Source organism: Argiope bruennichi, chromosome 3 (genome assembly GCF_947563725.1).
Source record: "Argiope bruennichi chromosome 3, qqArgBrue1.1, whole genome shotgun sequence".
Lineage (NCBI taxonomy): Eukaryota > Metazoa > Arthropoda > Arachnida > Araneae > Araneidae > Argiope > Argiope bruennichi.
In genome coordinates, this window is record NC_079153.1 from 80,854,767 (window position 1) to 80,926,855 (window position 72,089).

A 72,089-nucleotide genomic window follows, 5' to 3' on the forward strand; every position below is an offset into this window, starting at 1 on the left:
TGATTTTTGACGAAAGCGTTCATAATCTAAATTCTGCGCACGCATAATCATCATTCAAAAAACAAAACAAAACATGACACATTTCTAACTATGCAAAAACAATTTAATATATTCAATCAAACAAATTTTTTTAAATGATTTACAGTTTTCTTTTGTATACAATGTATTAATAAGCATCAGAGATATTAATTGGCAATTAAAATTAAATTAAAATTTTGTTTTACACTATTAGGGCTGTAGTAAGGGAGGGGGCTTTTATTCAGAATGGCAATGGTCGGCGCGTGATTTTGAAGTTAAACGGGATGCCTGATGAGAAAATGGGTAATGTCGAAATAAATTTCACTATGATTAGTTAACTTAATTTTTGTGCTGCTTTAATTAACCGCTCACGGCATAAACATACGAAAGTTTGTAAATCTAATAATAGGCGATCAAACGCTTCGTAATTGCGAAAGCTATTTATTTACCAATACTGTACAGGCGCAGTGTGTGCCAATTCATGCAATCGTAGCCGCAGGGGTGAAATAACTATCCCAATGTAAACAAATATATATAGTTTACAGAATTTCAGCATTTTTATCCTATAGTTGTACAAACAAATCATTATATCTCAAAACTCATATATTGATCATATTCCACATTCAAATTTCCCAGTTCTAGAGTCTGCAAATGGCGCGTCTTTTAAGAATTATTGACTAATTTCGCTTTCGTGGCAGAATTGACTGCAATTAATCCTTTCAAAATTTCAGACTAGTAATTAAATTAAATATTTTACTTAATACTGTTGTAATAAAGTTGAGATGCGCGATAATATCGCATTGGGAGAATGATAATTTTGGTTTGTTTACATCTTGCGAAATAGTTTTGTTTTCCAGTATGGGAACATGTGAGCGCTTTAGAGTGTCAAATATGTCATTGTGGTTCACTTCCAACGCTTTTTCACTTTGTAAACCTATTTTATTAATGTAATTGAACTTTTAAATAATGCATTTATATCAATGCGTTGTTTACAATATAATTGAAAACTTGGAAATCGTGCAGCATTTTGTTTCATTTATTAAACTTCAATTGGCAATTATTCCTAGTTAGAAACTTTTGATATTTATTATAGCAGTGATAATAGATGTCATGTATAATTTTATTTCCTTATTTTCTTCTTTAAATGATCATATTTAAATTGTTATTTTTATTTGACTCCTTTATATTTATTATTTCAATCAATAAATGAAAGAAAAATGCTACTTTATGGTATATCATGAACAATGTTATATATATAAATATAGTTCATAGATATATTTTTAGTTTTTTTTATATATATTTATAAAATACAGTTGTATAATTTTGATATTTCCTTGATTGTGAAGAAATGTTTATCAGACAGCAATTAAAAGAAATTATTGCTTCATAGAAGGACACGGATGACTTTTATAAAAGTGTAAACAAATGTTGCATTGTTTGTTTGTTTTATTTCAAAATCAGATAGAAAACATTTTTCTTTTCACTGTAACTATTTTCTTCCTATTTATTCAAAAGCATTACAAAACTTTACAAATATTGATTCTCGTTGTGTAATATTTGAATGTAGGTTGTTTTTTTTAATATTAAAAAAGAGAGAGAGAGACCTTATTAAAATCTTTTTCTTTATTAAATCTTAAATTTTACTCTTAACAAAATTATAATATTGTATTGCAATTATTTTGTACTTAAAAAAAATGTAAGAATAAAGATGTAAAGATTTTTTTTCTTTACTAAATCTAAATTTTATACTTAAAAAAATAGTTCTGGAGGTTGTAAATTTATTTATTTAGCATTATATTGTAATTTTGATTTGTTTGTTTTGCTTTTATAATTTATAATTATATATTTTCTAACATATTATTTGAAATTGTAATATTGTGGAATTTTTTCTTATTGTTTCCTTATCATTACTGCATAATTTTAAAGAGATCCACTGTTTTAATTTTGCTAAGAATTTTCTTGATAGTTTTTCCTCATTTAGTCTGTAATGTAGAAATTTATATATTTATTTATGATGTTAATTGTATTTTTCAAATAAAATTAAAACATTATTTGAAAGTGCACATACACAAGATTTCACAGGCAGTATTGAAAGCTCATTGCTTAAAATATTAAAGTATAATAGCCAGCCAGTTCCAAAGGAATAACTTCCAAAGTCTTGATAAGTTTATATACTACTAGCCGCCTTTGGCGACCAGCCGGTTCGCCAATCTTAATGCTCGTTAAAATTTTAATAATTAAATATTTTATGCAATTCCAACTTTAATAGATTCTTCAGCAAAATATTTTAAAACTTCAAATTTTGATAGTCATATAATTCACTCATAATATTATAAAGGCCTTCAGTCATAACGTGATATGTATCTCTCTAATTTTCTGTTACCCCTCGTAGAATTTATGCTTTAAATTAAAGTGTAAAGGATTAATCTGCAATTAATATAATAATATTTTTTACTGAAACAAAGCATTTTTTTTAATAATATGATTACTGATAATAGAGTCACTGAGCGTTTAAACTTTATGGACACTAAAGAATATCTTTCTTAATTTATATAATATCTCAAGAATTTGTCAACAAAATTTTCTCAGATTCATCATGAACGGATCGATTCATTAACAATGTTTCATTTTAAATGCATCAAACACTAAGAAAATAAAATGAATCGTTTAAAATAATCGGTCGAAAACAGGTTTAAAAAAACTACTTAAAAAACGATGTACTTAAAACTATAAGCATATATCAAAAATTATATAACTACCATAAATACAATTTAATTACAAAAGCATGCAACTAACCTAAAAATAATTTAAATCATTGAAAACAGGCTAAAAAAAACTACTTAAAAAACGATGTACTTAAAAATATAAGCATATACAAAAAATATATAACTAACATAAATACAATTTACTTACAAAAGCATACAACTAACCTAAAAGTAATTTAAATCGTCCGTTGATAATGGTTGCCATGCCAACAATCAGAACACAGTGCGCATGCGTGAATTTTCTTCGCCTTTTACGGTAACGCAAATGCGTGAATTTTTCTACGCCAGTTGGGGTAACGCTATGCAGATTATACATTTTTAATTTCCTTTATTCTGTGTTATTTTAATTCAAAAGTACTTCAGAATGAATCTGAAACATGGATTAATTAACAATGTTTAATTTTAAATGCATAAAACATTAAGAAAATAAACAGAATCGTTTAAAATAATCCGCCGAAAAATCTTAACCCTAGCCTCATTACTGTTGGGAGAAAAAAAGAACTAAAACCTAAATCATTTGGCGTTGGGGAAAATGGAAGATTATTTTGGCGGTGGGGAAAATGGAAGATTTTTTTGGCGGGAAAGTTAGTTTTTAATTAATAATTAAAATTCTAATTAAAATTTCAAAAAAAGGGACCCCAAGTGCACATTCCCGACCTCTAAGGTATACATGTACCAAATTTGGTAGCTGTATGTCAAATGACCTGGCCTGTAGAGCGCCAACACACACGCACACACACACACACATTGAGCTTTATTATAAGTATAGATTAAGTTGTCACTGTTGTTAAGCATTAAAATAACATGATGGTAGAATATTTATCAATTATCTGGAAAGTCGATGTTCCAATTCTGATTTGCCTTGAAAATTTATTTATTATTTTAAAGTAAATTAACAATTTGTGTAACAATTTTTGATATGTTACTCATTTTCATGCAAAAAAATATATTTATAATTTATTAATTAGAATTTGATTTTTAAATAGTAAAATATTGTAAATGTAAATTATTTAAATCACAAAAAAAATATATATATATTTATTCATTTTTGAAATTTATTCTGTTTTTATTTTTTAATTGCATGCAAGAATGATAATTATCATGAAAATATTGAAGGAAAATACTTTAACTTCTTGCCCATTTAGTAGTGATTATTACTTAGTGAGAGCAATGTTTCTTTGGTGATTTATTGAAAAACGTTTCAAACAATATCTCCTTTTTTTTTTAAGAAAGTTGGATAATATATTGAATTATGATATTAAAAATTATACTATAAGATTTATTTCTCTGTGAAAATAATTAAATCCAATAACTTAACATCTGCTCTTTGCTATTTCCTTTTGTTCATTATAGTCAGGACCATCTCTTTAAGTATTTAATAATGATTGATTGCTATTTATACTGAAATAAAAACATGTTTGGTGATTTAGAAGGAAAAATTTGTAATTATTGAAATCCAGTAGTCTTTTTTTTTTTTTTTTTTTTTTTTTTGTGAAATATAAAATCATAATTATGATTTAAGCTGTTATTTATTACCTATAAAGGAGGAATATTATTTAGCAGTTTACTAGAAATAGAATTTTTACTATGTTTAATCATATAATTGAAGTTATTTTATGAGTATTTTCAACTCATATTGTAAATAAATTTACTTGTTAATTGATTTCAGAATAATTTTAGAAAAATAAAAACATATAGAATTAAATCCTGATCTTCTAGTTCAGCTAGCAAGTACTCTATAAGATAATATTCATTACTATTTTAATGAATATTATCTTGTAATAATCCTTAAATATTTTAATGAATGAATTTCCTAAAAGTATGCAACCATTACATTAAAGATCATACCAAGTTAATCTCGTGTTAGCTGAGTTATTTTTTAAATGTCATTTAATTACTTTTTAAACATTAAATTAAATAAGAATCAGCAGCCTTGAAGTTTTATAAATTACAATATTTTCTTCCCAGTATTGGAAGGTAGGAGAAGAGATAAGGTTTTTAAAAATTAATGTTAATGTTTTAAATTAATTACTGATAGGTAATTCTCCAGTTTTACAGGGTAGTTTTTCATTCTTTGGGCTGTAATTATTAACAAATAGAAGTTTTATTATAGCATTTTATTTATTGTACTAGGCTGTGTGAATTATTTATTTTAATATATATTGAAATGCATTAATGACAAATGCTAAAGCAGTTCCTATAAAAAGCTATGCAAGAAATTGTTAAAAGAATTTCAGTTTATATTTATTTAGCTGTCATTCGAATTACTAAAAAAATTTTAATTTATTAATAAACATTTAATTGGAGAATGTGCTCTACAATAAAATAACACAGAGATAGGTGGGGGTGGGTTACATCCAGAGAAATGTCCTTTATTTCTCCCAATGCCAGAATGCAAATAAAATAAAGTCACGTATAAGTTTATTTTTTATTATTATGCATTTTAGGATTTTTTTAAAAAAATTTTACAGGCCTGCATAATTTTTTTTACAACTTTTAGTTTTAAAATAGTAAAATACAGTTTCCAAAAAAAAGTGAAAGGGTATTTCATTTAATCACAAAGACCGCCACTTCCTGCATGGAGAGTCAGTTCCCTTCCTTACTGCGGGCCTCAGCAGCTATAAAAAAACAGAGTAATCCTGGAGGCTAGATCTTGTACAAAAGAGGTAGTGTGTTTATAACATAATATTCCGCGAGAAAAGGTGCGAGAACTTTTAGTAATTTTCTTCATTAACAAATTTCTCTCTTGCATATCTTAGGTGGGGAAGAGTAAATTATCTTATGTGCAAGGGAATGTTTTATTTATCAAGCAAACTGACTAGATTGTACTGGTGTAATTAAGCCTCCGGATTGCACTGTATATGAAAAAAGAGTTTGAAGTTGACAAACTTTAATGGGCCAGGGATGAAGTTCAGAAATCCTAAAATTCTTATTGGATAAATATTTTGATCAATTACCAAGGTTAGGATAGCGAATTAAAGGGGAGAAAAAGAAAAATCTTTCCTACTTCTATATAAAAAATGACTTGGAATTGAGAATGACATCTTCAACATATATCGAAACTTTTAATACTAAAGCTTTTTTTTAATGCATTAATTTTTATTATTACTGAGTGACTTGGCTATTTTGAACATTTTTTTTTTTTTTTTTACTTTTAATTTGTTGGCAATTTAGATGTTTTCTCTGACTCTTTGGGTTTTCTTTTTAATATAATGCTAAAATATCTATATGATAGATTTATTTTGTTTGATTAAGATGACAAATTTAGTATTATTTAAATAAGTTCTCTTTAGATGAATATAGCAATAATTTATGTCTGCAGAGATCATGTATAAGTTACCTTTAAAGGCCCTCAATTCTGTTCGCCCTCTTGACTGCTATTCAAAGATTCAATAATTTTTTTTAACTTACTTTATTTTTTAAAACATTACAAAATATTTTTAAAAACTAAGAAATTTTATTATAAATATTGTATAATTAAGAAAGTTTTTATCAATATATACTATTTTATTATTTTTTTTAAATTTATTTATTATGTATTTTTTTAAAAAAACTTAAATATAAATAGATACTTTGCAAATTTTTGCTTAAAATTCATTGTTTTCTCTTACTGCATTTTTAGAATTTTTTCTTAACTCAAATTTTTTGAATAAATCAAGTTTTTGAGATAATTTTAAATTTGCAGACTTTGCCCATTTCATTATTTTATGTTGCATTTTTTTAAAATTATTTGCTTAAAAAAACATGATTTGTTTTTAAAGATATAAGACAGTTCTGTAAATATATAAGCTACCATTGAATGCTCATGATAAAATAAATAGATCAGAAAAAGAAATGAAGATATTTCAAGTATTCAGATTAGAAATAAATTTTTTCTTCTTTTGAATGCTATAGACATAATAATGATGATTAGTAATTCACATATTGATATTGAAGGCAATTTTTTATAAACATTTTTTTCCGAAGAATGCTTCGTAAAAGACGAAATTTCCAGGACAGTGAAAAAAACTCTTTAAAGATTTTCAGAGTTCTTTCCTTCGATCTTAGAAGAAAGTACAAACAGTAACAATCAGAAAATAGTTGCAGTACTTTTAAGTTACATGACTAAAGATGTGAATATATTAAGCACTTATCTTCTTTATTATGTTGATAATAACTATTACAAAATGAGAATTTTTCGAGGATTAGTTCAATCTTTCGCTAGAACATTCGATGAAAGCATTTAATGCTATTATTAATGAATTCATTCACCGTAAGGGGAGGGGGGAGGTGAAATGCAGGGCTGGAAAAAAAAGTTCCCTCACAATGTCCCCATCTGCTGAATAAAGATGGTGATTCCTGTCATCATGCTCATAAATGCTACTAAGCAGTTTTTCAAACCATTCGGAATGCGTGTGTAGAGCTTATGCACTGGCATAAAAACAATCTGAAATGGTCTTCAGATTTGTGTGCAATTGTTGACAAAATTTATTGTGCATTAAAAGCAAAATTCCAGTGCCCCAAAAATTTGTATCTTTAAGATTGCTCTCTTAATATGATATTACTCAATATTTATTTTAGTTATTGAGAGCATTGACTGTTGTTTAATTTCCCTTTCTTGAGTGCTATGAATAATTCCATTCTTATATATTATGGTCAGTATATATAAAGCTTGTAATGTTAGGAACACTGCAAGAAGCCACATCCAGAATCTACAAAACAGTTGCAATAGAGGCTTTGACACTTGCAAACGAGCACAAGGGGAGGTGTACTAAAAAGTTATTTGATCAGTCATTAGGGACATAGCTTATTGCAAAACTATTTGCCTCTGTGAAGCTATTTCAACTAAGCACTCTGCAGATTTACATACTTCATGAAAAGTGGTTGTATTTAGTACAATTTTTATCTGGTTTTATAAAAGCAAAAAAAACATGGCTGCTTTAAAAGATTCATTAAAAAAGTATAGAAATTTTAATTATTAAAAAAGAAAAATCATCTTCCACAAACTCTGTATTTATGGGAGATGATGTTAAAAATCGCAAAGTTAAAATTGGATACATTGTTAAAAAAATTTTTAAAAATATATATCAAAGGCGTATGTAGAATGTTCATGAATATTGCAGAAGAAAATGCCCTTAGGTAATTTGTTGACAAATTGATCCTGTTTATCGGAAACAAAGATCTTCCTGATCTAGTGATTAATATCTTAATGTTGCAGAAGAAAGGCTTATGATTCGAAGCTAAATGAATATTCTTCTTCAGCCACATTCCTACGACCTGTCCATCTGTAGATGAGCCATGCGTTCCACCCTTGACCCTCTCTTGCGGTTTTCTGGAGTGCTTTGATGTTTGTCCAGTTTACCGACAATTTGTCGATAAACTAGACAGGCATAAAAAACCCCCAGGAAACCGCAAGAGAGGGGAGAATATGTGCTCCGCCTGAAGAACCACAGGTCATTGGAACACGGCTTTCCAACCACCAATGGATAACCGGTGGATGGTAGTTAAAAATTCTAGATAGTTTCCTCTAGTGTTAAAAATGTTATGTATGGCCTGTTTCCATGGGCTTGAATTTTAGTTATGGAACTTGGTTGTCACTTCTGAAACAGATAAGATAAGTGTAGAGTCATTTGATATTAATCAGATTATGAAATATGATTATTCAATTGGACTAAGATGAATCTTGGAGTTATCCAAAAAAAATGAAGTGTGTATTTATTTTGTTTAATCTTCTTTGAATCAAAGTTAATTTCTCACTCCTTAAAACTTTCTTCAGACATACAAGATTTTTATTGAAATGATTTTGCGAAAAACATAGTTGTTTGCTCTTCCCTATCACAAAAACAGTATTCTATTTCCAGTTAGATAACTAACTGCTGCTAAATTTTTTAAAAAATTGTAACAAAAAATACAAATTCAATTAATTATAAAATATGAGGCCAATATTAACTCTTTGTCAAGTATAATTAGTCATGCTATTTCAACTTTATATTATTTGTTTCACTGTGTTTAGTTTGTTATTACATATTTATAAACACCAGACATAGGCTTAAAAGGTTTTGTGTGCAAGCATAAATAGTATGCATAAATAAATTATAACATCGGCATTTTCTTAAAGTTTCTAAAAATAAACTTAAAATAAATCATGAAACTAAGTTGATCTGTTTATTAAAGAGGAATTTCATAATGTACAAACCCTAGAGCCACAAAAGGCTTAAATCTACCACAGCACAACAAATTTTAATTTCGCTTTATGAGTCATGTTCACATAAATGACAACCTTGATTTATTTTGTCTTTGAAAAAAAAATACTTGGCAAACACATGAATAAGAAACATCAATTTCATTCGATTGAAATTAATATCTGGTTTAATTCTTTTAAAATGGTAAGGAGATGTACATTTGGCAATTGATAATTTTGCACAGTGGAAGCTCATGCATTTATACCTGATATTACCTTTCCTTGAATACCATGTTGTTTTTTGAAATTATTAAGTCTTTCAGCACCCAAATTCCTAATTTTTCAACAAATTAAATTGCTTTATCAGTAATGAAAGAGTCAGTGTCAGGAATGGTCTTCTCTTGTACCATTTTTGCCCATTTCAATACTGTTCCATCATCTTTTTAAATTTTAGTCTTAAATCATTTCTGATCTCCTTCAACATTTTTAAGGTTTTAATAATCTAATCGGAATATTTTAAAAATGACGATACTGGTCCAAATTTCAAACTTTATGGCCATTTCTTTTTATTTTTTCTGTATTATATCTCTCTTTTACTCTTAATGGTTTTTGTTCAAGGGTGATATTCACTGTAAGAAATCTAAAATTAAATTGAATTTAAAGTAAAAATCTTGCTTCAGCTTAGAAGAAAGATTTGTGGAATAGAAACAAGGTATAATATATAATTCATTGGTTAGTATTCTCTGTCCCCCCCCTTTTTTTTAACTATCATCCATTCTTCCGTAAATTTCTGTCTAATAATAAATGTGTTATTATTATTTAAATTCCTTCTTATGAGCTAAATCTGCGATTATTCATCTACAGCAATAAGTATGCAAATTTTTTATACAAAAAAAAATATTCAAAATATTGTAATTTCTTTATAAAAAAAACTTATATCTAATGAAAATCGAAGACTCCCTCTAAGAATGTTCGATATAAAAAGATTTTGATTTACCTTGTGATTTTTTATATAATGGAACAATCTTGGCAATATATCTTGGATAAATTACGATAAAATCTGGGTACCATTATAAAGTGCAAGTGTAAGATTTTTAACATATATATTTTATCTTTAACTTTTTAAAAATGCATTTTTATTCATGTTGAATATTTTTAATCAACAATTTAATACCTGGAATTTCAAGCAATTAGTTTTATTATTAATGTTTTTCTAGACAATCTTCTTTCTTTCATCCTCTGTTCCAATACCCCCCCCCCCTCCTTTCAGTGTGTTTATGCATGTCTCTCGTATTTTAATTCATTTGTCTCTATTTATTTGTATCTGTAAATCAGTTAATCAATATCTTATGTAAATTTTTATTTATTATATGCATAATTTTTGTGCACATTACTTATTTTGTAAATTGTATAAAACTTAGATGAAATCAAAAGTATATTTTAATTATTTTACTTAGCTTACTGGCTTATTTTAATTGTAGTGTGTCAGATTATGATCACCTGAGATTGTATGCTCTGTCAAAATACCTATCACTAGTAATGTAATTTTGTGTATACCATATTTAATGGAAACAGAGATTTATTATGTTATCAAAAAAGTTATGAATTGAAACTGCTCAATTCACATTGATTTTACTTTATTATTTCAAATATTAATTATTTGAAACTGATTCCTTTATTATTTTCTTACAGAGTTGTCTCCAAAGGTAGATATTGATCTGAATGAAACAACATTATCCTTCATTTCAAGTCTGACTTGTAAGGATGATGATTCTGTTCTTTTACCAGAAGCAATGAATTCTGAAAGTTGTACGGCAATTGATGCTAATGAGCTATTAAAAAGTGGGATTATTGATCCAAACCAAGATCTGTTCAACATTAGCTTTGATAAAACTGGCTTAACCTCTGAGCAAACTGAAGGCATTATTAATACATTAACCACAATGGATGGAGCCAAAGACTCAACAGACTTAAATATTAATGACCCTAATTTGAATTCAAATATTGTGCAATCATCTTTCATCACAACTGCTTCACCTTTAAAAACTGTTGAAATAGCTACACCGAAGAGCAATGTGATTAATACTAACAAACCTGGTGCTACCCAGTTGCTGATTTTTCAAAAACCTACATCCACAATGTTGGTTGGAGCTAAAACAGTTCCAACTGTCTCATCATCAAATGTTGCCATTGTGCAAACCTCAACAGGAGCTTCAAGTGGCACAAAGTTTTTAACATTACCAACATTAAATGCATCTGGTAATTTAATTAGCACTGTAAATCCTTCTTCTTCCGGTAAAACAAATGATGTTAAAATTCTCCTTAGTCAAGGTCCAACTTCAAATCCAACCTTTGTTACTGCAAAACCTATGGTTTCTGTAAATGCCACAAACACAAGTTCGCCACTCCAGGCTCCTCTAAAGCGAGCTGTTACTCCTTCATCTAGTGGACAGATGGTTACTAAAGTGATTATAACAAATAATGCTACCTCTAATCAAACTTTGATTACACCTGTACCAGTTTCTTCTACTTCAACATCATCTGTGCAGAACAGTCAACCACAATCCATTCTCCTTACAAGTCCGAATAAAACTTTCACTTTGTCTCGTAATAATGTTTTTAATTTAAATAACTCTCATCAAATCTTGAGGCCTATACTAGGCACTCCAGCTAAACAAGTAAGTTGTTATAAATTTCCTGGATTTGTCAAATTGATCGTGTCTTAAATTTTTAGTAAATATTTTAGTTATTATAATTACTTTAGTTCTTTTATTTTCCTAATTTCTACAAAATATTAATTTCTGTTAAATTCTCCATGAAAGTAATAATGAATATGTTAAGTGGGTCAAATTTTAAATATGCTAGTTCATTAGAATTTTTGTTATTTCTAGTTAAAATTTTTATTAAAATAATTTCAATTTCTACATTAATTGTCGATGTATTTTATATGATCTCTGATTATATAAATGATATTGAATTTTGATATATAATTTACCTAGAGGAAAGGAATTAGGGCTATTGTAAAATTTTGTATAGTATAAAAATACTATAAATAAATTTGTCATATTCACAGCTTCGAAAATTTAGTAAATTGTGTATACATATTAATATTAATAGTGTTAAAACAAATTGAATAATGTTAAACTTTTTTTAAATGTTTTTGTGAAAATGTTATTTTTATTTTTAATTTATGTAATCATTCTTATACGACACATGAACATTTGAAGTCATGACACATTTGAAAGAAAGAAATGTAGAGATATTTAAGTGTACTAGTTCATAACCAATTAACTTGGTGGTTAACCATTTACTTAAGATGAAGTTGTAAGGCACTTGAGAGTAGCTATATGATTTTGAAGAAAACTGTTAATTATTTTCTAAGTGAAAATGCATTTTTTTATTTATTAAGTAAGGAATAGCTTTAATATACAGTCATTTTTGACAAAAATAGTTTATTGCCAAACTTCAGCGAAATTGCTGAATGTGGCAAGAATGGCAGTAAAAGCACTACCAAAAAATTGCCAACCTCGCATGGTGCCAAATGACTGTATATCAAAGCTTAGCCATTTAATAGTACAATCTTGTGTTGGTAATTCATTTTACCTCTAGATTTTTTAGAAAAAATAGAAAATGAACCTGTTTTCATGCTTTTTTCTTTTTTGGAATTTTCTTATTAATGCTGTCATAATTGTTGCTAAGCTTTACTTTTTGAATTAATGTTTAAGTACTCATGAAATTTATCAATACAATTTGGCAAATTTTTGTCTTCCTTTCTGAAATATATATAAAGAAAAAAGCACTAAAGAAACAATATAGTACTTTCCCTTTCCAATTTCCCAAAGAAAAAAAGAATGCAGTATTTATTTTTGTATATAATTAATGCTGTATCAAATTATAATTTTCAGAATTTCAAAATTATATTAATTTTAGTTTTTCTTTGCATTTTTTACTAAATAAAATAGTAAAGAACTATATACTCTATTTTCATATTTTTTTAATATATATTTTCAAGTGAGCATTAATTTTTCTGAAAAAAAATTCAGTTATCTGCTTTTTTTTTCAAAGAGTACATTTATTAAAAATTTTAAAAAACACTTTATACCATATTACCAAACTATTAGTCTCTCTTTCATGTATTGATTTGACGCAGTAAAATCAGCATATATTACATATAAATTAGTTTTAGGAAATTGTTATAATTCCTTCTATAAGATGGTAGAAAAACTATTTTATAAATATCATTACTCATTTAAATTGCTTCCCTTCTCTTCAACAGTCTAAATCGTAGTATAATCTTCTGTTCCTTACATGTAGGGTGTGAAGATATAATGAATGAAATACTACCATTTATACAGGTGTATTCAAATTAAACATACAGCAAGCATAAACATGTAATAGTTGCTATTTGTATTGAATATAAGAAATATTATAAAATGCATCAATCACTCAAAATATCCAATTGCTTGAAAACAAAACAAATCTTACTACATTCTTCAGTATGGATATGTTCTTTCACCTCCATATCTCTTCCTTATAATTATATTTTCTCAAAATATTTCTATATTAATATTTTTTATTTCGTATTGCTATTTAACCAACATTTATGGGAATGAGTTATGAACTGAATTTTAATATGCAAGATTAAAGCGAACCTGATATACAAGTTGACCTATTTATTTTCATAATGTTTATAAAATATGTATTTAGAATAAATGGATATTGTTCATCAATGCACAAGTTCATCTTTATTAATTGCAATACACCATGCAATTAATAAGTTGATAATATTTTGCCTTGTAGATAAAATCATACTTCTTCTGTCCCATAATAATAGTAACAGTTGATCAGTTTAATTTGTACCAAAATAAAAGTAACAAAAGATATAGATAAAACAATCCTATAATATAGATAAAACAAACATCCAGATATAGATATCCAGATATAGATAAAACAAACAAGATATAGATAGCACCAATCCTCGTGAAATGCGCCAAAGGATACCTTTGTGAAGCTACCTTTTAGCTATAATATCGGGTTTGGAAAAAATGGTCGATGGGTTAATTCCAAAGTACCAATAATAAATATAGAATGCAATATTGATTATCAAAAAACAATACTTATTAATTAACCTTGAAAGATTGGCGATTTGTTAACAAAAAGTTTGAAATTCTGGAAATTTCATTTTTGAAATTTTATTTTTAAAAATGCCATTTTTTTCCCTAAACTCCATAAACAGATGCTTATTTTCTTCTCATAAATTAGAACTGTGCTCATAGGATTGCAATGATAATTTAATTTTGGTGCTACATTTGGCGAGTTTTCGGCTCTTTCACCGATAATTAATAATTGCTCCAAAAAATTCAATTGAAAATATTACTGATAATTTTTATTTTGAGTGATCAGGTAGTTCCAAGATTTTTCAATAATTTCATTACTGCATTTTAAACATGAAAGAAAGGATTCTTTGACTGTGGAGCTTTGCTTTCTTTCTTTTTTTTTTTTCCTCCCGTAAGAAATTATTTGATTGTGTTTGAAAAAGTAGTGGGTTTCAGATTAGACAGAGAACTTAGGGCAACTGAACTGAGGGGGAGTTTTATATAAATAAATTAAAAAGACATTTTACGTGCCTGTTTGATAAATAAATGAATTTATAAAACGTATGAGTTCTTTTAATAAAAAAATAACAGAATAATACTAATACTTTTTCAAGAATAATTAATCAGGTTCCTAATTATACCTCTTAATTACGGTATTTATAGGCATTGATCATCTTTTTAAATGTCATAATATACAAACAATAATACTACAAATCCTGAATTATGACGAATAAGTAATAACATTTATATTTTTACAATATTATTAAAATAAAAGATTGACCTAGAATAAATAATCAACATTTTAAGTTAAAAATATATTGAAATATAGGATGGAAGTTACTAATTTATTAAATGATAGGCCTCATAAGGAGCATGGTCTGGAACTACAAACTGATTAAATTTGCCACTGGCTTAAACATAATTTATAGATTTTCCATTTTTCCTAATCATAGATGCAAGGGCTTTAATTGTGTGTGCTGTAAATTTTATAGTGCCTGTTCTACTAAGAAAAACATGTCTAAGTTTTTCATCAGAATATGTACTTTTACATCTGAAATTTTGTTTTTTCAAAAAAGCATAGGATTCATTTTTGGAAGCATATTCCAAAACTCTTCGTATATTTATTCTGTTGAACTTAAATTGTTTTGCCGCTAACATAATTACACATTTCTGCAACTTTTCTTTTTTCTTTTAATGCATCAGAAATGTAATAATTACAACTCGATCTTTGCTTCAAAACTCTCATTAAAAAAAAAAAAAAAAAAAAAAAAAAACTTACTTTTTAATGAATTAACATTCAACTGAAATAAAACAACTGATTGCAATCAGAAGATGAAATTAGAAAAGTAGTTTTAATTTGTTATAAATAGGTTAGTCAAAAAAAATGTGTTAAAACAAATGAAACATTGATTTTGATTAAAAGCTTTGCAATTTTGTACTGTAGTATTGCTTATAACTGCAATCCCCATAATTCATACTTAGATATTTATTTGGTACTATTATTAAGGGACAGAGGGAATTCTTATTTTTCTTTGTCCTTGTGTAACTTACTATTTCTGCTTCACAAAATCCCATTTTCTTATTGCATTCTCTTTACAAATAATACAATATAAATTCAGTGGTGTTTAAAACTATTCCTTCAAAATAAGATTGCAGTTATTCACAAACGCATCATGATAGTTTGTAATATATGATAATAACATGAGACAAAAGATTAATCATAAAAAATTTTAAATCTTTTGTTGAAATGTTATTAAATATTTGTATATATATATATATACATTGCTTTACATAATAAATGATATAGAGTAATCAAAAGTAAAATCTGAAAGAACTGCTATAAAATTATTTTGTAGGCATTTTTTGAAGCTTTGAATATATTTCATAAAAGTGTTATTTGCATGAATTAAAATGAAAATATATTCTATGTAAAAAATTAAATGCTGTATAAAATTAATGCTGTTTTTCATAAAAATTGCTATTCCTAAGACTTTCAATTTTTGTTAAAATCTCGAACTTTTTCCTCTTTTTTTAGAAAAAATAAAAAACAATCTTGAAGTCAGTGACAAAATATTGAATGTTTCTTAGAGTTATAGCTATTTTATTAAGCTAATAAATATATAATTTTACTGTTCTAAAAAAAAACATGCAAATAAAATAAATCTGTTAAATTGTTTTTTGGGACAAATTAAAATTCAAAACTGATAGAAATATTTTGTGTGTGTATGTGTGATATTGAATAAATTGTTTTAAATCTCATCTCATCTCATCACCCTATGCACAGTATGTTTTATCCCCGGTGAGAGCATATCAGAAACCTGTACCACAGCCTGCAACTACTTATTCTAAATCCCCTAGAAGAATTGCACCAGCAACAAATTCAACTATTTCCAGTGTGAATACCGGTCCTAGACTGGCTACAATTATGTGTCCACCTAATATGACTACACTTTCTACTGCAAAAACTTCTGTTTCCCAATCGCCAACCAAGGTTATTATAAAGCCAGTGTCACAGGTGAGTTTTTAATAATTTTTTTAGTTCAAAGGGAGAAGGAAATGATGTTATTAATTTAAATAATGTAGTGTATTAGATAAATAAATCTTTGCATGTCTTCTTTATACAAAAACTGCAAATTTATTTCTCTTAATTACAGACAAAATTCATTTTTAGGGAGTTGTATGTGTCTATTTATATACATGTGTCCTTAATAGTTAAAATGCATTTATAGATAGATAGATGAAATTTAATTCAGTAATTCTGTAGATGTTAAACTAGAAGATTGCCAGGCTAATAAAAGTACTGCATTAGAGGAAATTTATTTTTCTTAAAAAAGCATTTTAATTGTAAAATCTATGTTTACTACATAAAATTATGCAGTATGTAAAATATTTCAAAATATAAGTGGCAGCATATTGTATATCAAGGTCATACTAGGAAACTTATCAGTTTAACACAAGAAATTGAATTTTAAAAAAAGTTGCAAGTGCTATAATATCTACAATTTGGCTTTCTAATTTTTACTTTCATATTTGTGTTATCATTATACTAACATTGGTTTTTAATAATTTTGGGTTGGTGATTTTTTTCTGTAAAACCTATGTTACTTGCTTCCACAACCTTTTTTTTTTTTTCTGTAGATTATTAAGATTTAGATTTATTTAGGATTTGCAAAAAAGCTGATTTTTAAAAATGCTTTGAACTCCAGAAGATTCTCAAGTAATATTCAAACTTCTTAATGTTAATATTAATGATAATATTCAGCTGATCAGGAAACAAATAAAACCAGCAATGGTCTGGGAACTCTAAGAAATTGTGAAAAATACAAGACATTTATTCTAGAATTTTTTTTTTTTTTTTTTTTTTAAATTTTGATAATTATTTATGAATAAGATTCTGAAGCTAACTTGAATACTTATGGCATTCATGAGAGTGGGTGAGGGGGGGGGGATTGCACATTTTGTTAATTGTATGCAAGAAAGTTGGGGGAGGGGAGGGATAGGAACCCTCCTTCTGGTTTCACCTTCTGTCATTGAATCGATTCTACAATATGTTGCAAAGGTATGAATTTTGTTTTATTATTGATCAAAGTAGATTTAATATGTTGTCCAGTTTTATAATCTAGTGCCAATTTATTGTAAGTAAATTATTTTTCCACTTCTCTTAAATATTTTAGTTGAATTGAAAAGTACCAGACATTGCTTATATTTTCTTTAAGCTTTTTTTTTTATTTGAGCATTGGGAAACATGGATCTTTTTCTAAATTAGGGAATCTGCAAAGTATCAAAAGAATATTATTGAAAAAAATTTCCATTTTTATTATTATTCTGCATATTTTTAAAGTTCTTCTTATATTGATCAAAATGCTTAATTATCAAATCAAATGAACTTCAACTAATATTAAATACTTAACATAACTCTAAAGACTTTGCTTAGTTTAATGTAAGAAAATTTCCGTAATTTTTTTATTACGTCTTGTTTTTTCTTCTATCAGATTATTTATATAAAATATACCTGATTTCTTTTTGGAAATATCAGGGAAAATCAAAACGGCAGAAATTTTAACTTCCCTGTAATTAAGGCCCACGAATTTAATGCTTCTACTTTAGAAGTTCTATTCTCATCTCTCAAAAATCTTCTCAATATTGAAGTAATTGCAACAATAACATTTCAAGTCAGAAAATGGCCTCTCTCTCTCTCTCCCTCTTTTTAAATTAATGATTTTTTTTCAGTTTAAAGAAATTACAACCTTCAATAACATTTTTAAATTGTTACTATTAATAAATGTTGCAATTAATCAATTTCTCAGTAAGAGTTTTACGGAAATTATTCTTCTACTCTTCTGTTAAATAAGGTCAATTGTTGAAATGCAAGCAAAAGACTTGCACAAATTATTTTATTATTAATTTTCATATTAAAATAAAACTATCAGAAATGTTGCAAAGCTCATTATATATATATATATATATATATATATATATATATATATAAACCAGGGGGGCCAAGCTTTAAAATATTGCAATACACTTTTTAAAAATCAAATGTATAATGATACTGTTCATTTTCTGTGCATTTGGTCTTTCCAAAGATGATCAGCACATGCTCTTTCCAAAAAAGGTTTTATGTGCCCAAATGTTCAGATTTTTTTAAAAAATATATAATACATTTTTGCACAAATGATAGCAAGTTGTTTTAAAAATAATGCATATGCAACTGGAATTGCACATTTATGGGGGGAAAGATTTTGTGATTGAGTAGACAGATTCTGAGCTACTGCCTAGAAACATAACCCTGAAGGAAATCATATTGGAGTTATGAGCAATGGGAGAAATGTATGCTCTTTTCTACTAAACTACAAGTTGAAAAATCTTTTTTTTTTATTATTATTATTTCTTGTCAATCAACATGTCACTTATTTGCATGTTGTGTTTTTGGTTTGTTTTTTATCATTTCTTAAATGAAATATATGAGAGTTTTTCTTCCATTTAAACAAAGTTTAAAAAGCATTGGACAAAAAAGGTAATAATTATTTCTTTATACATTTAAAACAAAAATCTTCTGTGTGATTTTTTAACAAAGTAATTCTATTTACTGTTTGAAAAATAGATTTTCTGTGTTCAACTGTACAACTTTTTAAATAAACCTTTTATGTCCTGTATATATCCATTAATAAAAATAGTATACATTTTTTTTTAGACTCTTCTAAAACCAATAATAAGTGTTAGCAGTGCAAGTTCTGTGACTACTACATTAACAAATGTTGCATGTTCATCAACAGTTCAGCAATCCATTCTCCCTATAACTACAGTTTCTTCACAGCCAATACAAGTGCCTGGAAGCAAATTTCATTATGTCAGGCTTGTCAGTGCACCTACAACATCAACAACTACAACTACAGGCAAGACTTTTCATGCTCAGAACTTTTCAGTGTTCACATCTTTTAGGTTATGTCAATTAAGAAGTATCTAAAGTTCTTTTCTTCATCTTAGAAGTTTAAAATATATGGAAATTATAAATATTATTCATGCTTGTTTCCTAGTTTTCTAGCCATTATGAATGTTTCTTCATTTAAGTATCAACCCCATATCATATTGTATAACATTCTGTTATACATTTTTTGGATTCCTACCCTATCCAAAATGGCATGTGTTCTTTTTGAGGATTTATTTAATTTACATTCATAATTATTTTTATATCACAGAAGCAATTTTCTTTTCAAATTTCTATATATATTATTTCCCATTTTGCTTGCATTAACAGTGCTTTGAAGTGAACCTTTTCCTCTATTTAATGGAAATTAATATGCTATTTTTCCCCTTAGATCTGAGTTTATCTGTGTTGAGTAGTTGGAATGAACCAGTTGCTATCAGTTTTTTAATAATATGCTGCAATGGATTATTGTAGGTTATATTTCTTGAAAGAGTCTATACTACTCTGATTCGAACCAAAGTTTCAAGTTATGTGGTGCAATTTCCATTAGATGCTATTCTGCCTGAGGACTATTTTTAAAATGCTAGAGTGAAAAGCATTATCTAGATCATAATTTTTGAAAAACTTTTTAGATTGATATTTGATTGTTTAGCCCAACTATTATTATCCTTCTTTTGTATTCCTTTATCTTGGATTTGAAGGATTGGAAGAGCCAAATTATTGGATCTAAAGATATAATTTTAAGGACCAGTTTTAAAAATAGGTTCAGGCTATGTTTCAATTTGCTTGCAATAAAAGAGTTGTAACATATTATCAACATAACATGCTATTTGAACATATGTTTTTTATGCAAGATAATGTATCTGTTTGGAGAGGGGGTGGAGGCATCTGTTGCTCATGTTTGTTAACATGAGCAACAGAAATTAGATTAAAATGCTTATTTCGGTAAGTAGTGTAACAGTCAAAAAAATTTTTAACTTATTTTTAAATCCAGTATTAAATACTACACTGCTATTAAATTTAACTATACTAAATTAATAAATATGTTCAATTTTTATAATTTTTATATAATCAGTTATTAATTCAAGGATCTATTCATTTTGATTCTAAAAAGATTACTTAAAACTTGCGCAATATTTTCTTTCAGGGAGAAAAGAAACTACCATATTGCCTGTAAGCAGCTCTACTGCAGCTCTTGCCACCACTGTAGTTGCAGTTACAACTGCTTCTGTTTCTACATCCGTGTCACAAGTTCGTCCTGCTGTACCCATTGCACCTGCTAAATTAGTTAGCATTGCACCTAAAGCATCTGAACCTGCAAAATTGGTTAGTATTGTAATTTGATATTTTATTATGCTCCTCAAAAATGGTTTAAGTATTGTTGCTACTTTTTATTAATCTCTTTGATTTTAATGTTACAAATGAAATATTATAAAAGCTTAAGTAATGATCATATCTTTCTAAAAATTAACCCAGTATTTTCAATTTTCAAGACTTTTTAAGCATAGATTTATTTATAATTATAATAACATTCAAGGGTAAATATTCTGGGGGAAAATTATTTTATGATTTTCATATCAGTTGAATAATTCTGAGCGGATATCAAAATTATAATGAAAGTGTGATTAAAAAATTATTCTAAATATATGAAGCTAAACTATATGCTAATTCTGATTTTTAACAAACTTTTATAATGCATTTGCAGTAAAAGAAAGCTTTTGTATTGATTCTATGTTATTAAAAAAAAAATTGTTTTTCTAGGTAACATCTAAACAAGTATCTTCAAAATTTTTAATTCCTGCTGTGTCCAGTTCTCAAATACGAGGAACTACTTCCGTTTCTGCGACTCAGATTGGTCAACTACCTGCTGGTACATTTATACCTGTTGGTGGCAACTCTTCTAGTTATGTGGTGGTCCCAGCTCAATATGTTACTCAAGTAAAATGTTAAATTTATTTTTTTTCCCCTTTCTTTCTTTTTGAATATTCTTTTATACTTTTTTTATCTTAAAATCTTAATGGGTATATATAAAAGAATTTTTTTAATTAACTGTAAACAGTTATTATGTAAAAAATGAAGATGTTATCTTTCTTCATATGATCATTGTTTAATTGCATTAAGATATTTGTTAGCAATAGAATGAGATTGAGTCATTTTTCAAAACTGAAGAAGTAATTAATTGTATGATTATGTATTTAGTAGTCTTTCTTTATGTTAAAAATCTGTTTTCAATAAATAAAAAAAATCACTTCAAGTTTTATTTGAAAGCCTATTAACATTTAAAAAACTTATTTCTTCCTTCTTTTTTCTTTTTTTTTTTTTTTTAATTACTGGGGGGGGGGTCTAACTTTTTTCTTTTAATTAAATAATATTCTGGAAATCTTTCAATCTGATTATTATTGTTGAAAATTTTGACAATCATGATTCACTATATTTTAATTTACTCTTGATTTCTGAAAAGTATTTAGTTGGTACTTATGAAAAATAATCATAAGAAAAGTTTCCATTTCAGTTGTTATGCATTTTCCAAGTTAATTATTAAAAGGAATGTTGAAATCTAGCATTGCCTGCTATATAGTAGATGATAATTGAGACATGACACATTTCCATGGAAATGCAGATTTCAACATTTTTAGAATTGAATTTTATTATTCTTCAAATTAATTAATTACCTTTTATGTAATAATCTATGCTCTTCTTAATATCTCAATCTCTTTTTATATAAATTTATTCATTTTGTTTTTTTTATGTTCCATACTGTATCATATCTAACAATAAATTATTTACTTTAGAAAGAGAGTTAATTGTTTTTTTAAGAATTTACTTCTTTGAAAGGGAGATACCTTATTAGATTAAGAAAACAGCTAAGAAGAAATTTCCAAAATTAAAGAATTTAGAAAAATGAATATGCACGAGGAAAAGTAGGAACACCCTACAGATCTCCAACATTTTGATGAAAAATCCATTTTTCTTTTCATCAAAGATAAAATTTTAAAACCATCGATTTACAATTCATTTTTTAAGTGTACTTTTTTCATAAATTTTCAATTTTCAAATGTAATTAGTAAAATACTATTTAAACTATCTGCCTGAAATTTAGCATTCATTTTATATTACAGTATTAATGTCAGTGTTTGGCATCAATACTGTCTAGGGAAAGAAACCTTTAAAAACTATGCAATGTTTTGGACTTTGAAAAGGGGACTAATCCCCCCCCCCCCCAAAAAAAAAATCTCTGATTTTAAATTAAAGCTTTTGTAATTTCAAGAAATTGAGATAGTTAAAAAAAATAGTATATTCACTGCCGTTAGTTAATATTTCACTGATTATACAGTGTGTTTCGGAATTCATTATTCAAACTTTAAAAGTGTATAAAATACCTATAAACATTTTTTATGTAGCGAAATAGGGTTGAAAATGAAAAGTGTCAAGGCAAGCAGACTAGAAAATGCAATTTCAGTAAGACTCCGATGAGTCAGATGAAAACTGCATTGCAAAACTTTCAGTTGCTGTTGCAATTGTTCATGAAACATCAGGCATCGTTGAAAGAATATTATCAGGCTTATATTGATGTTCGTGGTGGTACATTTGGATTCTTATTTAATATTACGTTAGTAAGGAGTTTTAATTTCATTTTCTCTATTCCCCCCCCCCATCAAAATTTTTCACTTCCGATCCCACAATACTATAAAAGAAAAGCTTCTTTATACATATTTTACTTACCCTTAAAGTTTTGTCCTTGTATAAGAGATAGCCTGTATATTCAGACTAATATAGCATTCAGGTCATTTATGTTTGGTTTGAAAACAGATCAAATTTTGTGCAATAAAATTCTTAATTTATATAAATTGTTACATTTTTTGTATGTTACATTAAATTTTTCAAAATATATCATTTGAAAAAAGGAAATATGTTACTTCAAATATTGATTTAAAAAAAAAAAAAAAAAAAAAAAACACATCTGAACTTATCTAAATATGTTAATGAAATACATTGTTGATACTACAGCATAGTAAAATCAGGTTTTTTCCTCCATTTTTTTTAATTGTACAAATTTTGAATGGCTGTCTGATATTACTCTTCATTTCTGCTTTATAAAAAAATAGAATGGATACACTGATGATAAATTTTAGTTTATATGTATTGAGATGAATATAGAAATATTTTAAAGTTTCTAAGTAATTTTATTAACCAAATACTGCCAAGATTTTTCTGTAATTATTTTAATTTGAGATGGTGATAAACATTTTTCATGTAGACTTTTTCTCCTTGAAAGTACATTAAAAGAGGATATTATTGTTGTTGAATATTAAACAAATAGTTGAATTATTAAAATTTATAAAGCAATAGTTCTGTTAATTTATATTTGAAAGTAAATAATTGTGATAAGAATAAAGGAAAATAATTATTTTTCTATAACTTTTTTTTATTTGAATTTCTCATAATATGTAACTTTTTTCTGTAGCTTCAACAAAACACTTCATCTTCTGGAACTGCTACTCAGATGTTAAATATTTTACCTGCTCCTGCTACTCCTAGTTCATCCTCGTTGGGGTCCCAATCAGCTTTTATTTCTTTGACTTCTAATCCACCAAATAATTTTCGCTCTTCATCTGTCCCACCTTCACACCAATCTGCCCATCATTCTCCAAGGTAAGATTTTTGTTGTTTTCTTTTTTATTCCAAAACTTTTTTCCATTTAATATTTTATCATACAGCCAACAGATATTTTGAAGCATAGAAAACATTTAGGAACATTAGTGATATAATCTCTCTAATATGAATTAGCCATTTTTAAACAACTGTTACTTTGTTGGGATCACTAAAATGTTCAATAAAATATTATGTAAGATGTTCATAATGGCTTCCCCTACAAACTAATTTTAAACCTCTAATTTTGATAAATATGCAATATGTACTATTTTAATGTAACTTCATGTTGTGCTGTGCATTTCCATAATTTTTTGACATTTAACAAATTATTTGAAATTGAAGTTATTAAAATTCAGTTGAAAAAAGGCTTTCTCATTGAAGTTATTTTAAAAATGAGTGCATCTTCAAATTTTTTCATTATTGCCTACTTTTGAAGTTTAACCCCATTTGCAAGTACAACATGATTTCGATGTTTACTAAAAGCATGAGTTATACTGAAACTTACTCAACAATGAAAAAAAAAAGCCGACATGAAATATTATAAGCAAGAAGGAAAATGATATAAATTTCTCTTCAGTTATGCAATATATTTCTATTAGAGGTTGTGTAATATCATGAAAGTGCTTAAATTTGAAAACCAAATGTAAATGTCTTAAAAGTGTTTAGTTTTGGAAAAGAATCTTTATTAAGTGATTCATTTTTTCAAGAAGTGCCAAGAATTTCTTTTTCTTTTTTTCCCCTTGATTTCCTCAGACATTTGAATATAATAAATCAAAAGTATGGTCATAAGAGTTTGTTTACCTCATGTATCAACAAGAAAACCAATAAAATGAGGAAATTCAGAGAAGGAATTCAGCATGAAATAGATGTGGGTGTGCTATCATATATTAAGATAATAATTTTTTTCACTTGCCCCTTCTTTCATCAAGAATGTGCAGTGCCTGTTATTGAAATACTGAAATGGTTATCCTGAAAGGGCAATATGAAAAACGTACTATGTTATAATGTTGCAACTTGACACACATTTGAATTTCCATTTTTAATGTTTTAGATGGCGAAGAATTTATTTTAACTATTCCTCATAAAAGTTTGTTTAATCCTTTAAGTGTTGTTAAAGAAAAATATACAGATTGATTCTGTGAATGAAAAGTAAGAATAAAGCAAAATGAATTTGATATTTCTTAGAGATATATCAAACATGGGAGAACACTTACAGTGAAGCCTTTATAGTATGTTACTAATTCAATAATTGTTTTCAAGGAATCTCTTGAATGATCTATTAAAGAGAATTTACTGCACTATCATCATCATTACAATTAACCTGATTACACATCATTGCAATGTGTAATCAGGTTCATTGATTCATATTGCAATGAATCATAATAATGAATAACATATTTATATGTTAATTCACCATACTGCATAAAATCCTGTATAATGTTGATTTAACTTAAAGCTGCACGATTTCAAATGAATTTTTTAAAACATTTATTCACCAGGATTTAAGTTCTATCATGTTCTTTACTGATTTTTGCTTTTTCTCTTTTTATATTTTTTATGGAATTTGTTTCCCAATGAAATGTTTCTATTGAAGTTTTGGTAAAAGTTTGTCTTGAAGTTAGAAATAGGAAATGTAGCAAGAAGTTGCTTCTTGGGTATTAGAAACCTACTAAGAACAAAATTTTAATTAGAAGTTTTCTCTGTTATAACAAAAGGAATATTATTGCACAAAAAGGATTTTTACACTGATTTAAAAAGGTTTTAATAAGTAGCTTTTCAATGATATCTGGTTTGAATAAATGCTTTTTTTTTTTTCATTAATTTTAGTAATTTTTGAAGTATTAGTTTTGAACACAATTTATAATAATGATTTTTAGTGTAATAAAACGTGTAATATCATTGTTTCATTGGGTCACATAATTTTATTGCTGTTAACATTTTTTTTTTTTTTTTTTTTTTTTTTTTTGCTTTAATTTAAATTTTGAAACAGCTTATTGAATAAGTTTCTTCATTTAATGAATGTTTTTAAATATTGAGGCAATATGATATCTCATATTGGCTTCAAAAATACTTTTTAAAAATATGTCAGCTAGCATTTTTTTTATTTACATTTTGCTTTTAGCTAAATATGGGATTTCTTTTTAACTTTCATGAATTTAATTTTGTTATTTATGAAAACTAGAAATTATTAAATACTAGAGCTGATTGTATCAAAAAATTTTCTTTTTTATTTCCATTGCTTTATATCTGACAATGCCTGTATGTATATTATTTCAAATTCCAAATTAAATACAGTTACTTTGTATTTCCTTTTGCATAATGTTTCATTTTGATTAGTGATCAAATCTTGTTAATCTATTGTGGTGAATAAAATTATATAGAGTCAGAAACTACATTTTTCATTTTTTGGCAAATCATTTTTATTTATTCATAAATACATAATTATGTGTTTTTCTGTAATTTTTTTAAGCTAAACTAAGAATGTTTGCATATAGTTTAAAAGTCAGATTTTTATTAAATTTTCAACATGCAAAACATTTAATAAAACTCTTTATTAAACTTTAGAACTAAGATGCGATAAGATAATTTTTTATAATCTGACTCTTTCTGTTGCTATTCTTTTCTGTTAAAAGAATTTGATCTAAAAAACTCATTTCGAACATGGCATTGTTTTATCATCAATTTCTAATTAGTTTTCCCAATTTATAATAGTTACCATCTTGAAATGCTTAGCTTTATAAAGACTTTAGTTATATAAAATTTAATTCAATTTTTTTTTTTCGATAGGTGATATTGTAGGTTACTAAACTTTTTTTCTTTACTATGTCAAGATTCCTTCCATTTCAAAGTGATGTGTCCTTAAAATACAGTCATGACTCTGTTAAAGTAGATTGTAAAATTAGTAAAATGTTTTTTACCAAAAAAGTAACAATTATACTGCTACTTTGAAAGAATATTGCCATTTTAAAGATTTGAGAAAAGGACCGTTATCTGTGAATAGTTTGAAGAAAATGATTAGTAAATTTGAAGTTACATAAAATTTCGGAGTGCTCCCTGGAACTAGTAATAGGAAGATAATGTATTGTTAATTCTTGATAATGTATGAATCAGTAAATTGTGAAGAAATTAGAGTTAGTTGATCAGCGATATGTAAGCGCTAGATATATAGCAAGGATATCTGTACCATGGCTGACTATGCAACAACAAGGAATTGATTTTGCCAATTGCATTCTTTCCAAAATTTATAACAACATATCATGAATTCAAAAGATTTTGTAGATTGATGAAATCCATTTCATTTTATCAGAACAAGTTCAACACCCAGAACTGTTGAATAAGGACTTATCCAACCCACATTCTGTTTTTGCAAAACCCTTTGCATGCAATGTTTGTTATCATTTGGTGTGGTATAATTGTAAACTTCATTATTGACTCCCAAAATCTAATATCCACCTTGCTTTTTTATTGTACTGTAACAGGGACTAGTTATGATAAAATGCAAGAAAATAATGTGATCCCTCCTTTAAAAGAAAGAAACTGCCTAAGTTCAACAATATTTATGCAAGATGAAATCCTATCTCAGATTGCTCAGTTTGTTAAACAATTGCTTCACCAAATTTTAGTGAGGATCTTATATCTAGCAGATGTTTCTGAATGCTTGGCTTCGCTATTCACCTGATGTGAATCCTTGCAACTCTTGTTAAGTGTGTATAAACCAATAAAAATAGTTTGAATTTCTATACAATAATTAAAATTAGCATTACAAACCATGCTTTAAAGATGTTTTTAAAAAATGTTTTAAAAGTAACAAAATTTATCATTAAAAAGATGTTCTTCTAGAGTTATTACTAAAAAATATTAAAATTTGTTTTTTATTAAAAATCTAATTAAAATGTCAAAAAATTTGTTTTGGGGTGCTTTTTTGCTAGCCTCCAAAGTTTAGGGATAAATTTGACAACTTTAGATCAATGATCTATCCTAAAAAGTATGAATAAACAGATTTGTATCTTCTTTTATTATTATCAAATATTTTCAAAGAAACACATGCCATGAATCCACAGTAAGTTTCTCTGTAAAGAATCTGAATGTTTAATCCATTCTGTGATTATCCCTTTGAATCTTTTTTTTTTTTTTTTTTTTCCCCGTATAGTATTTTTTCAGTAGCTAGTGACTAAATAAGCTCCTTTTATTATTCTTCTGATTTCTTGAGTTATTTTATTATAATTCTTAGTGATGTAGTAGAATTTGGTTTCTACCATAGCTTACTACTCTGAATAGAACCGTAGAAGAGTTTAATCATTGAAAGAGAAATCAAAAAGTTCTTCACCATTTTATTATTTTAAAAAATGAGTTATTATATATTTTTTAATTTGTTAAATATGTTTTATACTTAAAGATACATTTTATTTATGTCTATTAGAAGAGCAACTCCTGTAGAGATTGACAATAGACAAAGGAAACCATGCAATTGCACGAAATCACAATGCTTAAAATTGTAAGTGGGTATTGATTTTTTTTGTGTGTAAGAAGTTTTAAATTCTTTATTTATTTTGAAAATTTAAAAAGCATCACTGCAAATTGTAATTTTTCCTGTTTTGTAGGTATTGTGATTGTTTTGCTAATGGAGAGTTTTGTAATAGTTGTAACTGTAATAACTGCTACAACAATTTAGCACATGAAGAAGAGAGGCAGAAAGCAATTAAAGCCTGTCTTGATCGCAATCCACTTGCTTTCCATCCCAAAATTGGTAAGTGCATTTTTTAAAACAAAGATTTGAAATTTTATGGTATAACATGATAGTGACATTGTTAGAGACTTATGTGTTACTATGTAATGCTTTTAATGAAAGCTGTAATTAATCAATTTAATTGATTAAATTTCAAATTATATGATTCTAGTTTTGATAGGAAAATATTATAAAAGAAAAAGAGATGATGAAGCTGATGGAAAAAATAATTTGTTTCTTATTAACCTATTTGCACAGAATAATAAGCTATATTCATATTGCTTTATTGAAGCTAAAATACCTTGTAATGAGTCAAACTCGTACATGTATTTTCCCTCTAAAATAGCAAGTGTTATTCATGTTATGTGTGTAATAATTGATTTTATGCATTATTGTCTGTTTATGTAATTACAAAGTAATGTATCGTGTGCCAAGTATGAATAATTGTAACAATAATTTTGAAGATTATAGTGATGGTTTTAGTTTTTTGCAAAGACAAAAATGTGCTGGATGTTCATCTTACAAAGATTCTGATGAAGATATAAGAAATGTGACTGATACATCAACACGGGAAAAGAATTCTTATGGTCGAAATTGGATTTCTGTTGATAATGATCCACAAAGTTTTACCTTCATGGTGATACCAGGTATATGTTATTCATTTTTGCAAAAATTAGGAGATGTAAAAATTTGGAGTCCTAGTGTAATAGACATATTCAACCTAATATTGCCTGGTGATTATTGGAATGCAACAGTTGTTTAAACTAATCAGTATGCAGCACAGATGATAAATTGTAAAAATTATAAAAAGAAAAAATACGACCGCAATTGAGAAGATAAGCAGCTAATTAATTTAAGATATATTTCAACCTTATGTTTGCTAATGTCTCAAGTAAAATACCTAAAATATCCCAATATTTGTTTAAAAAAATAATTGACTCCAATATATGAAGAAACAATGCTGAACAGAAGATATTTGCTAACAGTGAATTTTGTTTCTTTATTAAGATCACAAATATAATCAAACATATTAATACTTTTTTTGAGAATATGTATACGCCTGAAAAGGTTGTGTCTTTGTATGAATCTCTTATGTAATTTCTTGGCCTATTATTAATTATGATAAGGTTATCTTCTGCGTCAGTATGAAGGTTTATAAGTTTCATAAAGGTTTTGTGAGTCCAATAAAGGTTACTGTGTTGCCTTCAAAATTCATAAAGGAGCAGATAAACTATTGGATTCAACTAACAATGCATCTGAAAACATTATTGTAGAATTAGCTGAACCTGTTTCAGACAGAGGATATGCAATATATTTAGAGAATTGATATTCATCTTGACATTATTTTGCAGATTGCTTAATCAGAAATCACATGCTTTTGGAACTGTGAGATACAAAAGAATTACTATCAACTAATTTGAAAAGTGGAAAATTTTTGGCACATTTTTATAACCAAATATTGCTCTAAAATGGAAGGATAAGAGAGACTTATGTTTGTTATCAATAAGGCATGTAAATGCAATTGTTATTGATATTGGAAAAAGAAGAATAACAACAACAACAAAAAATCAGACTCACATGGGAGGGATGAATCGTTAGGATCAGAATCTTTCTTCTTTTCCTGTTATGAGAAGATGTGAAAAGTATTTTTTTTTTTTTTTTTTTTTTTTTTTTACAAGATATAGTACTTTTTAATATGTGCGTATTATTTCACAAAATTCAAATAATACAAAGTTCAATTTCTATAATTTTCAGTTAAATATTGCAAAATAAATTTTTACTAACTGTTCTACATAAGGAATATCATACCAGAAGATTCCAGTCAGCAGCAGAAACATCATCATGACTTTGCATGCTTTCCAAGGCATATTTTACTTATGCAATGTAAGAAACATACTACGAAACTTTGCAAGATTTGTTCGAAAAGAAGGGGGGAGTGAGACCATTTGAGAATGCAAATGTTGTTTGGTGGCTTTACAGATTCCAAGATGTTTTAAAACATAAAACTTTTAAATAAAGTAGCAGGTAAAAATTGTCAAATTAATTAATTTTTTTTTTTAAAAAAAAAGTATGACTTATTCAGATGCATACTTGTGTTTGTTTGCTAAAGAAAATTTTTTTTGTGTTTACCTGCAAACTGAATTAATAGTTGTGATAAATATTAATATCTTACATTTCTTTTTTTTTATATTTCTCATTTTTTTTTTTTTTTTTTTCCTATGTATTATATCTATCTATACATTCACTTCTAATCAGCTTTAAAGTGATTTTTGAATACTTCACCATACCCCATCATAAAAAAGGTGTTACTCAAAACATCTTTTCCATAATATACACTAAATAAAGGGTTAAATAATGAGGAAAACTTTAACTTCTTTTACTATTTTTTAAAACTTTAATATCCTTATTTTGCTTTTTTTGGAGTTTTGTAATTTTATTATTCTAGGTAGATTTTGCTTCCAAAATGTGTCAAAAATTTTATAGTGGTTCTTTGCTTTCTTCTCTCATGATAATAAAAATGGGAATATTATTTATATTGTTATGGATTTACTTCCATTACTAAGTTCGTAAGTCACCGGGTTTGCCTGTAGTGGGTGTATAGTGTAAAAACACAAAGACCTCAGTAGAAAACAACGACGACGTTTATTTACATGAAGACACTAATACAAAGACGACAAATATCTACAGCTGGGACGAACACACAGCAGCACACAAAGTGGCCAGACAGAATGCAGCAGGTGAGGGGATCCTCGCTCTACGGTCTTTCCAAATGGTCGAACTTCTCCACTGTGTCCTCACTTTAGCTGTATCCAACTGCCGGTTCACTACCACATGACTGCCAACTCCACACACACTTGATGCTGCTTCCACAATAGACGTCAGGACTCGGCACACAGCTCGGTTCAGCAATAGCTTGGGTTCCACACATCGCTGGCACTCCGCCATTGTTTCCCTATCCTCTCGAAGACACGTTACTTGTCTACAACTCCGACCTCTTCTGTCTGGTTCATTGCAGCTTGAGACTACCATCCCTTTATAGCTCCCGGGAGACGGGCCTAGAATCTTCTGGACCAATCAGGTGTATCTCAGTACTTATTGGATGGATCGTTGAAATTCTCAAAGTTTCAAGCATTATCGATTTTGTCGCCAAGCACTAGGGTTACTTCCCGATTACCTTCGGTACCCGAGCAGCATCCAATACAGATTATTGTAAATCGGCCTTTCAGATGATAGAACTAACCGTGCTGGGAAGCAACATTACTGGATTGTAACAATATTGAATTTTTACTAGTAATAATTATCTATGAGATATTTGTGTATGAAATATAATTAAAAGTCAATTTACACCTGTACTTTTGTAAAATCAAATAGTTTCCTATTAAAATATTTTTATTGTATAAGACAGTTGATGTTTATATAATAATCGTATGTATAATCATTCTTTTATTATCGTCATTATTAGGTAAAAGCCGAGAAGGTGATCAAGAGAGGCGACATACAAAAGGTTGCAATTGTAAACGATCTTATTGTCTGAAGAATTATTGTGAATGTTATGAGGTAATTTAATAATAAATTTTTAGCAAATCATTTGAATTTTGCCTGAATAGAATATTTCCTTTACAGTTGTATTATTACTGCAGTTCAAATTTTGATTTTTTATATATATATAGGCAAAAATATTGTGCACTAGTATTTGCAAATGTGTTGGGTGCAAAAATTTTGAAGATAGTTCAGAAAGAAAGACCCTTATGCATTTAGCCGATGCTGCTGAAGTTAGAGTTCAGCAACAAGCTGCTGCCAAAACAAATTTCTCCTCTGATATATTTGATTTCCCTACAAAACCACCTGTTATGTCAAGATCTGGAGAAAGGTAGATTTTGTTTCTTTTAATTTTCTTGCATTGTTTCGGAAGGTTTTTATGAGGGTGGGATGAAAAGTTTCCAGTCTGACCTAGAAGTGGCGCTGCCAGAATTACTTTGCTAAAGCACTTCAAAGTCCCGTCTTTGTTTGATACTTCTTGCATATTTTCAAAAATTTGTGTTTGAAACCGTGCAATTTGATTTGTGTTTTATAGTGTGCTGTTTTAAAATGTTCTTCAGCTTTCAGCTGAGGATGGAGAAAAGTGAAATGTGAGCTATAAAAAATATTTTTTATAAAAGGCTTATCTCCAGTGGATGTTAAAACTGAGTTAGAAACTACATTAGGGAAAACTGCTCCTTCATTTACAACTGTTAATATATGGATTGCAGACTTTAAACGTGGTCGACAAGCACTCTGGATGCAAAGCGTTCTGAAAGGTCAAAATCAGCCATTACTGATGAAATTGTTAGGAAAGTTCAGAAAAATATTAAGAATGATCGCCTATTGAAATTGATAGAGATAGCAGAGTCTGTTGGTGTATCCAAACACCGAGCAAATAATATTTTATTCAATATTTTAGATATGAGAAAGTTGTCTGTATGATGGCTGCCGCGTTTGGTGACCTTAGATAAAAAAAACTGCAGCGCATGGCAACATTGGAGCTGTACCTTTCAAACTCAATTTATTTCTTGCGGCATTTTGTTACTGTGGATGAGACATGAATTCATCACTATTCTTCAAACAGCAATCAAAGCAATGGACAGCGAAGGACGGATCAACATCAGAATAAGCAAAAAGTGCATCATCTCCTGGAAGGTTTATGGCAACAGTGATTTGGGATACTAAGTGAATTTTGTAATTGGATTATCTAGAAAAGGGCAGGGCCATCAATGTTGAATATTATTCTAATTTTTTGGATAATTTGCATTCCAAAACTAAAGAAAAAAAGACTAGGTATGGACAAGAAGAAAGTCCTGTTTCACCAGGACAATGCTCCTGTCTTCAAAGGCTGTCATTGTGATGGCAGAACTCCATGAAATGAATTTTGAAATTATTCCTCATGCATCCTATTCTCCAGATATGGCCTCCTCAGACTACAACCTCTTCTCCAACCTGAAAAAATTTCTGTCTGGAAGGAAATTCTGTTCTGATACCAATATCATCTCAGCGACAAATGCCTACTTTGAGGCCTTAGAAGAAAGCTCTTATATTGAGAGGGTGTCCAAGCATTGCTGCACCACTGGAGCAAGTGTATATCTTTGGGAGGAGACTATGTTGGAAAATAAAGCACTCATTAAACATGTATATTTCATTTTCCTTGTTAGGCCGGAAACTTTTCTACCCACCCTCGTATGTGTGTTGTGTGAGAATTATTTTTCAAAAAATGAAGATTTATATTTTTTAGATATTATGGCTAATTAAACAAATTTTGAAGTTTGCTTCAATTGTTTCAAGATTATTAATTGTTAATTTTATGCTGCGTCTCCTCATCATCACTGCCCATCTCCAAAAAATTATGCAGATCTATATACACATGTGTTAGGAGATCAGAAGGGAAGTGGATTCATTTTTTACCTTTTTTTTTTAAAGAAATTTAATTAGCTTTTTAAAATTTCTATACAGTGAATTTTTTTGTCTTCAGATCAATGTTTTTATTAACTAATTTATTATTAAATTATTCAAAATGGATTCTAAAATAGTAGTGGTGAATATGAATGATAGTAATGTACATGCCAGCAAATAAATTTAATTAATTCTTAATTTTTTGATGATTACATTGATTTCAAAATCAGGTGTATTCAAAACAGTATCCTTTGTTCATTTCATATTTACTAACATGCAAAGGTCTTTCAAAAAATTAGAATATATTTCAACATAAAATTAATACATGGTTTTGAATTTTTATTCATCAAAGTGGGCAAAATAGATTATCTCAATGGCAAAGAATTAAGTAAACACTAATAATTATTAAAAATATGAAATATTTTTGTCAAAATAATAAATAGAAATGTTTAGCATCACCTTCATTAAAGTATTATAAAGAAATTTAGAAATTTATTATTTTAACTCAAAAATGTGTTTTCAGATTACCTTTTGCATTTGTTACTGATGATGTTTTGGAAGCAACGTGTCTTTGTCTTTTGGCTACTGCAAATGATGCTGAGAAGTCTCATGCATCTGAAGAAGAAATCGAGAGATTAGTTATGTTAGAATTTGGACGTTGTTTGAAGCGCATTATTGAATGTGCTAACAAAACAAAAGGTAGTTACATTAGTTTTGAATTCAAAATATTTTATTTTGTAGGTTTCTTAAGATCTTGAATGCTATTATACGAAATTAAATACATCAGTGTTTGCATAAAAATATACTTTTCCTATGTACTGTTTCTACCATTATTCCTTCATTGTATCATTCATTACCATTAATAATGAAAAAAATCTATTATTTTAATTTTAAATATCCATATTCTAAACATATCCTGTATCTTTGTTTTAAAACAAAGGTGTTAAATTCAAGGTCAACAAGTGCCTTTGATATCCAACAAAAACTATAAATCTGTTTCATGATTAGAAGAAGGGGGAGTGAATTAAATTAAGAAATCTAATACCTGTCATATTCATTGACATATTATGTACAAAGAATAAAGGTGGAACATATGTTGAAACATAATGATAAATTCTCAACATAAGATTGCAAAGCTTTTAAATCTATATATATATATTTTTATAGTAATCTTTGTAATCAAGATACCCCTTCAAGTATGAAAAATGGTGGCAGGAAAGAGAGGCACACTGTCAAAATAAAGAATGTACTGTTGACCTATCCCCCCCCCTTCATCAAAACAAGAAATTAAACCTGAATTTCTCTAAAATTAAAACTTTTCTTGAAACCTACGTAAACATAGACCTTGTTTCTTTAGTTATGCTAGTATTGACATCTTTGGTCTAGAAAATCAGCAAACTGCATTTGACTATTCCATTATTTTTTCTTATCTTTATTCTGAATTATTTCTTTATTATTTAGAATTCTACTTTAACCGACTCTCTTATTTCTCAAATACAGCATCATGCATCATTATACTTAAACATTGATAATCAGTATAGTGATACTGAAGTTTGAATATTTTTCACTGTAATGAATATTGATAATTGTTCTTATATTGAAATAATTTTATTTTGATTTATAGTATCAAAAATGGATGTACAGTGAATTGGGTCCAAATGGTTCTCCGTTTTAGTATGGAAAAGCCAGATGTATCCTACAGTTCAAACTAGTCATGGAATATCTTGGTTTCTTTATTGAAATTGTTTTGTACATAGGAAACATAAAATGATATTAATTTCATTGTATAAATACCAAGTTACATCATCAATCATTATTATCTGCTGTATAATGCTGAGTTTTATGCTGTTTTTAAAAAAATTTTATTGTTGTAACTATTAAAAACCACTGGAAATAATAAGGGTAAAGGTTGTAACTTTTTACTACTTCAAATTAGGCTAGTGTTCTTTATGTTGCTTTGCAAGCTTTAATTTATAGCATGTAAATCTTATATTTATTTTATCTTTCAAAATTGTGCGAAAACTGAAGTTGAATGGGGAAAAAAAACATAAGGCCCCACAATAAATTTCATTTTTCCAAGTTTTGTAGCTATTTTTTTTATGTAATTTTCAAAATAACAGTAATTCTAATATTTTTTTATTTGTTATATACTCTTTTTTTATTGATAAATATGCTTAAAATAACAATCACAATGACTCTTTTAATAATGGACAATACATTAATTGTTGTAATTCTGCTTTATAGTTCAACTTTAAAATGAATATATTCTTAAATTTGAGAAATTAATATTTAAGAAATGCTTACTAGTTTCAAATATTACTTCTACAATAAACAAACGATTTGCATACTGGAAACAAATAAAAAAAATTAGTAGATTTTATAGTTGATGCATGAGAATTAATGAAACTCACTCAACTTGGTCCTCCAGGCATCAGTTATAAAAGAATACATGAAGATATTTGTGGAAACCTACACTCCTCAATACATGACATGTTTATAAATAGTTTATTTCAGTTTCATCAAAGTAACTGAATATAATACTACGTTAAACTTTTAGAGCTGCATTCTCCCCATAAAGTTGTTGAAAAATATAGTTAATAATTTACAAGTACCATTCCTTGTTGGTGTACTTTTAGCTGTGATGTATGTGTAAAGCAAGTGTATTGAAATTATGGAATTTCATATTCAATAAGATGTTGTATATGAATCTGTAGATTATTGCTGTGTTTTAAATGTTTATATAGAAATGAACCCTGTTTCAGGGGTGGGATATTTTTAGAAAAATAAAACATAAATATACGATATGAAAATTTTACATATTCATTGGAATTATTTAGAAATGAAGCTTGAAACATATTTGCATGTCATTATTATTTTTTTAACTTTTAGTTATATGATCTACTGTTAGTATTCTCCTTGATATTTGTTTAAGAAAGAAGTTGAGTAAAGAATTGATTAAATTGTTGACAAATTTTATATGAAAGATAAACTTACGTGTACTTTCAAAGCTTCTAAATGTTCTTCTTAGGAACTTGATGGCTGTGATGTTGAATAAAAAAATGTGGGGTAATACAAGTATGAAAGTATTTATTTTCATTTGGAAACTTTGTTAGTCTTTCTTGTTTAATGTAGAATTTTGTTTCTTTATCGTGTTTGGCAATATATTTCAAGCAAATTGAAGATGAATAATTTTATTTATTTGTCATTAGTGATATTAGAATATATTCTGTGCTTGAAAAATATGCTTCTTTACTTTGTGATTTTATGAATTTAAAAATTAGAACGTTCATTTTAACACCATTTAAAATGTATAGTAATTTTTATTTCTTTAGCCTCTGTTATTTTGATTTTTTTTTAATTTGAATTCAAACTTTCTTCAAGGAAAAAATAATATTCCTTAATTAAGATAGTATTAGTTTTTTTTTTTTTTTTTTTTTTTTTTTTTCCCCCTTCAGATTTTTGGATTTTGCATGTATTTTTACCAATTTTTTACCTTAAGTAATTTAATTAACATTAAAATGTAAAAGTAAATGAATATACAAGATACCTACTCAAATTGAGTCCCAATAGCTAATTAGAAATTGGTTTATTCTATCAAAATTCCTTGAAAAGTGCTGTAAATAGTCTGTAGAAATGCATTTTATGTTGTTTGAGGCAGTAAATGTACTGCTGAAAAAATTACTTTTACTTTTTTTTTTCTCCAATAAAGCATATTATTCTTGTTTAGTAAAATATTTTTGTAGCTCTTAACATTTTAAACAAAAAAAAAACAAAAAAAACAAAAAAAAAAAAAACAATTTCACTCCTTTTCGAACAGAATTAGCTGAGTTAGAAAGCTTTGCTTTATTTTAAATGATTTTAAACCATTTCTATGGCTACCTTGAGGAAGATCTACTAATCAGTGCACAATATTTTCTTGAGGAAATCTTGATAGTCTATAGAAAGAATTCAAACCCTCAATAATATAATTGCAGAAAATTGGAGCTTTTTTAAAACTGATATTGAATCAAGAATAATTTATGAAATATGATTGGCTGGACAATTGAACTGTGTAAATATTTTAATTTCATAATTTTTCCAGTAGTACACACACTGACTCAAACAGCACAAACTTTAATTTAAAATGTATGCCTATTAGACCACAATTAAAGTGGGCCTCTTGTATATTTCAAATCGTGTTATTCCCCTTTCATTTTTATAAAGGAGGTGAAAGGTAATTTTATCCCTGTGATGTATGAAATTAATGATCTGTATGAACTTTCAGTATGTTATTTGTATTATAGGAATATAAAGTTTGTTTGAAAATGCTTGTCGATTTATTAGCTTCAACTGTAAAATTTATCAGCATAGACTGCAAAATTAATATAAGATTTTAAGAAACATTTTTAAATTATTTGGCCTGTCATTGTTCATATTATATCTGTACAGCTACTAATTTATCATGTATTTAGTGTATATTTTCAGAATTATTCAAAAATTGGTGTTTTCTCTAGCAGTGTGTACATTTTAGATTTTTATGTTATATATTATGGACAAATATTCTGGGCATGTCATGATAAAAGGAACATATAACTGATAATGCATCTATTGTGTACACATTAGTGCAATTTTAATGAACTGCTCGTTAATATTCTTTTATTGAATTCCTTACTTTCAATGCATGTGTGTAGTGCATTTACACTGTGTGTAACCACATGCTGTGTATTATATACAAGTTGTGACAACTTTCTAATATTGTGTATGAATTAGATGATGCATTATTCACATTATGCCAGCTTACATGTACCTGGAATAACTGAAAAATAAAGCTTTTTAAAATGTTTTTATACTTCCAAGTTAATTATTCAAAATTGCAATTTTTCATTTATTTACTTCTTTAATTCCTATTTAGCTATTCAATAACTAATATAGATAAAATGTCAAATAATTTTTTTTTAGATTTATAAATTTTTTTTTAGATTTATAAATTTTTTTTTATTATTATTATTAAACATGGTGTTTTTTTTTTTAATGTTTTTTATTACATCCTCCAATTCCAAGTAGAATGCTTTTAATAATTTTCATTTAACCAAATTTACTCAAAAAAATCTTTTTATAAAGATATTCTGAATAAAGTTAGTTTACATTTATTTACTATTTAATAATTTTTTGGACCATTAATTTATTTGGACTTTTACTATCACAAACTTTTCCTCTCATAATTTACATATATGAAGTTGTAATTTGTTTGTTGTTGCAAAAGGGAAATTTTAATTTTAAATCATCCCATTCAAAATAAAATATAAGAATTTTTTTTATTATTATTATTTATAACATTTTTGTAATAATATGTTTCAAATATTCATGGAATAGAAATCAAAATCCTTCAATAAAAAAGGTCGTGAATAAATAAGTTTACTTTGACAATTATGTTTTTTGCTGATATATGTAGATAATATTCCTGGATGCCTTACATTTATCAATGTAATATACCATACTGAAGTCATTATTTATTGCTATTACATTTTGAAATTGCATCTATGTATTAACAATAAAGATAAAATAATTATGGTGATTGAATTGCTTCTCTGCCCTTGAATTTCCCTTCGGTTTTGTAAATACATTGTATTAACTAAGAAACCAAAGACCACTTGAGATTATAATGGATTTCTGATTACTGTAAATGCATTGTATTAATTTAATTAAGAACCAAAGGATTACTGTTTACTTTAAATATATGGTATTAATTTAATTAACAAACCAAAGAACACCTGAGATTATAATGAATTACTGATTATTTTTTATGGAATTATTACATCTAGGAAGCACTAAATTTTAACTTATGAATTCAAAATGTGATAATTTGATGTACGAATTATGTGGTCAATAATTTATGAACATTTGATGACTTAAATTTTGCTCAGCATGACTTAAAATAGGTGAACTTACATTTTCTGTAAGTCAATTGGCTTGACACATTATCCAGAAATCCACCGAACTGCTTAGGAATAATTGTCAATAAGCATCACTTACAGAATATTTTTGAGAAACTATAAATCCTAGAAGTAATTTTTTTTTATTTTATTTTATTTTACTTTGATGTAGTAATAAAAATATTTTATTCAATTTATTAATGTTATCAAAATCAAAAAATAATAATCAACTAACACTGGCAATCAGTTTTTTTCATTAAGGTTGATGGTTACTAAAATGTTCAATTAAATATTTTATTTAGCTTGCTTTTAATGGCTTCATCGACAAACTATTTTTTAATTTCAAATTTTAATAAGTCTGTATCACATACTGTTTTGGTTGCTTCAAATCTTGTTTATTGTGCTATGCATCTGCCTAATTTTTTGTCATTCCTACTATTAATAAAGATTAACGCCTTTGACGACCAGTTGGTTTATTGGGATAAATAGTCCCTAAAATAAAGTTGCACTGTTCTGTTCATTGTGTTATGCTTTTGTCTTAATTTTCTGTCTATATCTTTATGAATTCAATTATATCACATGAAAGAGGCGAAGTATTTAACAGTGGTTTGCAGTTTAAGCATTATTTATTATTGTTTGCGTCTGAAGTTAAAGTACACCGAAATTTAAAAAATTCATTAAAACCTAACGTCATACTGAAGCCTACTCAACAAGGAAATATAAACCAAATCTTCATATTTTGATCATCAATAATGGGGGCGGGGGAGAAATGGTAACAATGAAAACATAAGTAGTTTCACTCCAACAAAAAATGCACTGTTTTAAACTACACTTAAAATATATTTTAAAGATTAATTAGAAATAAAAATGTTACGATTGAAAAAATAATTATTTTGCATTTTATACAGTTAAGTCTGTTCGACTTGTATATGCACTAATCCAAATCTTCATTTTGTCATGATCGATGTGTAATTTTTTATTTAATAAAAATTAAATTTTATTCGCTTTATTATGATTGTTTGCATAATAACCATTTCTGTTGCGTTACCCGTGTATATGCCGCTTTGCTCGACTTAAAAAAAGAGAGACTTGAGAAACTTGAAAAAATAAATTCTGCATTAAGAGTACATTATTTTTTGTTCAGTGATATTTTTAGAAACTATTGTGGAAAAACGCCAATAGTCAATTTTATTTTTGATTAATTGAAAATTTTTAAAAATTCATTTTGAGGTGCTCATTTGATTTATCCAAAATATATATGTGTACTAAGTTTGATAGCAATTGATCAGATCGTTTTGATGGTACAAGTTCATCTGTCTTATTGAATTTTTCAAAAAATGCTAAATATGAGATAAATTTTAAAACATTAAATTTTTTTTTAATATTGTATTTTTAATCTGTTTATGTTTACATATTAGGAATCACTTTCTTGAAAAATCAACAGAATTTATGAATTAAAATCTGGGAAAATGAGGAAGTTCCTATGACTGAAGGAGAGTTGTTATGCTTCATGGTATAAACATTGCTTTTTCTTTCGGAGAGGGGAATCTAGATGAAACACTATTCGTGTTTCTTCTAACTTTAGTTATATGGATTGATTATATTACTTGTAAGACAAAGAATGTGATATTTATGCATTAGAAAAATTTTCGAAAATCTCTATTTTTCTCATTGTAATAAAGACGTGTGCTGTAGCAATTGACTCAATTGCTGTTATTTGATTTATATTAGTAAAATTTATTGATTTAAGTTTACTATCAAATAGAATCCTACGAAAAATAAGAGGAAATCTTTCTTTGCAACAGTGGTATAGCGAGAGAATTGGGAGCTTGAGGCATATATGACTTTTTCATCTCGATCGTCATCAGGGATATAGCAAGGCCACCAAACTCGGCTCTTTAGGTGTATGTATCCCTCGGAGCAATTTTATTTTTTGAAATGTTAATTAATAACTATGCAAAAAAATGTTCGTAATAACTTCTCAAAATATAATTGGATTGAAAGTAAACGTAAACGAACTCCCGGCGAACCATCTGGTCGCCACACGTAGCTAGTATATTATAAATAATTAATTATACTTTAGTTTATTTAATTACGATTTTTAATAATTTAAATTGCAACTGTAATCCTAATATTTTTTTATAATGCAAAAAATTAATATTCTCAAATTTACTCATTTTGCTACTAAGCTAATAAACTTTTTCAACTCACTTGCAGGCGACTTCCTATCAACCTATAGTATAAAATCCGCCACAATTTCAACTCCAGAAAGGAAAGCGCTCGAATTGAAAATGTTTATTTAAATATAAAAGAGCCAAGATGGGCTATTTTCCCTTTGTTTTCCAGCTTCTTAGAAATTGACAAGATAATTTTCAGTTGAATTTAAATATAATATTCAGTTGTTCATTATTAAAAGGATTCTATATACAATGGAGTTGGACTAATTGAAATGTTTAAATTTCGAACTCCTTCACGATATTTCTTCTATTGTCCCATAAATTTCAAATTGAATGAATTTTATGATACCGTCTGTAATTCGAATATATTTAACTATCATTTTAAAATGTCTGCATTTTATGACTTCATTGATTGAAAGAGAATAATTTTTAACTTTTTAGTGCAGTCGAAAAATGGTAGATTACCTTGTAAATGGATCTATTGAAAATTGCCAATGTATTTTGATATTTAAACAAAAGGAATTAAAAGTTTTAAATCCTTTTCCTTTCAAATTTCGCCCCCTCCCCTTTTTTTTCACCTTAAATTATTCTTTTTTCCAGCTAACAATTAATATTTAAAATTGGACTCTATCAAATCAGTATAGAGGGTAAATTAAAGTTTTAGCCTAATTATGACAAATACATACATACAAACACACACACACACATATATATATATATATATAATTCTTATGTATAATGTTTGTATAAGATTTTAGGTGAACTTTGAAGTTGCCTTTGAACATGAATGAGTTTATCTATTTAAAATTAGCTGCTATGAAAAAAAACTTCTGAAAAGTTGATTTTTTAATTAACACTCTTTAAAATATCATATAAAACATTTCTAAAGATTCAATTTTAAATTAGATTCAATAAGAGAGGAAAAAAGAAATATCTAATCTGAAGCTTGGGGTGTATTTCCCATTGTCTACTACATTAAATCGTAGTAATGCAAATAAAACAATTCTTTCAATTAAGGTAATTTTTATTGTATTTTCATTCATTTGTGTATTGTTGAAGAAGTTAATTTTGAATGTGCTATTATCTTCGTTATTGTTAATTCGCTCTCTATTATTAATTATTAAGTGCAATCATGACATTTTGTGGGACTAGTCGTCTTTACCTATCAGCTGTTTGCCGGGCGTATTAGTTATTTTAATTTCAGTCAAATTATTTCATTTCCTTAATTCTAATTAATTAATTCTTCCCGACATTAAAGTCCTATAGTTTAAATTGTTTTGCATGTTTTTCATTCATTGTGTAAATGAACTTTTATAATGGACATCTCTTCTATAAGTCGAGTAAAAAGTAAATTTAATTTTTTAGAAAAGAAATTTTTTTTAAAAAAAGCTTTTAAATCGTATATGTACGGATTAGATTTTTAAAAAAACGACTTTTAAAAAGATAGAATATTTAGAAAGTTACGATTGTTTCGAAATCATTTGCTTTTAAAAAAAAAAAAAAAAAAACTTTCATTTTATTAAGATTGCGAATATTTGTTCCTTAAGGAAGAGGGGATCTTCTAAACGTAAGTTGTTCTTCGCCGTCCTTGACGGAGTTTGGCGTGATCTATAGAAATCAGGATGAAGGATTTTTCAAAAGAAATTTCTTATAAATATGCAGTCTGTTTTTTGTTTTTTTAAAACTAGTGTTAATTATTATTATTATTTTTTTTTTTTTTACTTTAAATAAATATCTAAGAAAAAATTTGAGATGCTTTATTAAAAAAAAAAGTTGAGGACGAATGGAATGGACGGACGGATCAGGTGTTGCATACTTTATTTAAGAAAGCAGATGAAGGGGGGGGAAACGTTTTTTGTTTCAACTGAATTATCGAAACTAGGACACGAATAAAGATATCCAGGTTATTTGGTTTCTTCAGATAAAACATGTAAAAAATGAATAACATAAAGATATACCTTAATGTTAAATACATAATTTACAGTACCGTCATTTCAATGTCCATTAATATTGTTGTACATAGTATTTACAGTTTAATTTTCATAGTACTGTGCTTCATCATTTAATGCAGAATATACCAGATTGTTTCCACATTATACGATATTCCGTTTTTAATGAAAAATTATCATATTGAATTGTTTTAAAACAAAATTTAAAATAAATTGGATATTTAAGTTAAAACTAATAGTTTGTGCAGGATTCTGCTATTACAATACTTTAAAATTTAATTTAAAAAATAATAATAAGTTCATATATTTTGCAATATTGTTGATACAGCGCTTAGTATTTCTCAATACTTTAAATATTACTCAATTTTGCTCAAACTCTTTAACAATTTTTGCCAGCAACACCTCAATACTATACAATTTTATCGATATTCGCTATATATTAATACTATATAATATTATTGATATTTGTTAAATATTAATACTATATTAACATTTGCTAGTAACATAATCATACTATATATTTAGGAAATATTGAGCAGTATTGTGAACATCGAGGAATATTGAATACCAAATAAATAATGTTATACAATATATAATACAATATTCATAAAGCTTTAAATTTTTAAAAAGATTGTTACAGTAATTACAGCATAGTAATTCATTTAATTTAAGATTTTATCCCAAAAAATTAACTGGAAATGTTTTCTTTAAAAACAGAATGCTGTACAATATTGGGAAAACGATATTGGAAAATATTATGAAAACTGTATATACATAACATTTATCAATGTTATGAGGTCTCTATTTTAAATTATGTATTTAACATTACAATAAAACGGTTTAATATTCGTTTTTATGATTATTTGCCTAAAATGATCAGACAACCGGAATAGATTAGAGATGCATAATCCACGATTTTTTGAATACCAAATAATTTTGTTATTGTTATTTCAATCATATTATTAATTAAAAATTATTACTTAATATTAAATATAAAATTTATTAATTGTAATTAATGCTTAATTTACTAATTTAAGTAACTTGTGATTGAATTAATTTATCTATTTCTGCTTACTTTTTAAATTTGATTTTTTTTTCAAAACCATTTGTTTAATTTCTTTATTGGAGTAAACCATTTTCTGAAAAACTTGAATTAAATATACATGTCATTTCTTTAAAATGTTTACTTTAGTTCTATATTCTACCAATACATGGTGCCAGTAGTAAACAGAATATATGCAAAGTCATGTCACAAGCAATTAAAAATTATTTGTATGGAATAGTGCATTATCAAATGCGAATATCGGAAAGTCAAGATCACTGTCATGAAGTCTAGCGGCCGCTTCACACTTTCCAGTGAAGTCACCGCTCTGATAAATTTCAGTGATATGCAATTCAATGATACGATACTTCCAAGAATAACCGGTCCGTTCACTTTTCAACCCATTCACAGATTTCTCCTTTTCTGTTTTTTTCGAGAGCTTCCATTGGACAGATCGTATTGATTGTTACTTTCTATAGTAATTCAAAACCTGTAATCGAAATATCACCAGTAAGATCGTATCAAGGATTTGAATCACACCCCTCTTTGAAAAGTATTAATCACTGGTATATGTGACTTAATGATATTGGTTACGTAATAACCGTTCGTAAAATATTCGTTATCCCTAGATTTCTTGACATCTTGATTTCCTTTGTCCGATTCCAGTTGACATTCTTTGATCCGATTAAAAAGAAGGGGAAAAAAATCTGATTTTTAATAAAATGCCCCAGCACGCCCTTTATTAATTTAAAGTAAATTAAATTATTGTTAGAAAGTGAAAGAAAAGTAAATAAAGGAAATTCAAAGAATGGAAATAAAAATAATTAATCGCATATTTAATTGATTACTTATTTTTGCTTTTCAAAAATTCTTTATCCAACTTGTAATGTTAATAGTATATGAAGAAATTATTTGTTTAAAAAAACTATCTAGAATTTTAGTGAGTTACCCTTGTTTTACAAAGAATTTTTTAAAAACTTTTTCTTAATATTGAAATTTTAATTTTCAAAAATTAAAAAAAAATGATGGGTGTTTACGGAAAAATAATAACTTTTAATGTCCCATTTATTAACAAACTCTTACTTTTTAAATTAATCTGCATAATTTATTCTTACAGCAAATTTTATTTATGAATGAAATCGCTTCTCTTTTCGTTTTAAATAACATCCTTAACTCGTAATTGAGGAAAAGTTATTTCATTAAAAGGACAATCCAAAATAAGATGTAAAAGTGCATATGTCTATCAGCCAAACGCAAAACTGGTATAATCGACATATATGTTGCATGTTCTTAACTCTCGCTGGTCCAGTGACAAAGGCTCTATATGTAAACTGAAAGGTAACACGTTCAAACCTCAAGGTAAATGCCGCTGGTTTAGATTACACGGCTGAAACATATTTGGCTGAAATTTAAGATACTGAAACATTACAATAGAAATAAATTACAAAAATTCGAATAGAATTTAGAATATTTTTAGGATGAGAACTAATTAGATGAGTACTGGTAAAACTTAATTGTTCAATGCCGGAACTGATATTGATCAATATAATTTAATTTATTCTGTTTCAGTTATTGTATAACAATGTTTTCTCAAATTTTAAATATTATTCAATATTGTATGCTACTTCCCCCTGGCAAAAAACATTCTTAAAATGAATTATAATTACATACGAGAGCATGAAAAATTTTCTTCCGTTTTTTAGCGTATCTTTACTTAAAGTTACACCCCAGCCCATTTGAAGCCAGCGGTGTCTTATCCACTGAGCCAGCGAAAACTTGCAACGTGCGTGTCAATTATGGTAATTGGATGTTTATCCCGATAGGATTATCGTGCACATCTGTATCTAATTTTGAATTGTCCTTTTAATTTGATTACTATTTTGAATTAATAATCTGATTTAAATTAAAAGTGAAAGCGATCTCACTTTTAACTAATATTTTCTATAGGAATGGATTATGGAAGTTAAGTTCAATTGTAATAACTTTTAAAATATGTAAAAAAAAAAAAAAAAAAAAAATTAGAAAAAAAAATTTTTTTTCGAAAATATTTAGCCTTTTTTAGTTAATGAAAAAAATATAAGAGGAAAAGATAAAATAAAGTTCTCTGTAAAGTAAAGGTTGCTCACCGGAATTCTTGATAGTTTATATAAGCATATCGTAAATACTTTTTTCTATGTTCTATTTATAGTAAAAGTCACATGAAGAGTTTTTCAAATTTTCCTAAAACGTAAGGGGTTTTTTTCCCTTTTTTTAATCTCTTTCATTTTCTAATATCAGTTTATTTTACTTTAAATAAATAAATCAATGAAAAGCATCAAAAATGTATCCAAGTTGTCTTACCACTTCACGAAAAACACATAAAATTAATAATGGATTATTATACAATATTGTTATATACGGAATTTGCTGTAGCATCATTAAAACGTTGATCATCACAGATAAACGTAGAATCTACAATATAATTTCACAATATCACTCAAAATTTTCAATATTATTTTCACAATATTGAACAATATTATGTGTTGTTGAAAGAAAAATTGTTTTAACTAATATTTTGGATAAAAATTTCAAATTAAATAAATTTCTAAGTAATAACTAGTATGTTGATACATAATTCTACTGTATTAATGTTTTTAAAAATTTCAGTCCCTTTTCGAATATTGTTACATATTGTATAATATTTAATTTTATGGTAATCACTGTTCCTTAGTGTTCACAATACTGTCTACTAACTCTCAAATATTTATAATATTGCTGTACTAATGGGATTGGGTATGGTGCTACTGCAATAGAAAAACTAAATGGCGTAAAAATGCATAACTTTCTCTTCATGTATTTGCATAAGTAAAGAACAAATATGTATTCTGTCTTTACGGCAGTTGGTTTCCAATATACAGAAAACATTTTACTTTTCCTTCTGTCAAGACTGAAGACCGATGATCATTTCTTTTTTTAAAAAAAAGATATTAAATCAAACCTATTTCAAAACTTGTTCACTGTAATTAAAGAAATGGAGTCCATTTACATTGTATCGAATTTACAAGGCAGGTATGTCTTCTAAGATCTTCTGGTGGGATTGAAGTGGTATAGGATATCACTTCCTTTTTTCTACTCCAAAGAGCATAATTGATTCACGAACTAAACTGACGGGAGAAAAATCACATGAACATAGGTTTGCATTTGCACTTCATATTAGTGAAAACATTAAGCAATATCTTAGCATTCTCACTTGATTTCGTGTCCGGAAGCTTTGGTCGAAGAAGCACGAAATCTTGTCCCACCTAGTTCCACCATCACATTTGCAGATGCGAACGCTGTGGTCAGATGTAGAATTATAAATCAGCCCACTAGGAAACCTTTAATCATTGACTTTGATTTCCCTAGAAATGTAACAACTACAAAGGCTAGATTAAGAACAAATCACTATAAGGGAATGAAGATCCTTTTTGATGGCACAAGAACCTATAATTACTGCATGAACTGCCCGAAAACACAGCTCACACCGAGACACATCTTCGAGTGCCCATCTATTACCGCAGATATCTTTAAGTTTGGATGGTTGCAGCTGATAGATCCACTTCCGGAGATCCTTTAAAGTCCTGAAGCACCAAAGCTGGCGGCTGTGGTCCTTCGGACCTTTGACAGTATCTGATCTTTCTTTCCCCACTTTTTGCATTTCCATGAACACGACAACAAAAACTTTATTTTCACTTGTAGAATAGCCAAAAACTGTTATATTTCGAGAAATTGAACTGCATCATTTTGGGCCGAAAAATTGAGAAATTTCATTATATTTTTTCTTGTACTTATTGCTGGTATCGTTATTTAGCATGTTTAAGTCTGGACAATCAACATATTTTAGTTTCGGAATAAAACAAATTTATTTCTTTAGATTACTAACAGATAAATTATGATGCTTTTATAATTATATGCTTGTTTCTATGGTTATTTTTAATGATAACCACAGAAACAAACACCTGACATGTGATATATTAATGTTTATATAGTATGACAATAAGTAAAGGAAGAAAAATAATTGGGAGGTCTGCAGTATAGTGTAAGTTTTTAAGTTCCCCGCATCAGAAATTACTTACATAAAAATGGCAACTCTCTAGCGTTCACTACTAAAATTTTTTGTGTCGTCTGATATCCAACTTCACTAGTGACAAAGAACCTCTAGTGTTTGTATAAATTATGGAAGACCAACAGCAATACGAGGACAATTTTACGTCCGAAGATCAAAATTATGGGGACTATGGAACAGATTTTAATGAGGGACAACAAGGACAGGCTAATGGCGACGTGGAAGATCAAGGCGGTTCAGGCGGCGACAATGCCCAATCTAGTAAATCTTCTTCCGAAGAAGACAAGTAAGTTAAAAACTACTTCGGTTTCCTAAAATTAATGATTATATGGTTTCATTGAAGAGTTAAAGAAAAACATTAAATGGTAACAGTGGGGATTTTTTTTTATTTACTGCATTTCTTGGGTAACTTACTGGCGTCTGCCGGTCTACTATCCGCGCGCAAATGGCGGCGTGTGGAGAAATGTTAGCGACCACATTTCCATCCAAAATAATCCGTAAATATATGCAATAATAATGTTATATGGTTACATACCTGTGTAATAAATACTGAGTGAAAATATTTTACCTTTAAATTTTTAATAATAAAACTGATATCCATTAAAATAATTTATTTTTTTACATTCCCGCCTTTTAAGATGACATTAAATAACTTGCTTAATTTAGAGCTTAAATATACCAATATATAAAGGAGGGTAACTGACAGCTTCTTGAAAATCTGTTGTTTTGTAATTAAATTATTTGTAAACAATGTAGCCTCTTGTTATCTATAGTTACATGAAATTCAGGATTCTCTTGTTGTGATTATGCTTCTAAGAAGATGACAAATTTATTGTTGATATAAAATTAAAATAGACACCATTGAATTAAATATTTTTTTTATTTACTGTTGTATCATCTACTATATAATATTAGTGAATAGCTATAATTTGAACGTTGTTTGGAAACTAGCGTCAGATCGTAAGTCTTTGTGATTTGTGATCCGAAGCTACTATTTTGTAATTGGATCAATTTTGGTTTAAAATTATGATTCGCATTTTGTTCTCTGTAAATTATAAATTTTCTTAAATTTGTGTGTTGACGTTAGTCTTAGCCTTAAGGTTTCCAAATATACACAAATTTTTAATATTAATTCGTAATTCTAAAATCTTAAGTGATTTTGCATTTCTATGAATAATTGTAAGAATATCGAAATCATCCCTTCAATTTTAAATTAATATTTTTCTGTGTATGTAAATTTGTTCTTTTTGTGCAAGAGCTGTTAAATGAAGGCCAGATCTCAACAAGTGATATTATTTTAATGAGAAACTTTTACAAATTTGAGCTTAAGTTTTCTGATATTGGGAAATAACATGTTTTGTCTTTTTTACTTCTCTTATAAATAAGAAATTTATGAGAAAGTGAAGCTGAACAGTTTTATTATCAAACAAAGGGAAATGTGACAATACTTTTTAAAAAATTCTGATTCTATAGTATTTTAATATTATGAAATAGAATAAATAGTAAATACCTTTTTAGAAATTCAATAAAAATGTGTAGAGTTAGCTTGCATGCTGTATTATTTCATCAGTGAATAAAAAATCAGAAATTCCTAGAAGAAAAAAAAAAAAAAATAGTTGAGATTACTTTATTGAGCATATCACTGAGGTTGACATTTATATATATTTATTAGGATATTATTTAGCTACTATTCCTATTTCCATATAATTTGGATCAAAATTATTTTTATATGCTATCCAACTCATGTACTCTGTATTTTAATTAGGGAATTACTCTAGTCCTAGAAACTGAAAAAGTGATAAATGGGAAAAAAAAGCTTTTATTTATCTTGGAACAATACTTAATTTCTTAAATATATGTAACCTTAAAAATATGAACAAAATATTTGATATGACAAAAGCTATCTAGTCCTGTATTCAATTTTATATTGTAAAAATAAAATTTGATTTGTAATTATCTAAAGTATATATAGGATGTGATACTTTTGCAGTTTTTCTGTTTTTATGGGTGGGGTGGAGGGGGTCAACAATTACTTTTTAACATTTAAAAAAATTGGCAATTTATCACTTGAATGCAACTTTTTACCATGATGAAAAAGTAAAAGTTCTTTTCTTGCTGTACATTCATCTGTCGTTATCTTAAAAAGTTGTCAAATTGCAGAGAAATATCCAAGTAAAAAAATTAGGTCCCAGATCTGAATTTCACCCACATCTGTATTTTGTTTTCAAAATAAAGCTGCTTGTATTAATATGACTGATGCTTTAAAGTTAACAAACACCAATTGATTTATGCCATTGAAAAGCTGATAATGTGTACGAGATAAGACCTAAAGATCTAATCATTAAAGAAATGACTATTAAAAATATTATAATGAGGTATATTTGCAATAATGTACTGGCTTTTTCTAATCATTTTTATTAACTTATATGCATTTAAGTTTGTCTTGACAATATACTTCATAGTGTCTTTGGGAAAATCCTTTACAAATGATTTCTTGCTTTATAAATATTTTTAAATAAGAAAGCTGATAGGGCTATAGTTTTGATAATGTTTTCTGTATATTACTTTTTGCATGTTTTGTTCTTTGTGTATTATTTTTGTTACATTTTTAGATTTGCCTTTTGGGTAGTCACATCTCTGTATATAATTGTAAATATTTCAATTGTATATGTGGGATAGTAATGATTAGGAATTGATTTATAAGTAACAATATCTAGAGTATAATGAGTGCCAAAAAATTGTTAAAATTCATGATTGCTTATTTAATTGTAATTAAAAATAAATAAAATTGCTAAAAATAATAAAATTGCTTAAAATACAGATTTCTTAGATATTAAAAATATTTTTTAGTGATGACCTAAGTAATGAAGTTTTGATCAAGATTTCTTTTTCAAAATAAAATTGTTTTATTTTAATAAATTAACATCAAATATTAAAATTAATTGCAGATATCTTTTTGATGTAACTGATTATTCAGTTAAAAAAATGACTAGAACGATCTTGTCAGGAAAAAAAAATGCATTGTTGTTTTATTGAATATTTTGTTAAATGATTGTGAAAAAATGTGTGGAAATTAAAAATTGTGATGTATTTCATGTTATTTCAACCCTAATATTTTAACTATTTCTTGTTGATTAAGTATCTGAATTTAATTGTTAAATTTTTGGTGTTGAAACTAGCCTTAATGACTGCTTCTAAATAAAATTTTTTAAAATATTATATGCATAATTTAATGCAGCTTTTTAGTAATTTATATTTAAGACTAAAACTATTTCTGCATATAATATGAAGTCTGTTTATATATTTATCTTTTCTAATTTCTCGAATTCTTTTTATTCTAGAAAGCTTTTTATTGGGGGAATTAGTAGGGATACTAACCAAAGTAAGTAAATTTTAAAGAAATGTTTATTTTATATGTAATAATTAGAAATGCTTTATTTAATGCATGAAAATATTCATAGAATACTTTTCATTTTTTTGTGAAGTAATTTTTGCTATAAAATTAGACAATATTTTAATTTATTCTAAGAACTGGTATATTTTAAATGTTTAATATCTGGTCAATATTTATTGCATTTTTGTTGATAAAATTTTATTTGCTTATTTTTTGTTAAATTGTATGGTACTGTTTCTTTTTTTTTTAAATAAAAAAAATTTTGAAGTTAGCTTTATCTTCTGCTTTATGCAATGAATATAAAAATATGAGGAATTTTCTCATCCTTTTGTATATAATTAATATTTTGTTACCAATTATATAATTTTGAACCAATAGACTAGTATTTTATTTTTTAAAATCTAGTATTGATATGTTTGGATTGTTGAACATATTTTTGAGTTTACCAACATAAATCTAGCTGTAAAAAAAATATAATTATATAATAATTACAAAAATATATTTTTTAACTTTTATATTTAATATATTTTTATATTTATTATACTTAAATATATTATTATACTTAATTATTATACTTATATTATTACTTATAATACTTATATTACTTATAATATTATTATACTTATTATAAAAATATATTTATTATACTTAAATATATTTTTTTATTGGATTTATACTTTGTTAAGAATAATTTATAAAATATTCTTGCATGTTTTTGTAAATTTAATCTGCAAGTAAATGTGTAAAAATGTGCACTTCTCATTTTGTTTTTAAAAAGTGTATTTTTTTCATGTAAGACTGTTTCAGATTCTTAATCTAGTTATGTATCTCCTCAAGATATGATTTTAGAATTGGTTTGTAATTCTTATTTCCTTTTGTTTCTTGCCAAATAGTAAGAATGACCTGAAACTAATTCAGTACGGTTTGAAATCACAACTTGTTTATTTGTATCATTTTTGATAATTCCTATAATTAAAAATTAATTTTTATAATTATTACAGAGGATTTAAAGGATTACTTTTCCAAATTTGGTGAAGTAACAGAAGTTAACATCAAAACAGACCCTACTAGTGGTAGATCTCGAGGTTTTGCTTTTGTTGCATTTGCTAGCCGAGAATCGGTTGATTCCGTAAGAACATTTTAATTAATTGGAAATTTTTGAAATTCTGTTTTAAGTCTGGGAAATTTTTTTAAAAACTTTTTTTCTTTTAGGTATTGCACAATGGTCCTCACACTATTAAAGGTAAACAAATTGAAGCCAAACGAGCCAAAGTCAGGCCAGGTATCAAAAAAATCTTTGTTGGTGGAATTGAATCTGACATGACTGAAGCAGACATTCGTAACTACTTTGAACACTTTGGAAAAGTAATTTTAAAATTCTGATTTTGTTTAAAAGTAGAATTTATTTTGTTTTTTTTCTTTAAAATTCTATAAGTCACTTAATTTTAAATTTACTTTATTTGTCTTAAAATTAATAAATAAAAAGCACTATATTTGATACATTAGATATTATTCTACCATATGTATCTTTATCTAATATATAAATATAATTGTCAATTAAAATTTTTTTTATGTAAAACATTTAAATATTTTTAATACAGATAATTTATTGAAAATATGAGATTTAACAAGTTTTTATTAAGTATAATGAAAACATTAATGTATTAAGGTAGTTTTTGTATTTTTCTATTCAATTTAAATTTTCTGAAAATTATGTATATATTCTGTTCAAAGTTAACAATAATGGCAGTAAAACTCTTGAGATAAATTGTGTATCTGAAGAAATTAATTTTCAATTCAGCTTATTAATTTTTGTATTTTGTTTTATTCTGTGTAGCTGTTATTAATCATAGTATTTAATTGTTATTCATCAGGTAGAAACTGTGGAGCTTCCTTTTGACAAGGTCAAAAACCAAAGGAGACAATTCTGCTTTGTCACTTTTGAAGATGAAATGACTGTTGATCAGGTTTGTAAGCAGCCTAAGCAAAAGATAGGAAATAAGGAATGTGATGTTAAGAAAGCAACAACCAAACCTGATCCAAGGTTGACTCGGGGTGGTGGCATGGCGGGCCGAGGACGTGGCAGGGGTAATTATCTTTTTTTTAAAAATCTTATATTGAATAGAGATGGTTAGTTGTATTTTGTTGATAGTTTTTTTAAATTAATGCACCATGTAGTTTATTGTGAAAAATTATACATTAGTTACTGACAGGAAAAGAAATTCTAATAAAAATGCAGTCTGATGACTTATTTACTTGATTTATGACTTGTAATTAATAATGTTTATTTTCCATAACATTTTTTAATTGGATAAAAATCATTAAAACTGTTTTAATAATTTCCATATAAAATTTTGTTTATTATACAGGTATTACTATTATTTAAAGGAATGTCATTGTATAATTACTTTTGCCTTTCTGTAGTGTAAAATTAAAAAAAAATTCTTAAGTGCTGAATTTGTGCAAGTGTGGTAATATTTGCATTAAACAAGTATCGGTTTCATTGATTTTGATAAGTTTGATTTGTAAATGATTTAAAGACTGTTGTAAAGAGGTTTCTTGGAAATTATTTTTTATTAAATTTGATATTCTGCTGAATTATTAAATTTAAAATGGTTTCATTTGAATTTTTTTTTTTTTTAACTTGGTGTAGAGTATTTGAAATTTGGATATTTTTAAAATCGCAATTTACTGTTTCTTACATAGGTGGACCTGCTGGAGGTTGGGGACAGGATTATGGCATGCAAGGATATGGTGGTTATGGAAACCAAGGTGGCTATGGAGGTTATGGCGGGTATGGTGATTATGGTGGCTATGGCGGTTATGGATCTGGATATGGTGGTCCTGGTTATGGAGGATATAACTACAATGGCTGGGGTGGCTATGGACAAAATGGTTATTCTGGTGGATATGGTGAGTAAAGTGCCAAAGAGACTGTTTAAACTGCCCATTGTACATTTTTTTTCACTAGCATGTTGCACTCAGGAGAAATTTTACGCCAGACTTTCAACAATAATGTCTGTATAAATAGTCTTACAACTTATTGCGTGACATGTTTTTTGTGTTGAATAAAAAGAATATTTTCTAACACTTTGGTTGTCTTAGTTTTTTTTGTTGATTTTTGAAAACATTTTTTCCTGATTTTTTTTTTTTTACCCCTTCTGAGGCAGTGTTGATTATACATTTATAATTTTATTTGTTATGGTGGGCTTTGATTTTTTTTGTCATATTTGTTACAAAAAAAGGGTTGGTCTGACTTACCTTGATCGTATCAAAAGATCAAAGAATATATTGATGTTTTTAATCATTTGAATTTCTCATATGTATCCAATAAAATAACTACACAATTTTCAACTAACATATTCTTATATTAAATATTTATTTACCTAACTAATTTTATTATTTGATACTAGGTGCTCAACAGCCACCTGCCCCAGGAAAAGCAAGACGTGGTACCACTACTGGTCAAGGATATCAGCCATACTGAAAATTTTAAGTCGAGCCATCCTGCAGTTTCATGTCCCACAATCCAACCTCTTTGGAAGGTGTAAATAGCCTGTGTGTGTTTTATCCACTTCATCTCTTATGCTTATAAAATTGTGCAGAACTTTTTTTTTTTTTTTTTTTTTTCTTCAAGTAGCATGTCCATGCTTGGTCCAGTGTTGTAAAATAACGTTTTGTCTGTGTCAAGGCACATTCCAATAAAAAGGAATTCTTGTTAGTAGTTCACACACACACCTGATGCATTTTCAGAACAAATATAAATGTGTTTTTTTTATCTTTGTCTTTTCAACTCCATTTGTTAATATCATCATATCATTAAGAAATATGTTTGTATTTACTGCTGAAAGTAAGGTTTTTAGTCAGTTTTAAGTTGAATATATAAATTAATGATCAAATCAAGATGCTTTCAATTCTGCACAATCAATTTGTTTAAATTTAACATGTAGACAGCGTATGTTTTCTAATATCCGCTACATTTAATTACAAATGATTGTTTTATCATATCTCTCATTGTTAAGCTTTTAATTTCAACATGTTCAAAGTTTTAATATTTTGTATAATCTAAAATACCATCAATTTAGACATAAATAAAATTAAATAAGTGGGCTTGAAATTGCCATGGGAATTTACTATTTTGTAGTCACTGATAAATACAAAAATTTCTTGCATCTCTATATTTTAAACATGCAAATTTATCATCATGAATATATTGTAATAAAAAAATATAAAAGAACGTTTGTGCTTATTTTTTAACATTAAAAAAAATCTTTAAAACATGTTTCTTTTTCAGGCTTGTATTTCCAATAATTTACAATATCTTTTAAGATTCAGACTTTTGTAAACACTTATTTACACTTATTGAAAATAAGTGTTTAGTTAATTTTTAAATTTATAGGTCTTTTGACGTTTAATTTGCCAAGAATATATAAACATGTATATATACATTGCTAGAATTTAAATTTTTTTTTATTGCACAGACAAGTTTTTATTTATTAACATTTTAAAAAAACTGAGATCTTGGGTATTAATCATTTGCAGAGACTTATAAAATAGATATTGTTGCCAAGTTTTTTTTCCCCCTCCTTCTAGTGACATTTGTTTAGGTAAGAAATTGCAAACATCACATCTTAAAATATGCTTTAAAGTGTATTTCAGTGATTGTTTGCTACATCAGTTTTTGTATTAAAAAAAATCAGTTAGCAAATTAACCCAGCCTATTTCTGATGGTGAAAATAAAGTAAGTGAAGCTTTGATATAAATTTTGGATTGCATTCTGGTAATTCTTTTTCGAGGCAAATGGTATCCGTAGAATAATTAAAAAATATATATTAAAGACATCATTATCAATATATTGAGTAGAATGATGCACTTGTGCATTTTAAAATGCATTGTAATTTTATGTGACATAGCTTTCTAACAATGTTAACTTGAAATGTACCCCAGCTTTGGAAAATATTACAATAATGTAAATTTGAGAATTTTCTTGAATTCTGATTATAAGTTATGAAATTTTTTTTTATATATTTTGACATCAGTTTCATAAAACAAAATCACTTCATTTTCCTATGCATATCAATTTTGAGTCAGTAAAGTGATTGTCTTGTAGCGATTTCTGGTATGATGATATGTTATGGTATTGGAGTTGAGATTTAGATATCCCATGTTGAGTTGCAATATACGATTTGTTGCAAGGCATATACTCATCTCTCCCAATCTTGCAGCGAAAAATAGTAATATAATTGTGTTGATCATAGAAATTTAAATGTTTTAATTTATAAACAATTGACTGGTTTAAAATCCTGTTTAATAAAGTTTTGTTATAAAATTTATCTAAACAATTTCAAATTTTATCTGAATACTCTATAATTAAATATCTGAATTACGAGTTGATTTAAATCAAAAATTATTTTTATTAGAATTATTATTGCAAATATATGAAATTGAAGTGGTGGATACTTGAAAAAGTCTATTCTAATATTGTCTTCATAAATAATGTTAAGTACATTGGGAGAAAGCTACACAGGATGAAGGAACTTCTTTTTTTCTAGATTTACATTGAGCATAGTTCCGTATTTTTTATTTTAATATTTGAATAAAAATTTTTATGGGTATATATTTAAAATTTCCAGTGCACATGAATATTATAAATTTGACTTTTATTATTGGACTATTTGACATGGTGTAAGAAAGTTGCTGCAAAGCAATGTAAATATAATTTGTGATATGTGCCATTTATTATCTATGCAATTTGATGTAACCTTTTTTTTCTGACATTCTTAATGGGCTGTTTAATGAATATTAATATAAGGAGGATATTAACTTATTCAATATTTGAAAAGAAAATTTTTTATCTATCATTGGTATATTGCTTCATGAAACTAAGTATGATTTCTTTCCATAGAAAATCTATAGTTTCAGTCTCGCATTTATTTAGGAATAACTATTAAGATGTGCAAATAAAAGGAAAACTATTTTGTGCTTATAAGTAAACGGGAATAGGAGATGGATGAATTCGATATTTTTCTTCATGTATGGGTGCATTTGTTTGATTTTTTTTTTCTGTTAAGAAAACCAAAGACAATTATTAAGAATATATCAATGTTTATACGGATTTATATATTGCATTGGCAGTTACAAGGGCTTTTTCGAAAACAGAAACAATTCATTGAAAAAAGATTGGTATGTTGTCCATCCTATTTGGTACCAAAACAAACCAAGATTCGTGTATTTATTGAAATTGTTCAATTCTGTTTGCCTGAAAGGTAGGGGCAAATTCTGGTCCATTTTGTTCCATGTATGTAGGAGAGGCTATGATGGCAATAGTCTCTTAGTACAAGATACAAACTGGGTAATGTTCATGCATTTTTAATGTATAAGCTATTGCAATCCATAAAAAGCGATTTTGTGCAGCAGCAAATCAAACTGGTTTTGAATAAAATTTATGAACGTTTATGTTAAAAAGTTCGTAATTCTTTAAACAAATGAAAATGCGTGAAACAATTCTGCACTACATATTCATTACTGAGCTTTGAACCGGTAATTGTCGCAATGCTATGATGAGCCTATGTTCAACTCCTATTGGTGCTGCCATCTATGTTTTAGATATTAATCTAATGTTCATGGTAACTGCTAAATAACATCAATGCTACTATGATATTTTAAGTACCTAATAAAACACGATTTTTTAGTGAATTGTCGCTTATAACGAATAATTATAAAATATTTGGTTGCGAAAAATAATTTTTGATTTGGAACAAATTGTTCATGACTATTTTCTGGTCAAGGTTATTTCATAATGAAGTCGGACGATTTCTCTGTATTTATAATTTATTGACCTTATAAACTCCTGCCTTCATACAGATTTATTACTGCCATATTATTTAATGTATCAAACATTCTGCCGTATATATATATATATTATTCGATTTAGTTATCGAAAACAAGCGAATGAAAATGAATAGTCGTTTTCAACTTCTGTGTTACGGCTTTTGTGTAGAATATGTAAAAATATATTTCATTTCCAGTGTTCCAAAAAGTACTAATATAAACATATATAAATACATCAACTATATATGCTAACAACGATGGGAAATCTTTGATGAGTGGTAGAAAACCGATAAATAAAGTGAATTGGAATTAATGAAATTGATTTTTGATACAAACTGAATAGGGATGCTTCGAGCCACATTAGCTGCCGATGTTTTCTGAAATTACTGTTAAGGTGTTAGAATGGTTAAACGCAATTTTTTTTTTTTTTTTTTTTTTTTTTTTTGTAGTCGAATGTGAATATACATTTTTTCTTTTATCAACATTATTGGTGAAAAACTTGAAATATGTGGATTATTTTTATAGTGAAATGTGTCAAAGGAAAGAATTTTCAAGATCTTGAGATAATGAAAAGTGTGTTGAAAAAATGTAAAAACTGGAATTAAGTAATGATTTCAAATAAGAACGTAATCGGATTTGAATTGAAATCATTAATTTTTATGTGGAGTTCATTTAATTTGATTACCACTTTATTCATAAGTCTAACAATCATTAAAAGCTATTGATTATAAAATGTTTAAATATAATGAATCCAAAGCTGATAATTCAGCAATAATTACACATCACGAAGTTTTGTTCTTATAAAAACAGGTAATCGTTAATTTACCATTTATGCAAGTTTGTGGCTTTCTCAGTTAACCAATTAACCAAGTTATTTCCTATTCCACATTAATGAAAGAACAAATTTGGAGAGGATATACTTGCTAAGATGTCCTCTTTATTCAATCATGGTTCTGAATCGCGAAATCCGTCCGAAGAGCGATAATTTTTTTGCTGTATTTGGAAAGTTATTTCAATTTGTTCTTTTATTTAATTATGTTAGCCGTGCAGTTCGGTTTATTGAAATTAAAATCAAGTATTGTTTAAATTAATTTTGGAATATTATTCTTGTAATAATGGTAATTCCCGTTTGTAAGTTATGTTATTTTTTAATTCTAAGAATATGTTTTGTAATTAAAAAAATGTCCGATCTTGTTATTAAATATTATTTAAACTGTGCTTAAACATCTCCCTTTTCTTAAAAAAAATTACTTTATTTAATTTAAAATTTAGTTGCGCATTTGTTTAAAATGGAATTTACTGAAACCAACTTAATGGGTTTAGTTTAGGTATTTAAACGTCCCGTTTTAAAGCAACGCTAGGGCTACATCGTAATTTTGAACCGCGGTCAGATGACGTGGACGACACATGAGCAGGGACTTACTCTCTCCAAACAACTACATCACAACAGCGGGAGGACGTTTGGTCCCGACGGATTTAACGTGCACTAGCTACACGACGGGTCTTCCATGGAATTGGGTTTCGAACCTGAAACTTTCTGGTTCCGAAATCGAGACCTTGCCACTAGGCCACCGCGGCCCACCAACTTAATCGGAAATGACCTGTTATGCGTTTTGCTGTTTCAAAATTAGCTATTTGAAACTACTAACATTGCTTTGGAAAGCTTGAAAAGAGAAATGGTCCCGAGATTTGCATTGGGTAAAGGTGCCTAGAAGCTTTAATCTGATCCTACTCGCTTTTCTAATTGCTGGTCGGGGAAGTTTGGAGAGGATGGTGCTAATTACGAGCTTCGTATAGAAAATAGTATAGAATATATATTCGTATAGAAATACAACTGGAAAAGGTGTAGCTGTACTAAAATAATTGCCGACTTTCCGATTAGTTTCTCAAATGTAACTTCTGTGGCATTATTAATGCAAGTTAATTATTGAATTCATTTGAAATTATTTGTATTAAAAACAAAACAGGGAACTGTTAAGATATAGAATTTCCAATACATTATTTCCAAGTAATTCACATTTTGTATTATTGTCTAAAATGGAAAAATGTACTGTATGTACTTAAAAAAAAAGCTGGAAGACAGGTAGATTTCTTATCTAACTTACTGTTTTCAAATTCTTTTGAATCCTTTGACAAAAATCAGTTTGAATGGTCTCGCCAAAACTTTCCCACACACTCTACGGACAAATACGGACCGACAGACGATCAATCGCTTGATGGATTTGGATCAAAATACGAATCTATATTTTAGATGTCAAACCTGTATATTAAATTTAATCTACATACTCTTCTTTTTGTAGTTATGGAGTTCATTTGTACTCGGTCAGTTCAAAATTTGCTAGAAATCTATGAATTTTGGTCGTAAGTGCATATACGAAATTTCATTCATCTAGCTCAAAGCGTTTTTTGTTATCGTATTCAGAGACAGACAGATATAATGCCAAAAATATATTTTTCGGACACAGGGAGGTCTGAAACAAAAAATTCGTCAAAATCTCGAATATGAATTTTTTTACAATTGCAATACTTCGTATAAGAGAAAGTAGAATGAAATATTACATATTGAAGCAGCTATATAAAGTGTTTTTAATGCTATCATACTATTCAGTATTTATTGCAAAATAAATATTATATCATTGAAAATATATATTATTAAAGTTTTTATGGATGTGGCAAAACATTTGTATCACTCTGCCAGAACTAAAAGTTTATAGCTGTGTTTTAAATACATTTGAAGAAATCAACTATAATTTGCAATTATTTTTCTTTCAATAAAATTCCAAGAATAACTTTTTATGATAGACAGTACAAATTTATCATTTGATTTTATATTTATATTGGAAGGAAAAATCAACTACTTTTCTTAATGTTGGAATTAAGATCTTATCTGTTGCGCTTTTTAATATTTTAATTATAACTATTAATTGGAGTAAAAAGTCATGTATGATCAGTTAAAAAAATAATCTTATGACACTTGTGTATTAATTACATATCGTGTACAATAGGTTGGCGTGTCTTTGATGATCTTTTTTGATAATTAATTGCTATTGTGCTGTCAATACAAGCGCCCATATTTGGGTTAAATATTACACATATAAGGGTTATCCTTTTTTAATACAATATTTCCCATCATTTCCACCCCTTTTTAGACAGGCCTTCTACGAACTCATCCGAGGTTTTTACATTTACAATATATTCCAAATCGGTTAAATTCAAACGAAACTACTCTTGTTATTTTGTTAACAAGATAAATGCAAAGCATTATACTTTGGGGCTTACACAGTAAAGCTTCACAAATTCATGATCAAGATAAATGTTGATGAAAGCGACCTTGGAGCTTGTATTACTTCAGGTAAATATACGAATCATATTTAAAGAAGAATTACTAATCAAAACATATGAACGTTTGACATAAAATATAATTTAAATCGGAATTTTTTCGAATGCTGATTCATGACCCAGAATTAGTTTACATATAACAATATTGGATTTTGGAAATTTTCATACTGATTTCTATCAGATTCTTCAATACTTTCAAGGTTGAAAAAAAAAAAAAAATCTTGTCGTGAAAGACTTAAATAAAATATTACATATCAATATTTAAATTGGGTTTATTTTTATTTACTGTAAATAATATACTCCTTTATTTTTAGTTACTTTGTAATTTGCGGGTCGCTGAAAAATGTCATAAAGAGGGGAAGACTTAAGAAACTCTGATTTAGATGATTCGCAAGACATTATTTACGCGTGCCTTAACGAAAATAATAATAATAATAAAAACAGCCGTGAATTAATTACCAAGAGTTCTCCAGAGACACCTCGGAATATATCGAATAAACTGTGTACAATATATTTGTCTAGAAAGCCAAAGTACAAATCATGCTGGCAATATTTTAATATTGTTATATACTAATGATGATGTCGTGTTTGCGTTACCACAGAAAGGGAATACAATAGCTTCTGAGGGTAAAGACCCCTGAGCACCCGAGGGCAGAAGTCTGACTTCTAGCTCATAAAACTCACACACATTCGTTTACACAACCCCTTTTTACAGGGGGGCACATTCACACACCTCACAGATGAAGAACAACCATGCCCGAACCGGGGACGCCCAGATCAAGATGCGCTTCCCCTATGCCAGGACGCCGGCTGTTATATAACTGATTATTGAATATGTAGAGAAAAGTTAGATACGTAGATTATAAAATAGGAAATGATTATATATAGTTTATCACCTTTGCATAAAATATTACTTGTCGCTGTAGTATCCATAGATAAAACGTTATTTATAAATATTGTGAATTTGACTAAATTTAATTCTTCTGCCCTATCAGAAACTTGTTTTCTATTTCTGGGCAAACTTAATTTCCAATATTTTCCGAATTTTCATTCATTTTTTTTTTCTTCTTTCAAATAAATTGTTTGAAAAATTGGGTCGTTCAATATAAAAGACGAAAATTTCAACCTTCTTATTTACGCTGGATCTTTTTGCTTTCTCACTCACAAGGTACAAAGGAAGTATTGCAATCCTCAGAAAAATCCGAAATCGCGATTTCGATGAATCTTGACGCTTCAGACTTAATTGAGTCCGAAAAATACACTTCTGAAATTATATTGTCTGTGAATACGATATCTGAAAATGTTTTGATGTAGCAGAATGAAATTTGATGTCTGAACTATAGACTAAATCTGTAGAATTGTCTATCAAATTTTGAAAAAAAATTCATTTAGATTCATTCTGTTCGATTACAAATGAACTCAGTAACTCCAAAATGAAAGATAGATAGATAAAGTTTCATATGCAAGTTTAGTATCTAAAATATATATACTTATCAAATTTCCAATCAAATCTGTTCAAAGGATTGGCCGTCTGCTGACCTGTATTTTCGCTTGCATGTAACTTATAAAAGGATGACAAAGCCAATTGAATTCGATGTGATCTTGTGATCATAAGTACCGTGTAAGTTTTTGATTTCATTTGGTCGGGGAAAAGGCGTTCAAAGTACATATTTGAAATATAGATTCAGGAAAAATATTAGATTCTATAAATCTATATGACATAACAATTCTTTTCCAAGCCATGCAAGGCATTTGCGGCCTTATGCGCGGAGAGGCGGAGAGAGCACTCGAGAAAATTTCGAGGAGACCAGTCCCGCTGGTTTTCTTTTGTGAACCTAAGAAAAATGGACCTGTTAATAAAACATTATTTTCAGATTGTGCATTTGTGAATCAAGAGTTCTTTTTGATTTTTTATACCTTAAAATAACCTATTTTGTATTATTATTATTTTGATGATGAAGCAGAAGGCAGGTTTGAAAACATTGAAGATACATTTTATCTTTTTAAAATTCATTTTAATCCATCGGGAAAGCATAATTATTTACAAGAAGGCGCGGATATGGCACGTCCGCCACAGCGCGCCACAAAAGTAGAAGTGGGGAAGAAGAGAGAAATAAATTATCCCTCGTCTTATATAACATGAGATGTGGATAGGGAAAATATTTTTTCATAGTGCTAATATATAATGAGATTTCGATAGGGATTTTCGCTACACGCGTCGACGAGGTAAGGGAAACGCAGGGATCTTTTAAAAAAGAATTTGTCACGTCAACGGTATTTTGTCCCTTCACTCGGAGTGTGGGAAATTTAGGCTTTTAGCCGATTCAACAATTTTACGAAGCTCTCTTGAATTAATTAAGTAGAGAAAGTGGAATTGGATCACGAAATAAGAGAATACTTTAGAATGAAGTTACTATGAAGTGGGGCAAATCCATTTTTGAAAAAAAAATGGGATAATGGCAGTTACAGATAAAACTTGTTATGATCTTTTTATGCGTAAAAAATTTAGATTCTAGTATTTGGGAGATGGAAGTTTTAGCTCTTAACAGTATTGAAAATCTGTTTATTTTGAAAGTGGTGCAAGTCCATCTTAGATTGAAATTATATTTGACCGAATATATTACAGCAAAATTTAGTTCCGGTTGCTGTCTGGTGAAGCAAATGTGGCCGTTTGACATCATGTCTGAAATCTAGAGTGTTTCTATTTATCTATTTTTGATATTGAAAATCGGTGGTTGTACAGTATTTCATAAATAATAAAAAGTATATCTTAATTTTGTGCGTCGATAATAATATGTTTACTTCCATCACCGATTATTCAGTCCAGTGACAATGAATTAAATATCATTGATTTCAAATTTTTATTGTCATTCATTTCTACCGAATGACCGTGATTTTGGAATGGAACTATCCAGTAACTATTCAATCCAGAAATCAGTTCCTTGTATATTCCCCAGGATTACTATAAAGTAATACAAAATTGTCAAAAACATAATAAATCTTTAGTACATGAAATGAAACGTGGAAATTTATTTTCAACCCAACCTCTGGAAAAAGTGGTTTTAAAAAGAAAGAAAAATACCAAGGGAGAAACCGTGAATTGATTAACTACATGCTGGATCAGATTTTCTAGGGATGCACCATACAAAATGTTCACCAAAACTTCGATAGAACGAGATTTTGAATTTAAAATTATCGATTTATCAACACAAAGAGGAAGGTAAATAATTCCAAGTAATTTCAGAAATATAAAATTATCTTTTATGTATGAAAAAAGGAGATTTATTACATCTGTAAAATGCAAGGATATGATGGATTTATTACCATATATATCTCCCGTCCATCATGAACATTTTAAAATGTTAAATCCTGAATAAAATTCAATTTAATTATACCTGGGTATAAACTAAAAATGTATAATTTCATTAAAATTCTTAATAAAACTGAATTGTTTTTTGTTATGTTATATTTTCTATAAAAATATTCTTTGTTTTGTTTCACTTTTTTTTAATCAAATGATTAAATATTTATAAAAAATTGAATAGTATTTTGTTTTTATTATTAAAAAAAGGCTGATGCAACTGAAATATTTCCCAATTAAATGTACGTTTACAATAATTTATTAATTTTGAAAATGAGGCAAGTCCATTTAGTTATAATAATAAAATTCTTATTCTTTTAATCAGCATTGTAAACACTATTGGATTACAAACTTAGATTATCTGGTACCACAAAATACAAAAAATATATCTATTAAAACTTACCAATATTTTTAAATTTATTGAAACGCAAACCTTTAAATATCTCGCAATAACAAAAAATGGCCCATTTTCAAAATAAACGGCTGATGTTATTGAATAAATCTTTAATATCTAAATATATCGCATGATAAATATTTATTCAGTTAGAAAGAGTTACAAATCTGTAATTGTCAAGTTATGTAATTAGTAAGTTCCAATTTTCGAATGAGGTTTTGGACTTGAGATTTAAAAAAATGTTAGCATTATTTTGTTAGATTTTCGGTTCTTTCTCTTGCGTAATGGACGATTTTATTTCCGTGCAGAACGAGTTTGGAAACTCTTCTATTTAATTTGAGTTCATTTTTTTTAAGTTGTTGAAGTTTATAGCAAAAAATGGAAGCTGACGTTACTATTACTTTTTCTGAATTGTTATAGTAAGTTAAAAAAAAACTGTAGGTCATATACGAGTATCATGCTTTCGTTCTTTTATTTCAAATTAATCTCCTTTGGCGACCATATTCTCTCCTGAATTATTTATCATGTTTCATGTCACCTATTCTTTTATGTGGTATTTTCTAAATTTCAATTTGTAATAGTCGGTTGAGTCATTGAGAGAGAGAAAGTCTGTAAATTTCAAGTATTACATCCGACTCCGGAAATTTCAAGTTATTGTTGAAATTTAGATATTTTAAGTTATTTTGTGAGATTTTTGGTTAAATTTTCGATAATTTTTAGAAAATTTTGTAATTTAGGAACTCCATACATACTCTGTTCCTTGTGTCCGAGCTTCTACCTAACTACTGGTCTGTGATTTCTACTAAGTTTTTAAACTTCGAAATGAAAGCGAAAGAGACGTTCAATGCGAATAAAATTTGCTCAATACGTTCTCAGTTTTTTCTTTTTACATTTTCGGAGGTTGTGAAAAGTGTATCATCCAATGTATAAGGGTGAGCTCCATTTTGAATTTTTGGAAATGAAAAGCTTTTGTCAAATTTATTTGACGTACACAACAAATCTTCTATTAGTGTAAAAGCGAATAGATTAAAAAAATTTTTCTTGATCAATGGATTTCAGAATTTGGGAGAAAAACGCAACTGCGCTTGTCTCATGATTTTGCTATAGATTAACTATAGTTACACTGTTGCTTCATTACAATCAGAAAGCTATTGCAACTATGTCTATAAAATAAAATACTTTGTCAAATATTTTTTCTGTAAATAGTACATGATTGTTAATTTAATTTACGGAAGTTAAATGTCTAAAAATTCAGTAGTAAATTCAAAACTTTTTCTATAATTTTGGATATTTTTTTTTTTGTAAAACCCTTTTCTTTTGCAAATGCAAATAATATCGTAAACCATTCCTCACTTACCTACCCATGCAAAAAATATGGTTCTTGACACATATATAGAAAATAAAATACTTATAGTATATTTTTGTTAATTGTTAATTTTACTTATAGAATTATTGAATGTGTATAAAAATTCCATATAATTTTCAAAAATGTATAATTTTTTTTTATCTTGGATATTTGTGAAAGGCACGTTTCGTTGCATATACAGATAATAATATATTATATTATTCTTTACTTAATTTCTGCAATTACAGAAAATATTGTTTTTGACAAACATGTACTAACATCTGTTCACATGCCAGTGCATTTTTTTTTTTTTTTTTTTTGCAGCAGAAAAGTCAAAGGAACAAACTGAATCCAGGCGATTAAGAAATATTCGTTTCGATGCTTTCAAAACTGTTTCCAGTGAAATAGTATTAAATTGAATCAAATTTGCAATAACTTTTTTGCTGTAGGTATATTTATAAATCAACGGGAATGATCGCTTTGAGACTTTCTCGCATATTCTCTATTAAAGATGTTGTCCTTCCACTAGCCATGGTGGCCTAGTGGTAAGGTTTCGGCTTTGGAAGCGGAGGGCTTCAAGTTCGAGACCCGATTCCACCGAAGAGCCGGCGTGAGCTAGTCTGAGACACCTAAAATCCGTCGGGGCCAAACTTCCTCTCCCTTGGTGTGATGCGGAAGTTTGGAGAGGTAGTGCCAGCTCCGGTGTCATTCCCATCATCTGATCGTGGTTCAAAATTACGAGGCCCGTCCCAAAGTAGCCCTAGTGTTGCTTTAAAATTCGACGTTAATATAACTTAACTCCCCCCCCCCCCCGAATAAAAGGATAAATCGTAGGTAAGACCGTGGATGCCACGAGTGCATATATTTCCATTTTCACACATGAGGGCTGTGTGCTTCGAAGTATAGTAAAGAAAACTGGCATTTGAGTATTAGCTGCATGCCATTGACGAACAAAAATTACCAAAGATCGATCCTTGTCGTGAATTTAGCATTTTTACTGAATCTAACGTGCGTTCTTTGAAGATTAATCGTTGATTAAATACCAGAAAATCAACTATGTATTTTCGATGCTTTTCTCCCGATCGACTGAAACTAACATTTGACATAGAAAATATTGTAGTATTGTATATAAAAAAATATTGTAGAGAAACAGGAAGAGGATCTTTTGGGACAAAATGATCTAAAAAAATATTATTTACTGAAGATCTATTTATTTCTATAATTCCTGTAATCTATCCTTGCGATTACATATTCCAAAAATTTGAGATTTTGAACTAATGTTTGTGATTTTTTTTTTTAAATCTTCTGTACACGAAGTATAAAATTTATCACAATAGTATAGAAGGCGATGCAGTTGTCAAAAACTGTTGATCTCCATATTTTGGAAAATCTCTATTTTAGACTACTTTGAGTGTGGAAATCATTTTTAGGAATGTACCAGCATGCATTTTGCGAATAGAATTTGTTAAAATTGCGATACAAGAGATGGATTTTAATTTGTGAAATTACTACAGTAAGATGACAGGTGAATATCAAATTTCGATTTTATTCATTTAACCGTAATGTTATAAAAATATATAAAAAATATCGAGAAATTATAAAAAAAAAATATTCATGAAACTTATAGAAATACTGTAGAAATCGGAGAAAGAAATCACAGTCAAATTGATTTTGCTAAATGGGCATTTTCTTTATCGAATAATAGCTTCCGAATTCATCAGATAAACATCAAAATTACGAGTTAAAAAAAATCGTAGTGACAAACCGTCATTAGAGAAGATAATTTTGTACACTTTTTGAGTGCTTCTAAAAATTCCTGTCAAGAACGTTGGGCAGCATAAAACATTGATCCAATCTAATTTCATCATATTATGATTCTTTTAAGAATTGATAAATACCACCTCGCTTTGGTATTTATTTTTGCGGCCCCGCTATAAATTACTAAAAAGTAGAAACCATCATCAATTTGTCATTTGGCAACTCGACATTGACAATCTTGGTAGGGAATCGCCAAATAAACTCATTATATGGGAGTAATCTGAAAATCACTAAGTAAACCTGAGCGCCATAAAAATAAACAAGTACCCACATTTAAAAAATAATATGCTTCAATTCGTGTTTAACACTTTCGCAAAAGCATTTTTTTTTAAAAATAAACAATAGAATTGTTTCAGATTTTTTTAAAAAAATTAAAAAATAGTATTTTTTTTTTTTTTTTTTTTTTGTAAATACTAAGAATGGAAAGTTGCTAAATGGCTTCTTTTCTTACTATTATATGCAACACATGAGATGTTCTATGACTATTTGCAGTTTCTCTAAATATTTGTTTCTCCGCAAAAATCTTTGGTGACCAGAAAAAGAAAAATTTCGCAATAATTTAGACGAGACTAGTATGTGAGTTGTTTGATTGAAGGTGTAATATCGACTTTAGGAGACGTTTAGATTCATCTCCTGATATCATGATTGGGTTTCAGCTTCGGAACGGTAGAGTTACAGGTTCACGATTAGAAAATAGCAAAAATTTGCCTTACATGTTAAATGCATCGAGGGTGATGTTCTTCCGCTGGCGCAGAAGTTTGGAAGAGAAGTAATTAGGTAGTGTTTGTTACTGTCCTCAATCTGATATCGATTCAAAGATTAGAAATCCTTTCCATTATAAACAAACCTGTAGACATTTATCAAATATAGTAAACTTCTATTCGACTTTATCCTCATAATAAGGGCTGCTACTCAGCTCACTTTTTAATACACTATTTTAAAGATCACAGTGTGGTGTGAGGATCTTGATTTTATTTCACCAAGTGTTTGCTGTCTATGTGTGAACATGGTACACATTAAATCTTTTATCTCCATCCTATCTTATTTTCATCACATCAATGTTAATATTAACATTGATGTGGCGCTAAATTCGGCAGACTACAATGTTGGATCAAATACAATTCCGAATAATAAATCAAGTTGACAGCATGAAGAAAAATATGCCGCTTTCTCGGTGATTGACATAATTTAGATAATTAATATGAGATTGAGTGTTATATAAAAGACCCAAATATAATTTAGCGTAACAAAAAAAGAACTCCTAAGAATAAACGGAAACACTCAAAATAAATCCAAATAAGAGAAAACATACAAAAAGTAATGTTCAGAATATAAGCACACACACAAAAAAAATATTTAAACCTCACTGAACAATATAAAAATGAAATAAAAAAAACACACCAATCAATTATGAGTTTAAAAGTCGAAGACATTTCATCTTAAAATAATAAATGGCGTCTAGAAAATATAAAAAAATCAAATAACTATTTATCAAATAATCTATGATCAAATGAAATTTGTGCCCAGAAAATTATTAGTTTAATTAAATTTAATAAAAACATTCTAAAATGGCCTTCTTCTCTGAATGTTCTCGTCGGCAGAGCAAAACGAATACAATTACTGAAGTGCTATTAATATCATGCTATTGAGGATTTTAAATTGCAAACAGTAAATATTTCCATGGGTTTTCAAACTATGATTATTGCAATGATTAGAAAGAAGTAGATGTTTAGAAGAATATCCTGAGATAAATATATGATTCGTCTTTTAAAATAAGTAAAGATACAATTTACCAAATAAAGCTAAAGCATTTCAAATTTTTACGACGAATGCAAAATAAAAATAAAAATTAAAAAAAAAACCCTTACAACTTGCGTATTAGGAAAAAAAAACAACAACATTAGAAATACATAATAAATCTAAGAAATTATATGCATCATAGAATTATAGAAAGAACTCTATGAAATCAAATAACTTTCGTTTAAATGTATGAGTTTCGTCCATTGAATATCGATTATTGATATTAAAAATAAATTTTGTTTTTTTTTACATAAGATAATCCTGAGTATGGTTCTAATGTATTTCGACACTATAAAATCTTAAAGAATCATACTCAAGATTACTTAATTAGATATTTAGAAGGTCAGTGAGCATAAATCCAGCTTCAGTAACT

The 72,089-nt window shown here is 27.6% G+C and overlaps 2 protein-coding genes across 3 annotated transcripts; both read left to right on the top strand.

The window, feature by feature from the left end:
- The first annotated feature begins 266 nt into the window (after window positions 1-266).
- LOC129963835 (protein lin-54 homolog) lies at window positions 267-37,598 on the top strand. Of its 2 annotated transcripts, XM_056078411.1 has the most exons (13): window positions 267-321; window positions 10,636-11,621; window positions 16,324-16,554; window positions 19,234-19,435; window positions 20,615-20,793; window positions 21,229-21,405; window positions 23,933-24,120; window positions 28,541-28,615; window positions 28,722-28,867; window positions 32,310-32,404; window positions 32,518-32,717; window positions 34,794-34,969; window positions 35,895-37,598. In XM_056078411.1, the coding sequence occupies exons 1-13, from the start codon at window positions 303-305 to the stop codon at window positions 35,915-35,917; spliced, it is 2,697 nt and encodes an 898-aa protein (XP_055934386.1). In that variant the 5' UTR covers window positions 267-302; the 3' UTR covers window positions 35,918-37,598. The 2 variants fall into 2 exon arrangements, with proteins under 2 accessions (XP_055934386.1, XP_055934387.1); XM_056078412.1 differs by lacking the exons at window positions 32,310-32,404; window positions 32,518-32,717; window positions 34,794-34,969; window positions 35,895-37,598 and adding an exon at window positions 29,330-29,578.
- An 11,842-nt stretch (window positions 37,599-49,440) lies between these two features.
- On the top strand, window positions 49,441-56,606 carry LOC129963938 (RNA-binding protein squid-like). The gene is made up of 7 exons (XM_056078546.1): window positions 49,441-49,720; window positions 52,776-52,816; window positions 53,830-53,957; window positions 54,041-54,193; window positions 54,703-54,916; window positions 55,535-55,741; window positions 56,242-56,606. The coding sequence occupies exons 1-7, from the start codon at window positions 49,545-49,547 to the stop codon at window positions 56,313-56,315; spliced, it is 993 nt and encodes a 330-aa protein (XP_055934521.1). The 5' UTR covers window positions 49,441-49,544; the 3' UTR covers window positions 56,316-56,606.
- The last annotated feature ends 15,483 nt before the right edge of the window (window positions 56,607-72,089 follow it).

Excerpts from the sequence above, each read along its gene's own strand:
- LOC129963835 (XM_056078411.1), top strand. Across the intron at positions 16,555-19,233 it reads TTATAAAGCCAGTGTCACAG|ACTCTTCTAAAACCAATAAT; the intron begins GTGAGTTTTTAA and ends ATTTTTTTTTAG. Across the intron at positions 34,970-35,894 it reads ATGTGCTAACAAAACAAAAG|TATCAAAAATGGATGTACAG; the intron begins GTAGTTACATTA and ends TTTGATTTATAG.
- LOC129963938 (XM_056078546.1), top strand. The coding sequence starts at position 49,545 with ATGGAAGACCAACAGCAATACGAGGACAATTTTACGTCCGAAGATCAA. Across the intron at positions 52,817-53,829 it reads TAGTAGGGATACTAACCAAA|AGGATTTAAAGGATTACTTT; the intron begins GTAAGTAAATTT and ends TAATTATTACAG. Across the intron at positions 54,917-55,534 it reads GGGCCGAGGACGTGGCAGGG|GTGGACCTGCTGGAGGTTGG; the intron begins GTAATTATCTTT and ends TTTCTTACATAG.